At 38.3% G+C, this 72089-nt stretch overlaps 1 non-coding gene across 1 annotated transcript; it reads right to left on the reverse strand.

Annotated features, from left to right (window-relative positions):
- Positions 1 to 19378: 19378 nt before the first annotated feature.
- On the reverse strand, positions 19379 to 19485 carry LOC145060861 (small nucleolar RNA R71). Its single transcript, XR_013687043.1, has one exon. It is a non-coding gene; the product is annotated as a small nucleolar RNA R71 (small nucleolar RNA).
- Positions 19486 to 72089: the final 52604 nt, after the last annotated feature.

Below are 72089 nucleotides of genomic sequence, written 5' to 3' on the forward strand. Positions count from 1 at the left end.
TTTCGGACGATGCTAACTCCGAACCAGAGGTTGAGAACCTACCCCAAGCAGCTCCCTTTCCAATTCCTAACCCTCGTCCGGCTTTTCAAGGCCCGACCCCTGAGTGGGTGGAATGCCTGGAAACAAGGAGCCAAGGACAAGATCAGCCCATGCCATTTAATGGCGACCGAAGCTTTTACGACTTGAGCAATGGGGGCTCAGCAGATAGAGTCTTGCTAATCTTGGTCCGCAGAGTGGCCCGAAATGAGATTCAAGGCAGGACAACCCTACATCAGATTACCGAAGATGTCGCCGATACGAGAATGCATACCCTCCGCACCATTAGTCTAGAAGATGCTCGCGTGAGAGCAGAGAGAAACCATGAAACCCTGCTGCAAGCACTAGCTGAATCACGAGCCGAAGTCATAGAACTCCGAGTATGCCATAGGGTGTACGAAAGACACCTACTTGATGAGGAACGTCAACTGGCTGAACTGAGAGTTCACCAGAGGGATGACCGTCGCCAGGAGTAGATGCTTTACCTTACTTTCCTTGTTAGAAAGTAACCGTTTTCTGTCTTTGCCCGATGTGGCATTTTCTATGAAATTATCTTGTACTGTAAGTACTTTTGGTTAGGTCTTTATGCTATCAGGAACTATCTTCTGTGGATATGATGTAAGACCTTTACAAGGTCATTTTCCCGAATTTTTACGTCATGAATATCAAAGATTCTGACAGTCGGCTAACTTCTGTGTCATTCTTCATTCAAGTACTTTTATCATACTTTCATTGGAGTCTATCTGAATCATGCTTTAGTCAAGTCATTGGACTATAGTAATTTAGCTCCGGAGACATTTCCAAGTCTCTTTTAGTGGTTGGATCATGTTATTCGCCAACCATCGATACCTCAGCTTGAACGACAAACGTCATGAGACCATTCTACGAAATTACTTCTACTCATTACTAGGACTGCATCATAGGGATGTAGGTCAAACCTTCGCGAACATACTTCCATTCTGTACTAGGTTGATCTTGAGCTATTCACACACCTTTGGTAAGTAAATCTCTTCCCACAATTGATTTCCTTACACTCCTTCACTCAAATCATGAGTTCCTTACATAAATATCATCATATTTGTGTTAGATCTTCGAATCTTCAAACATCATCTAAAGTGTTCTTGAGTTAAACACTTCCCTTCTTTATCATCCATTCACTGAAACCACACAAGGTGAGTTCATACCCCTATCTTTTCATGTTTTTCTTAATTTTTAAGAGGGGGGGGGGGGGGGGGAATAGAAGTTAAAACAGCAACAACTTAACTAAACTTAAACATCATCTTTCAACAGAAAAAGTTAATGTTCATTCACGGACTGTTTTGAACATCTTAAACTTTTTAGTTTTCAAAACTGTATTAGATGCAAATAGTTCAGGGTTATACCTTTAAAATGACTACTTTCACATATTAACACGATTTTTTTTACAATTTTTGGCGATTTATACAAAACTGCCTATCACTGTAGCAACGAATTCGGACCAGTCTGTGAATATGAACGTTTTCACACCAGTTATGAACTTCTAAAAATCATGATAAAAATTATGAACGAACTAGACACAATTTCTAAACTTTTAGAATTTAAGGAATCAGTTTTCGACTCCGTATGATTTTTCTATAATTATTCTAAGAGCAGGAACAGAAAAGATAAAACGAGCAAATGGTTGATAACTTATTTACACCTTGTAACTTGCTGAGCAAGGTGTGTTTTAGCATATATAAATGCATGTTGGCTAAATTACATGTATTTTACCTCATGATAAAGGTTCACATCATATACTAAGAAGATTTTTACCATTACAAAACGTTTTGATAAGCTATAATAGGTATAGTTTATGTTCCCACTAACACAACGAACACATTTCGGAAGGTTTTATTCCCACAGAAAAATGTTTTACACTCACGCACACTACACGTTAACTTGTTAACGTAAATTTTGAGACATTCTTCTCAGTACTCCTAGAGTACGGGCTAAAATTTGTGGTAGTTATAACCAGAGTCTCTTGTAGGGAGAACGTGATAGTTGTGTATAGATCTATATTGGGTTTGAGAAACCTACACCTTAGCTGCATGCAAAAGCTAGATCGGCAGGTCTGGGGTGACAAATGTCATTTAACTTTTCGACGCCTTAGAAACGTCGTGGCAGGTTCATTAGTCATAGTATGGTTATAGCGACTCACATAGGGAGTTAACAACACATAAAGTTTACGGGGATTTTCTCAAACTAAAAAGGGTTTTATGTCAATTTAAAATCACTTTTTGTATCAATAAGTATGGATATTACTTATACACTTTTGATATTCGTATTTAAGACCACACATCACTTTTGTAAGGAAAAGATTGGATTTTTCTTGGTAACATCGCATAAAGTTTACGAGGATTTTCTCAAACTAAAAAGGGTTTTATGTCGATTTAAAATCACATTTTGTATCAATAAGTATGGATATTACTTATACACTTTCGGTCTTGAAATTAAGGACCACACATTACTTTTGTAAGGAAAATATTGGATTTTTCTTGGTAACATCACATAAAGTTTACGAGGATTTTCTCAAACTAAAAAGGGTTTTATGTCGATTTAAAATCATGTTTTGTATCAATAAGTATGGATATTACTTATACACTTTCGGTCTTGAAATTAAGGACCACACATCACTTTTGTGAGTTTATGTCGATTTAAACTTGCCTGAATTACGATTTTAAATGGAAAAAGTACTAGCACACTATTAGTCTTGACATTTTAGACTACAATACATTTTAGAAGGAAAATATTGGATTTTCCTGGAACCAACACTACTTTTATAATAAAGGATTTCAACATTTCATTCAAAAAGCTTATGAACTCACCAACTTAATTGTTGACACTTTTTCAAAACTACTTTTATTCTCAGGAAATCAATGAACCCAGGTAACCATAAGCTTTTGAGGATGGAATGCTACGACATTGAACAACTATTTTTACCTCATGTTGTAATCAATCATTTTGAAATATGTAACACTTGAAACCATGTAATTCTTTTCCAATTATATTTATGATTGGTTGTATTGCTTTGATCACTATTGTACTCGTTGTTATGATACTATTCATGAAGTCCGCCACCCCCGGACGTTTCCACCATCCTTGGTTTGGGGGTGTGACACTTTTAATAATCTTTTATTCCTTCAATGAAACCTAGCATCATTACCACTAGATTTTAGTCTAATATTTATTGCGACTAATTATTAGTCTAGATTTACAAGCGATATTGTTTTATAAGTGTTTAAGCAATACTTTTCAACAACTATGTACAGACAGGGGTCAGACATGAAACACCGAAGGGCGGGACCATTTTGGCATTTAAGTTGTTCTGAAATCCAACAACCCTATGTGGTCCTTCAAACCAAATTCCCCGTGCCACGAGTAGTTAAAAGGTATTATAATAACACTTTGTATACTTTAGCTGGGAGTCGGGCTTTGCGGGGGCAGAACTTTTGAGCCAAAAGCTCTTCTTCTCGGAGCCTTATGGCGCTCCGGGACTCGCCTCTAGCACTTGGGAAGTACTAGGGAATGGGAGGGGTTAAGATGGATGTTTAAGAGAAAAAGAATGGGAAAGGTGTGAAGAGAAATGAAGAAAAACACTTCTATTTATAGGTTGGGGGTTGCGCATACATGGGGCGTACCTTCGGACTACGTTGGGCGTACTTAGTGCACGGGGCGTACGAAGCCCTATGCTGCGCATACGAGAGGGCAGGTGTCACTATCCAAAGCAAATCCATGGAGAGAAAGCGAAGGTCAGGATTCGGCCACGTGTCACCCTCGCATCCTTCCATAATTTAATAAACTTCTAAATTCTGTAACTTTTACATACGAGCTCCGATTGTGACGTTCTTTATATCCATGCGTAGGTAGAGACGTGATCTAAAAGTTTCATCTAGACTTCATCGGCTACTTTTTACTTTATTTGTAAAGTTATATTTTAACATACTTAGACAGATAAAGTCAGTTAAAATTTCATAACTTTGTCATCCGACGTCCGTTTTCGTCTGTCTTTATATCGTTGAGTTCCTATTAACGAGATCTTTGATTCTGGTTTAGGTTTTGTCGGCTAAAAATTTACCGATCTAAAATTCGATTTTTGGGTTGTGCACTATTATGCCAAATTTTATAAAAATCATAACTTCCTCATCCGAAGTCAGATTTGGACGTTCTCTATGTGCACGATTTCGTTTTAACGTCTACTACAACTTTTGTTTAGATCACTAAGGCTAAAAAGTAGTTTATCAAAAATTCACATTTTACGTTACGCGGTGTCTTGCCGGTTTAGGAGTAAAACTTCAACGGGTCATCACTTCTTTGTTATAAGTCAGATTTTAGCGTTCTTTATATGTACGGAATCCTTGTGACATAAACTATCACTTAGTTAAGATTATTTATTCTAAATAATCTTCTATCAAAAAGTCATTTTTATCGCTTATTATCTTTCAATTGACTAGTCCGAATCTGTAGGCATTACAATTATATCCTCCTTAGAATGATTACATCCCAGAATCATGAACAAAACAATGCTTGTATAATGACTCCATACGTTATCTTTTCATCCTAGGTAATAATTGTAATTCTTGTGTGCTTTTGAATGGGTATCTGGCTCCTGGACTTCTCGACTACTAACAGTGCTCAATCTTGCACCCGTTCTTCATAATATCTTGGACTTTCAATCTTAACCTTCAAGTTACAAACCTGATCTCTATTGGAGACTCTTGCTCCTTCATAAATAGACTTAACTTAAGATAAGGTCTATTATCTTAATAGACTGATGGGTCATGTTCTAATGGCCACTCATCGTATGATGCAAAGCTTAGAGTCAGGTCTTTTAGAGTCAAATTCCAAAACATAATATACCTTCCTTCATGTTCTAATGTGATATAATCACATTCTAGCATGTAGCACTTCTAGCTACAAGCTTCTTACCTTAACAACGATTGCAATACTTCTATTGATCACTTCGATTATCATTCACTTCAATCTTCTTAAGTCAGATGCTACATCGATCTTAGTTCTGTGAACCACGTAACATACTCATCTTAGTCGGACTCAATTTGTATGGCCACCATGATCAGAATAACAATCATTTTCTTCGTCATTATCGAAATGATGGTACCGACAGAAGTGAACAAAACACAATCAATTACTCGCACCTTAGTAACCTTGTGACTTTCCATGATCCAAGTGTGAGTCCTATGCTTCCGGTAGTATAGGCCTCTACTACCTTTCACACCTACTCATACTTGTCCTAAGTATTGTCTCAAAGTTAACCAAGTCATTATACAAGAATTTCACATAGTCATTTAACACATCGGATAACATAACTAAGGTTTATATTATTTCTTGAAACGATTACATAGGTATTCAAGTTCACCCTACATTATGCCTCTTATATTAGTCTACATCACATGATATTATCTATATGGATACTTTATATATCCTTTCTCCTAATCCCTTGCATCATCACCTGCTTCATCAAGGGTCATCTAGAATGCTCTTGCCTTTGGCTTTGGCGCATTCAGTGTTGCTACTTCATTTTTCTTTGGGAAATCTTTTGACATATACCCCCTGTCTCCGCATCCGTAGCATACCTTATCATTAATCGTAAAATTGCTAGAATAGTGACCGATCCTCCCACACTTATAACAAGTCACTTCTCCATCACATCTCCCATAATGCTTCTTCTTGCACTTTTCACACCACTTGGCTCCATACTTGTGGTCATCCCTGTTAGACTTCGAGAATCTTCATTTGTTATCGGATCTTGAGGATCCTTCAAGATTCCTATTTTCTCTGTCTTTATCTTTTTCTAGACCCTTTTCTCTTGTCTGGGTCTCTACATTCTTAGCTGCCCAGATGGCGGCTTTCAAGGTGGTTGCTTGTTTGACCATTGGACCAAAGTCTGTTGGTAATCCATTGGCAAACTTCTTGACCTTGGAGAGTTCAGTTGGAACCAATTAAGGAATAAGATTCATTTTCTCCGTAAAACTTGCAGCATACTCCGTGACACTCATCCTTCCCTTCTTCAGATTCTGAAACTCATTGTTGATCTCCAGAAGATCTTGCTCAGAGCAGTACTGCACTTTCAGCTGCAGCAAAAAGTCTTCCCAAGACGTATTGCTAGCTTATCCCTTGGGCATGGTATCGCTAATAGCTTCCACCCGTTTAATACCCCAGTCTTCAATAGTGTAATCGCGAGAGCGATCTTCTGTTTGTTGCTATAGTCGCAACTTTCAAACATCATATCCATCTCGGAGATCCAATCCATGACTTCCATTGGTGTTGGGCTTCCAGAAAGACTTGGTGGTTTGGATGCCATAAAATCCCTGTACTTGCACCTACGTCCATCATTCCCACCATTGTGTTGGTTTCTTCTAACCACTTGTGGCTCAACTTGACAGACAGTCTGACTATCTGACTGTTTAATGCTCAATTCAGGTTGTACAATGGGTATAGTAGGTCCATCCCTATTAAGCAACATTTGCCTCATCTCCTCCCTTTTTTTCGGCCATCATAGAACGAATCATTGCTTGGACTCTTGTCATCGTGATTGTCTCGGGTATAGCTGTTGGTGCGTGCTCAATCACTTGTGGCTCAGGTTAATGGTTTCCATTAGCATTTCCTAATCCGCTGCGAGTTCTCACCATTTCGATCTATACACTCTAGCAGATGTTCAGTGTACAGTGACGAGAATTAAGGTAAGGAAATATTTATTTACGATAGACGTATAAATCTCCTTATCACTCCAAAAAGTTATATGTCAGTTCTAATACTGTAATTAAACGTTTAGAAATCTGAACACATAAAATTTCCAGATTCGGTCGGAAACAGACCATAGATCTGATCATACGATAACATCATAAAGCATATATCATTTAGCACATAATAGAAATTTTGGCATCTTCCCTAAATAAGCTAGTGCTCATGTCTATATATAGTAGACACTCATCTCACAATCATCGCTTAGCATTATAATTTTATGTCTACAAAATCCTACAAATTCTTAGTTTGCTTAAAACTAATGCTCTGATACCAACTGTGACATCCTCAAATTCACGGTCATTTTAAAATTTTTATTTACATATGCTTATTTAAAAATCAGGGTATCCATTTTAAAGAATAATATTGCAGAATTTGTTCCCAGAAAACATTATAAAGATATTAGCAAACCATTTCCAAAGAAATGTATTTTGTATATATTAAAACATTAGGATGTCATCGTCTATACAGAAACATAAGCTTAAACAGACTTACATTCATTTACACTAATGATACAAATAAACTGAGTGGATTAGGTTGGGAAACCTGGTGAGTACATATGGATTTCAACCACAAATAATATAATTATTATGTTTAATCTTCTCTATTCTTACGGGTCTACCCTAAGAATCATTTATCCTTCATGCATTCATTCCTAAGGAATAGGCACGCAGTCCATTGTTGCCAGTGTTTATCTAGCAGGAACTAAGTCCATAGTTGTCGATGTTATCTATTAGGCACTAATTCCATAGCTTCCAATATTCATCTATAGGGCACTAAATCTATAGCTACCATTGTTCATTTGTAATGCACTAAGTCCATAGCTGCCAGGGTTTTTAAACTACATCTAGTGAACACATAGTTCAAAAACACCTACAGGTTGCGAGCCTGCTAGCGCTCCACTGGACTGTCTAGAATAGTTTGTGGTTGTCATCTATACTTTGCTAGATCACTGGATCATCGTTAAGGTCAAGGCTTCTCATCATCTTTCACCTATCATCATCTATATCATCTTTTATCTCTCATCTTTCATCTACACATTTTTACCCATCATATTATAGGTATAAAATACATATATACAGTTTAAATCATATAAAACATCTATATATATCGGACAACGCTTCACTTCTAACAATCGTCTTTTCCTTCAACGAAACCTAGTATCATTACCACTAGATTTTAGTCTAATATTTATTGCGGCTAATTATTAGTCTAGATTTACGAGCGATATTGTTTTATAAGTGTTTAAAAAATACTTTTCAACTACTATGTACAAACACGAGCCAGACATGAAATACCAGAGGTCATGACCATTTTGGCATTTAAGCTGTTCTGAAATCAAACAACCCTATGTGACCCTTCAAACCATATTCCTTGTATCGCGAGTAGTTAAAATCTATTATAATAACACTTTGTATGTTTTATAATACTTACATATATTGTTTATAGGTTCATAATAACGATAATGAACTTAAACATAAGCTATAGTTAAATTAAGGTAAGCCAAACTCACTTATTATGGAGTTTAGCTAGGAGCCAGACTTTGCGGGAGCAGAACTTCTGAGCCCAAAGCTCTTCATCTCAGAGCCTTTTGGCACTCTGGGACTCACCTCTGAAATTTGGGAAGTACTAGGGAATGGGAGGGGTTAAGAAGGAAGTTTGAGAGAGAAAGAATGGGAAAGGTGTGAAGAGAAATGAAGAAAAACACTCCTATTTATAGGTTGGGGGATGCGCATACGTGGGGCGTACCTTCGGAGTATGTAGGGTGTACTTAGTACATGGGGCGTCCGAAGCCCTATGCTGCACATATGAGGGGGCAGGTGTCACCATCCGAAGCAAAGCCGTGGAGAGAAAGCGAAGGTCAGGATTCGGCCATGTATCATCCTTGCATCCTTCCATAATTTAATAAACTTCTTGTAACACCGTAAAATTTGAACAATTTTTCACTTTTGAAAAACCATAAAATATCATTCACAATCATTTTAAAAACATTGTATCAACATTGTATCAGTACAAAACCCCAAGATCAGAATATATAAACTGCAATGTGCGTGTGTACGAATCATGCCGGCGCCTTCCCGCGCTCATCACTGGTACTTGAAACACATAACACAACAACTGTAAGCATAAATGCTTAGTGAGTTCCCCAAAATACCGCATACAACACATACGCCACTCGAGGCTATAATATGACCCTCCGGTCGATGTGTCTCAGCGGGACCCTCCAGTCCCGTAGCTCGTTGGACCCTCTGGTCCAGTCATACCTAGTTGGGCCCTCCGGCCCAGTCTGTATTGTTGGACCCTTCAGTCCGGTCTATAACATCATACAACATACATATAACACATAGCACATAATCTCATACATAACACATAAGACCCTCTGGTCCACACATAATACCACTCTAGGTAACGTATAGTGAGAAGACTCACCTGAGGTGTCTCGGTAAGTCTCTGACTCAGTAGAAATGTGATCTAGCCTCCACCTAATCACACAAAGTAAATACTCTCATAAATACCACTATACTCAACCCTAAAAGTCAACAAAAGTCAATGGTCAAGCTTTGACCCGACTCTTCGAGTGCACTTGGGCGACTCGGCGAGTCTACACGTGTCTACTGACTCTCTTAGTCCCTCTCTTGGCACGTCGAGTACTTCCCCTGACTCGACGAGTCACACCTGGCATGAATCGCAGGGCCACCCCGACTCAACTCGCCGAGTCTCAAGAACAACTCGGCGAGTTCCGCCTTGAACTCCAGTCCTCCTAACTCTCCTTGACTCACCGAGTTATTCCCCAACTCGGCAAGTCTACTCACTGAGTGATTTACGGGAAACCCTCATCCTACTCGCCGAGTCTGTTCTTCGGACTCGGTGAGTTCATGCCATGCACAAACTCCATAGGCCTCCTGAGGTCAGATCTGTTCCATACATTCATAGATCTGGCCTTCCCAAGCATGATAATCACATAAAGTTTAGACCTTGACACTCATATAACATCTAAATGGTCTAACTTGGTGATTTAGCCCCAAAAATGACATCCCAAGCTCATGGCTCCCAAAATGACTCATAAAGCTCCAAGGGTTAAGGTATCTAGACCTCTTTGGGTCCAGATCCAAGACATAGACTCAAGAAGGGACCAAATGCTCCACTTATCCAACCTCTAAAAGGGTTAGAAAACCCTAACACTAAGAATCAACATCAAAACTGAAGAAGGTCCGAGCAAAATACCTCAATATAGTCTCTAAGAACTCAGAAATCACCAAAATCGCACCTCCTTCAGCCTCTTCTTGCCTTGGTCACCTCCCTTTTGCAAAAACACCAACAAAAGGATCAAGAATGGCCTCTCCTTCCTCACAAACGCTCTAGATCTCTTAGGGTTCTCTCTGGGGTTTGGGGGCCGCAAATGACGGCCCTAAGGGCCTTTAAATAGGTCTCAAACCCTGGAAATTAGGGTTTCATTAAACAGCGTGGACTCGCCGAGTCCAGCTGTGAACTCGGATACGAATCCACGGCCATACTCGACGAGTTTAAACACCAACTCGCCGAGTCTCCTCACAACTTCCAAAAATAAAGAATAAAATATAATACCTGAAAATCCGGATGTTACACTTCTAAATTCTCTAACTTTCGCATACGAGCTCCGATTTTGACGATTTTTATATACATGCATAGGTAGCGACGTGATCTACAACTTTCGTTTAGACTCTGTCGGCTAATTATGATGTTATTTTTAAAGTTATATTTTAACAGGCTTAGACAGATAAAGTTTGTTAAAAATTTATAACTTTGTCATCCGACGTCCGTTTTTGTCCGTCTTTATATCTTTGAGTTCCTATTAATGAGATCTTCGATTCTTGTTTATGTTTTTTCCGCTACAAATCGATCGATCAAAAATTCGATTTCTGGACTGTGCACTGCTTTGCCAAATCTTAGAAAAATCATAACTTCCTTATACGAAGTCAGATTTGGACGTTCTCTATATGCGCGATTTCGGATTCACGTCTACTACGACTTTTTTTTAGACCACTAAGTCTAAAAAGTAGTTTATCAAAAATTCACTTTTTACGTTATGCGGTGTCGTGTCGGTTTACTGTAAAACTTCAACGGGTCATAACTTCTTTGTTATGAGTTGGATTTTAGCTTTCTTTATTTTGCGGAATCCTTGTGAAATATACTATAACTTGGTTAAGATTATTTATTTTAAATAATCTTCTATCAAAAAGTTATTTTTAACGTTTGTTATCTCTAAATTGATTAGCCCAAATCTGGGGCGTTACATTTACATCAATCCATGTGTTTTTCTTCAATTAAACCGGTTCAATCGGTTAAATTTTAAGCGGTTCAACCGGGTTTTGTAAAAATCGGACGGTTCATTCTGGTTTAGAAATAGACATAAAACTGGTGTTTGTTGAACCGTTTCCTTCCCCAGTTCGCGGTCCAACCGATCCCACTGTCCCGTTCAAACCGGTTTTTTAAAACATTGTTTGGAAGTAGATGATTGTTACATCTTGGTTTTCTTCCAACTATGTGGGTATATCCGTGTCTCTCCTCGAGGGCACAAGTGAGTCAATGAGACTCATTTAAGTGTTCACCCTTAGCAAAAAGCAGTTGATCAATCAAGTCACTCCAAGTCCTATTGTTCCACTCAATCGATGCACCCTACTTTCTTTACCTTTTGCCGACTGATACATATAACCTAGGGTCAAAAACAGTTGATCAATCAAGTCATTGCATGTCCTGTTGTTCCACTCAGTCGGTGGTTTTCTTCTTACAATTTCCACGTCCACATATCTGCCGACTTCGTGAAAACGAAACTTTGCATCACGCTTGTGTTCTTAATATGCTCTTTGGCAGTCAGCTTGGACAGCCGCTCGAATGGCTTCCCATAAATTTGTACCCCGATAGCTATAAAGATCAAAATATGTTTGCAAAAAATAACATATTTGATTAGTAAAAGAAATATTTAGAAAGTATAAAATTTAATACATATAAAAAGTATTGTATACTTACTTCTAACTAAGGATATATAGATTCTTTGTACTCGAGAGGAACACGGTGTTAAGACCTATAATTGAGTGGTACCTTTGATGTCACCTTATTTGAGATCAACCTCCTTAACAACCTGCCCCGTTTCCCTAGGATCTGTAACATCCCGGCTTGAGGTATTTGCTAAATTCACTCGTAAGTATGAATGTTTTTTATTTTTAGCCATTGGGTATAAGGAAGCTTGAAAATGGCCCATAGTGGTATTTTGTTAATTTTTTGCCAAGAGGTTAGTACATTGGGTGTACGTTGTATACGCTAGGCATACTAGGCGGACCCTCCCTAGTATGATTAGCCTACACTGCGTACGCCTAACGTATGTGGTAAATTCTCAAACCCTAATTTTTAGGGTTTGGTCCATATATAAGCATCATTAACTCTTCAATCCTCATTACATCTCCATCCTCCAACCTTCATTTCGACCTTTGCAAAACTAATATCTTGTTTGTGATCCTTTGAGCTCAAAATTGTGTGTTTGTGATGCCTTTGAAGCAAAATGAAGAAAGAATAATCATTTTAGAAGATCAATACCTTATAGATCCAGGAACACCTCACGTTCAAGATCCATTTTGAGGTATAAAATTATGAACTTGATGATTCTATGCATAGATCTAAGTTAGCCATGGATTTTGTGTCCTTTTGGTCCCATTATTTGGTTATTTTGATTATAAGCTACTCCAATCCATTTAAGTTGTCCTTTCAGCCACTTTGAGGTGTCTAGAAGCATAAAAATGTAGTCTTGATCATATCTTTCCTTCCATGCAATTGTTTTGAGGTCTTAATGGGTTAAGTGGTTAAGGTTTTTGATGTTAATACCTTATTCGCCATGCAAAACCACAAAGTTGGAAACTTTATGGTCAAAAACATTATTTGAGACTTGGATCTGACTTTGGACGTGAAACATTGGTGTATTAAGCTCTTAATGGGGACAAGGGATGACCAGGTGCGTACGTTGGGCGTACTAAGAGGTACGTTTTGCGTACGCGGTTTAAGTCCCTTCGTCTGGTCAACCAACAAGTATGCCATGTGTACAAAGGAGTACACCCAACGTACTCTGCTCAGTTGACTCGACTGAGTTGGCTCGGCTGGGTTGACTCAATTGGGTGTTGACTTGACATTTGACCGTTAACTGAGTTGACCAAGGGTATTTTGGGAGGTGTTATTAATCTAGAATGGGAAATGTTCTAATTTCTAGGAATCGAGTAGTGCCGGTTGTCAGAGTATTAATTTATTCAGACTATGTACGGATTGAGAGGTGAGTTTTCCTCACTGTAATTATGGCTCGAAGGCCCCAAGGTTGGCCCATTTGATTGATATCTTGGTTTACTGCATGTTGATATGTTGTAGTGATCTGTTACATCTGTATTCTAGTATAGAGGATATTGTTACGTTGTAGTGATCTGTTAGATCTGTATGACTACTTGTATCTACTAGCTATTGATTGTTATGGTGTATGTTGATGTGTGATGGTTACTGGGTTGAGACGGACCAGATGAGACTGAAGGCCAAGATACACAGGGTAGTACAGATAGACTGAAGGCTTATGAGGCAGACCAGTCAGGCCAAAGTCCAAGAGAATGGTCTAGATAGGCTGAAGGCCTAGCGAGGCAGTCCAGTAATGTTGAAGGCTCTATATGTATGTTGTAGTTTGTTATGTTTATGTGGTGGTACTTTGGGGGGAACTCACTAAGAGTTGGCTTATAGTTTTATTTTTGTTTCAGGTACTTCTAAGGATCGTGGCAAGGTGAAGGTGTGACCATATACATCATGGCTTTTATGTTGTTGATCTTGGGAGACTCTGAATTTGAATAATGTTTTTGGAAACAATGGTTATGTAAACACTTATTTTTAGTAAATGGGTTGTTTTGAAAACTTTATATTTTTTGTGATTATTGAGATGTTACCAGTTGGTATCAGAGCCTTGGTTTGAGCGAATTGGATGAACATCCGTGTGAATATAGGCTCAAACTAAGGAACTACAAGACTTTTAAAAATGATTTTCAAAATTATTTTCAAAAGTAACCATGGAAGGATGTTATGTGTATGATCAGCCTGAGCCAATAAGTATTCCCCAAGTTACCCACACAGTTATTTGATAGAATAGTGTGCTAGTGATAGACTAGGGATATTCAGGAATTGCATGATAGAATTGCCTGATTATTGATGCATGATAGCCTAGGGTTTCTTTCTTGTATGGAATTGACATCATTATTGTAGTTACTTAGTGTATGCACCATAGATATACATAACTAAGATTCTATGGCCTTAGAATGTTTGGTTTAGCCTTATTTCCTGTTCTTTTATGATGAAGGGCTGAGGGTAGAATTAGGTATTTGACTGTCTATAGGATCTAGGGTGGTGGAAGTTTCATGGATGATTTATGTGGGAATTAGCCGGCCAGTTAAGGGATGTTTTTACTTTCTCTAGGAAGTGAGAACAGGATGTGTGCATATCCAAGTGTGTGTTGTTAGGGTTGTTTTGATGACCTTCTAAGACAAATACGGGTAGGTGTGGAAGGTAGTATGGTCCCGTACTACTAGAAGCACAGGACCCGTATGCGTAGCAGGGAAGTCACAACCCCCTAAGGTTTTGTTGTGGAATGGCTCATATGGTATGATATGTGCCTCATCTAATATTTTCTGGTTTATTTTCAGTATGGTGGTTACGAGGCGATTTGAGACAGGATCCGGATCAGGAGCAGGAGAGATTGGCCAGGATAGGCTAGGGTTGACTGAGGACCAAGATAGGGAGATGATTCATGCTGAGGTTGTTTCTATTGTATGGGGCAGATATCGGGGCTATTTAGGTCTATCAAGACCACCATGATGGAGTTCTTTGATGACTGATACACGGCACGTTTTTAGACTGATGTTGTTGCAGCTACCACAGTTGTCGCTGTTGCGGGGATTGGCGTGGGGAGAACCTTCCAGTACTAGGACTTAGACAATACGAAGCCCCTTGTGTTTGATGGGGTTCAGTGTAACATCCATAAAATTCAAGCCAATTTAAAACTTTTTAAATATCCAAAATACCATTAATTATTACAAAGTGTTTTCAAAATTGTCTAAGCAACAGACTTCCTAGAAAACATAATCATAAATCGAGGAAGTGTACGGTCACGCCTTCGCCTTCCCGCAGTCATCCTTTGTACCTGAAACAATAATCAATAAACATAAGCTCGAAGGCTTAGTGAGTTACCCCCAAAATACCCATATACGCAACGATACACATACAATAACAAATAGCATACTATGGGACCAATCATCCATCGGGATGGGATACCCCAGGCCCTCAACCATCGGGTTGGAATGCCCACACACAACACATATATAACAGATACTATGAGTCCAATCATCCATCAGGATGGAATACCCCAGGCCCTCAACCATCGGGTTGGAATGCCAACATACTATGGGTCCAATCAACGATCGTGTTGGAATACCCCAGACCCTTAACCATCAGGTTGGAATGCCAACATACTATGCTTCCAATCAACCATCGGGTTGGAATACCCCAGGCCCTCAACCTTCGGGTTGAAATGCCAACATACTATGAGTCCAATCATCCTCGGGATGGAATACTCTCGGCCCACAACTATCGGGTTGGAATGCCCCCCCCCCCCCAACCAATCAAACATGTGCACCTATATCAGATAATCATATAACAGTCTACCAATCAATCATGTGCACATATAACAGGTAATCTCCTACCAGCATACATATATTCAGACCAAACTATAGGTCACTAAACATAACCACATCCGATTTACCAGGATACCGATCTAACAGATCATGGCAACATATAACATCGTATCTACCAGGATATTGATCTCACGGATCATAACAATATATAACATCCTATCTACCAGGATGTTGATTTAACGAATCATAAGAACATATAACATCCTATCTACCAGGATACTGATCTAACGGATCATAACAACATATAAAATCCTATCTACCGGGATACTGATCTCATGGATCATAACAACATATAACATCCTATCTACCAGGATACTGATTTAACAGATCATAACAACATATAACATCCTACCTACCAGGATACTGATCTAACGGATCATAACAACATATAACATCCTATCTACCAGGATACTGATTTAACAGATCATAACAACATATAACATCCTATCTACATGGATATCGATCTAATAGATTATAACAATACTCGAGCATATAACATATCAGGATAGCAATCCAAAAGGGTCGGCCTTGGTGCCTTAGACCCTTGAGTATAGTGAGGAAAACTCACCTCGCAACACCAATCCAAACTAAAGAATCGAAGTCCTAAATCGTTTCCTCACCAAAGATCCTGAACTCTCCAAATAATAAATACCAAGTCATTACACAACCTAACAATCTTGACTAAAAGGGTCCACACAATCCATCATGTTCATTCTCTTTATTGGGCCAAAGACCAATGCCAATTCCATAACCCTGAAAGTCCTTATGGCAAGCCTATTATTGGTCCAATTTACCAAATTGGGCCCAACTCCCTAATTGGGCCTAATTCCAAGATTCCTTATCAAAACTTGGCCCAAAACATAATATTCATAAAGTCTAGCAAATGCCCAAATCCAACTAGCCCATAAACAGCCCAAAACCTAAAGCCCAATTGCCAAAGGCCCAAAAGAGGATGTACGTTGGGCGTACTCCTCTGGTATGCAGGGCGTACTCGTCCAGATGTTGACCACCATCGGGTTGGTTGACCCAGTATGCTGGGTGTATTGGATTTATGTTGGGCGTACGCGGGGTTTCGCCAAAACCCTAATAAGTGCTTAATGGCTTAAGCACTTAAGCCCAAACTCTAGATCCATTAACCAAATGTGTCATAGGACTATAAAGTCTCGAACTTTATCACTTTAGACGTCTAGAAAGTTTTAACACATTGACTTAATCCATTAAGACCTTCTTACTTCATGCATGAGACAAATCTAGCTATTGGGACACCATTTTTATCACTTAGGACCTCTTCTAAGGTTTGAAAGGACAAATCATTTCGTCCAAAACATAACATGCACCATTTTGGGACTTTTGGGACAAGAATGCTTCCATAAAGCTAAAATGACTAGATCTATGTCATACAAGTATAAAGTTCCAAGCTTTTTACCTTCTGGAGCTTCTAGGGCACAAACCAACTTCAGATCTACAAGATTGATTTTGATATGTGCATATTTAGTTCATATTAAGTATAGATTTTTATTCATTTATTAGCTAAATTATTGCATTTTATGGACAAAAGGTACTTAAAAGTGTTTGAATTATATTTTCAGTCCAAAAATGAAGCTCGGAAGCAGAAGGAAGCAGGAGAAGCGGTTGAGAGATCAAGAATGGAACAAAGAAGAAAACCACCAAAAATAACACCTACTCGGCAAGTAGGGTCGACTACTCGGCGAGTCCGATCGAAGAATCGAGAAGATAATGACTCGGGATCCCAGAGACTTATCACAATATGGGGACTGAGAGATGGACTCAACGAGTGGCCACCTGACTCGACGAGTCGATTCGTATATATAAAGATAACTCCTCAGAACGATAGAGGAGAATTCTGGAACGATTCAGAAGAGTTTAGCTGCGATTGAGAAGGCAGAAAAAACCCTAGAAGACGACGAGAGAAGCTAGAATTCAATCCCGAAGAATAATTGAGGCAAAATTTCATCATTCCACTTATTCTTTTGTTTTATCATTATGGTTAAACAATTTGACTTTGTTTGTTTGCTGTTATTTACTTCAATTATGAGTTAAAACCTTTAGACTTCTGTTTGGGGATACAAAGCTGACAATATGGTCTGATTGATTGGTAGGATTAATTATAAGTTGGTGAATTTTTGTTATTTTAGCTTGCTAAAGAACCTTGTGTGTGAATAATAATTAATTTTCTGTTAATAGGAAGATAATTGATTAGCATGAACATCTATTGATTATTAACCTCATATGCTATGTGATCACTATGCCATATGTCTAGGATTAATGAATATGAAACTAGAATTAATAAGAAAATTAAGTAAATTCATGTGCAAGCTTGTAAGATGACCATCAAACAAGAAGTTAATTAAAAGATTAAATTAGTTAACTATTGCAAGTCTAAATTAACCCGAATAATTAATCTAGTAAATCTAATTAAATTAGACAACTGGCCACTGTTTAAATTAGTTTATTTGCTAAGGATTAGTGTAGTGAATGCGAATCTAATCACTTGAATCGGTAACCAACGAAAGAATTAATCCATCGCACCATTACCTTGAAATCAACCATAGAATCAACTAAGTTGAACTAAACAGAAGTTCCCTTCCATTTATTGAATCTAGTTAGTATTTTGTTTTAAGTAAGTAATAGTTAGTAAGTTTCTAGTCTTGTAAAGCTAGATAAAACCCCTACTTATTAATTAACTTAGATAAAATTAGTTTTTAATTTTAATTTGCCGTTCCCTGTGATCGATACCCTGCTTATTTAACTATACCACAATTGATAGGTTCACTGTATTTTGTGTGTTATTTGATAATTAAAAGTAGGTTTAAAACTAAGTGAGTTTGCACACATCAAGTTTTTTGGCGCCGTTGCCGGGGAACGGTTCTAAAAATTAACATTAAATTCTAATTTAATCGATCCTTTGTGTGGGATTTATCTCACACAAAGTTATTTAAGAAGCAATTCAGTAAGTAGAATTAGTTTTAATAAAATTCCGTTTTTAGAGTAACTAGAATTTTTTTTTTGTTTTTGCCTTGAACTCGCCGAGTGCACTCGTGCCGACTCAGCGAGTACATCGTTGTTTCAGTTTTAATATTTTATTTTTGTTCCTTTTACGCGTTTTTTTCTGTTTTGTTTACAGTTGTTTCATGACCCGAGGATCTGATACACCTCTGGTTCCCCCTCTTGAAGACCCGGAATCCGCACTAAGGAAGAGCAAAGGCAAAGCCGTTGGAGAATCCGCTTCTTCAAAGAACTTGCCACTCAAAAACCTCAAGTCTATTTTCAGCAAGAAGAGGAGCAGCGAATCCGGAGCATCCAGTGCCTCTTTGACTATTGAAGACCCAATTCAAGAAGATATCGAATACGAGACCGAGGAAGAAGAAGAATCCACATTCGAGCACGACTCCGAGTTTGAAGACGATTTAGTCATCACTATGGCTAATATCGATGAAGTCCCCATGGGGGAATGGAAGAAGAGGATGCGCGATGACACCGGCCCGGGACTTGTGCAGCCCGTAATTCCCGCAACTGCCACTTTCGAACTAAAAGACCATATTCTCGCTCAACTCAAGGAGATTCCTTTTTATGGGAAGGATCACGAAGACGCCTACAAACACTTGGACGAAGTGAATGATGTGGCCGACTACTTCAATGTACCGAATGTCCCCCGCGAGACCCAGCTTCTTCGCATGCTCCCAGTCATGTTCAAAGGAGCTGCAAAGGATTGGCTAAAGTCACTTCCTCCCAGATCAGTCACCACATGGGCCAAGATGAAAGAGGAGTTCATAAATCACTTTTGTCCACCCTCCAAAATAGCCAAGCTAAAGAAAGCAATTGCCAACTTCGAGCAACAGCCCGGCGAATCTCTTTATGAAGCATGGGAAAGGTACAAGAGTTTGCTTAGAAATTGCCCACATCACGACCTTAATAGCCAACAAGAGGTCTCCATTTTCTACGATGGATTCAATGTCACCACAAGTCAAGGTCCGCTCACGAAGAAGGCGCCCCCGGTAATCAAGGAGCTAATTGAAGAATTCTCTAAGCACTCTAGAGAATACCACAATCCAAGAAACGAAGTAAGTCGGGGAGTAGTGAACGCGGCAAATGATAGCATAGCGGCGGTGATAGCTAAGCTTGATAGTCTTGATAGAAGAATGACAAAATTGGATCAAACAATCCATGCTATGAGGGTGGGATGTGAAAATTGTAGAGGGCCCCATCTCACCAAGGATTGTGATTTGGATGAGAATGGAAATATGAAAGCTCAAGTCTTCTATTCAAGCGGCGATCGATACGACGAAAATTGGCGAAAACCTAAGAAGGAATGGCTCCCGTACGAAGAGTATAAGAAGGCTAAGGAGGAAAAATACAAGCAGAAGGAGAGGGGACTATATCAAAGAGAAGAACCAGTAGAAAAGAAAGCTGATTTGGAAGAAATGTTCACTAGATTCATAGCCACGTCCGAAAAGAGACACAATGATCACGAGGCTGCAATACATGAGACCAGAAACATGCTAAGGAATCAGCAGGCATCCATCCTCAACATTGAGAAAAAGTTGGGACAGCTTGCACACCAAGTGAACGAAAGAAGACCGGGTCAACTTCCAAGTAATACTGAAACCAATCCAAGAATGGAGAATGTGAGTGCAGTGACCTCCAGCAAGGAAGAAATATTCACAGATACACTGAGAATCTCCAAAAGGAAGACAAAAAGGGCAGAAGAGTCAGCTCCAGCAAAACCCGACCTGACTCGTCGAGTCCATCTAATGGACTCGACGAGTCTGTGCGTGAATGATAAAACTGTCAGTCCTTTAAAGCCATATAATCCTCCTTTGCCATACCCAATTAAAGCCATGCCTGCAGAAAACGTTGAAGCATATAGAACCTTCATTAAGCATGTTAAAGACCTCCAAGTTAATGTGCCATTTGTAGAAACGATGCTCCAGACACCGAAATACTTCAACTTGCTAAAAGGTCTTTTTGCTTCTATGAAAGATTTGGCTGAAGTCGCGGAGATACTATTGGGTGAGCTACCCGAAAAGAAGGGCGATCCGGGGAATATTATAATTCCGTGCCAGTTTGGTAATGAAGTTGTCACCCAAGCATTTACCGACTCGGGTGCAAGCATCAATCTGATGCCTTTCACTTTCTTTAAGAGGTTGAATTTACCGGAGCCAAAACCGGTAAATATGAAGATCCATTTGGCAGACAAGACTATAATTCATCCACAAGGCGTTTGTGAGGATCTCCTTATTAAAGTAGACAAGTTTATATTTCCGGTGGACTTTGTGGTGGTTGTCATGGAAGAAGACCCCAAAATTCCAATCATTTTGGGAAGATCATTTTTAAACACCGCATGTGCCTTAATTGATGTATGTGAGTCTACATTAACATTGAGGGTGGGTGATGAGTCTGTAATATTTAAAGCTTTAGCAGAAGCCAAGCAAGAAGAGGAAAGAAAAGAAAACATCTCATTTATCCATTTGGATGATGAGATATTACAAAAAGAACTTGAACTTTTGCAAAAAGAAGATCTAACCAAGTTTCTGCTACATTCTGGAGAGGATGGAGATGCTAACAAGGACTTGGAGGAGTTAGAAAAGCTACTGGAAGGAGCCGACTCAGAAAAAACCCAAGAAATGATGGAATACGATCAGACTCGCCGAGTCACTTTACTGGACTCGACGAGTCCAGTCGAATTTGATAACAACTTGGGCGATTTAGATCTGTTTGTTGCTAGTCCTCTGTATAGTTTGGATTTGGATATTTTTCCTCATTCTTTAGGAGAACAAACAGAAAAAGAAGACATGGATACGGAAGTTCAACATGCCTATATAGCATCTCTTAATGCAATTACACTTGAAGATGGGGTGAAGAAGAAAAAGAGGAGAATGGAAGCCCAAGCAACTGAGGATGATGCTGTGAAAAAGAAGAGAGAGGAAGCAAAACGGGCTTACAAAAAGAAGATTCACGCTTACAAAACGAAGTACAAACCACAAAAGACTAGGCGTGCATTCCCGATGCTGGAAGATGACGAGACGTAGACGGGAAGGAGTCCAGCTAACGACTCCTTAAAAAGAAGCGGTTGGCGGGAGGCAACCCATTGTTTAGAGTTTGCTTTCTTTTACCTTTTTGAGTTTTGTTTGAAATTTTTCGTTTTTTTTAGAATTTTAATCTTCCAAATCATCGGACATGTCTGCTTGAGAGTGCGTATGGACTAAGTGTGGGGTGAAATAAATTTTCTGTTCTTAATAAATGACAAGAATTTAAAAAAAAAATTGAATTGTTTGCAAGAGACTCTCCGAGTCTGCCCATGACTCGACGAGTACATATAGATTTCAGAAAAAAATGGCATCGCGACCAGACTCGCCGAGTCTGACCCCGACTCGACGAGTCGGTATTATTCACAGAAAAAAATAATAAAAAGAATTACTTTTACAACTAGTAACTAGGGTTTTAACCCTAATGAATTAGTTTCTTTTTCACGCACACACTCGCCGTGCGCCTCTCCCTCAATTTTCTCTCAAGTATTCAAGTGTTCTTCTTCCATTATTCTTCAAATTTTTCAAGTTTCATCACAAAAGGTAACGAATTTCTTCTTCTTTTCTGTTAAAAGCATGCTTCTAAGACTATCTATGATGGAAATTGCATAGAAAAAAACCGATTTTGAAAAATATTAAATTTCTAGGGTTTCGATTTTTCATGAATTATGATGTTTTGCATGTTAATTCTTGCCTAAATACCTTATATACATGTGTCTAGACAAAACCCTTGAAGAAATTTTGAGATTTCCTGGTCCAATTTAGACCGACCCGCCGACTGACTCGTGCAGTTCTTGCTACTCGCCGAGTCGTACATGGACTCGACGAGTCGAGTCGGGAAACATGTGCATGACGTTTTTTTTAATTATACTCTATGTTTCTGGGTTTTGTATCTTTGTTTTGCAAAAAGAATGTTCAGCAGGGGGCAAAGTTCTGGGGGACACCAAGGTGGATTTCCTTCGTTGAATTTCCCACAAATTGAGTCCGCTTCAACAATGCGGAAGTGGAAGAAGAAGTTAGCCGACATAAGGAAGAAGGAAATATATGTGCCCAATAGGATAGATTGGTATTGGTTGCAGGGAGTACGCTATGAAGAGGAGTTAGCTCCGTATCTTTTAAAGGAGTTTACCCACGAAGGAGAAATAATGATTTGTGATGGGTGGAGCCGGGTCTTTCGAATTCAAGAGCCGGTGTATTTGGAGCTATGCCTAGAGTTCTTCTCCACAGTATCTTTCACGGGGGGAGTGGATTGTTATCACCCAACAAGTTTCAGTTTCTGTCTTGGGGGTGAATTTCATCAATGTTCCGTGCTCGACCTTGCAGAATGCCATTTTTTGGAGGCTGGAACAAATGCAGAATGCCATTTTTTTGGAGGCTGGAACAAATGCAGAATGCCATTTTTTTGAAGATTTATTGGAGGCTGGAACAAATGCAGAATGCCATTTTTTTCGTCCAGCGGTCTACTCGTCGAGTGCACTAAACTGACTCGACGAGTCGCCTTGTATTCTCACACATATGAAGATGTTCGCGCTTATACTCGACGAGTCACATATATGACTCGACGAGTCATTCATTTTTAAATGAAGGGGACTGCTGATTTGATGCTGATAAGAGTACCACTTGACCATTTATTCTTCCCATATTGATTCCTGAAGATCTTACACTGTTTTTCCGTGTATTTGGAGCGACCCACACGAGATTTTGACACCCAAGACATGGATGAGATGTTCCCATGTCTAAAGTCAATTGAAGCTGGAGCTAAAATGAAACTGACCAACCTATCGACTGCTATCCCAGGGGAGTTTGTTCCAATTCCCTCTTTATTCTCTTTTTATGTTTTTATCATGCATAATATGCAATGAGGGCATTGCATAAAATAAGTGTGGGGTAGGGGGTTGGTTACATATTAGAAAATTTAGAATCTTAATTTAGACTAATTTTAAAAAATTTGTTGCATACTAAAAAATATTACTTAGGTTTTAATTTAGGAAATTTTGGTAAAAGTAAAATTAGGATTCCATGTTAGAATTGTGTTGATAATTGCATGAAGACCCAAATGTTTAGTTGATCCTATATACGTTCTAGTGCATTTGTGGCTTCCTTATTCCAGTGAAATCATGGGACAAAAACACGACCTTGCTCAGCCCGAGGGATGCAATATGTTTAGCAGCCTAAACCTGAAATGTATCCAGGAAGATTGTTATCGTTAGCCAATAAAGGTTGAGATTGAGCGCCCCTGCTTAAGCATGTAGGGTTTTGAGTGAAAAAAGTGAGGTACATGTAAGAAAAAAAAAAGAGAATTACAAGAAAAGTTGTAAGAATTTTGGAGCATCAAAGTCAAAAGTGAAGATCAAAAGATCAAAATTCCAAGAAGTTCAAAAAGTTGAAGATAACAACAATCAAACAATAAAGATGGTGAATTCAAAGAGATCAAAGATCAAATTCTCAAAGGAAGTGAAGAATTCAAGAGAGCTCCATAGTGGTATCGAAAAGTTGTTATTCTAGATTATGTATGCTTGGGTTGCTCAATTAAAAATACCTTGAGGGTAAGAGGTTTTCTACGGATGGATTCGGAGGGTTGCATAAAATGAGCATAGTTCGGGGTGAGTGAGCGAATGTTTATGAGGATTGTGAGTATTTGGAGTATGGGAGGTCCTTAGGAAAAATTTTAGACACAAATGCATGCGTTGCGGTCTTGGCTTAATGGCTGGGTTAGATTGGAGTTGTCATATGTGATTCTAATGTTTTAAAATTTAGTTTTGCTTGGGGGCAAGCAAAAGTCAAGTGTGCGGTATTTTGATATGTGCATATTTAGTTCATATTAAGTATAGATTTTTATTCATTTATTAGCTAAATTATTGCATTTTATGGACAAAAGGTACTTAAAAGTGTTTGAATTATATTTTCAGTCCAAAAATGAAGCTCGGAAGCAGGAGAAGCGGTTGAGAGATCAAGAATGGAACAAAGAAGAAAACCACCAAAAATAACACCTACTCGGCGAGTAGGGTCGACTACTCGGCGAGTCCGATCGAAGAATCGAGAAGATAATGACTCGGGATCCCAGAGACTTATCACAATATGGGGACTGAGAGATGGACTCAACGAGTGGCCACCTGACTCGACGAGTCGATTCGTATATATAAAGATAACTCCTCAGAACGATAAAGGAGAATTCTGGAACGATTCAGAAGAGTTTAGCTGCGATTGAGAAGGCAGAAAAAACCCTAGAAGACGACGAGAGAAGCTAGAATTCAATCCCGAAGAATAATTGAGGCAAAATTTCATCATTCCACTTATTCTTTTGTTTTATCATTATGGTTAAACAATTTGACTTTGTTTGTTTGCTGTTATTTACTTCAATTATGAGTTAAAACCTTTAGACTTCTGTTTGGGGATACAAAGCTGACAATATGGTCTGATTGATTGGTAGGATTAATTATAAGTTGGTGAATTTTTGTTATTTTAGCTTGCTAAAGAACCTTGTGTGTGAATAATAATTAATTTTCTGTTAATAGGAAGATAATTGATTAGCATGAACATCTATTGATTATTAACCTTATATGCTATGTGATCACTATGCCATATGTCTAGGATTAATGAATATGAAACTAGAATTAATAAGAAAATTAAGTAAATTCATGTGCAAGCTTGTAAGATGACCATCAAACAAGAAGTTAATTAAAAGATTAAATTAGTTAACTATTGCAAGTCTAAATTAACCCGAATAATTAATCTAGTAAATCTAATTAAATTAGACAACTGGCCACTGTTTAAATTAGTTTATTTGCTAAGGATTAGTGTAGTGAATGCGAATCTAATCACTTGAATCGGTAACCAACGAAAGAATTAATCCATCGCACCATTACCTTGAAATCAACCATAGAATCAACTAAGTTGAACTAAACAGAAGTTCCCTTCCATTTATTGAATCTAGTTAGTATTTTGTTTTAAGTAAGTAATAGTTAGTAAGTTTCTAGTCTTGTAAAGCTAGATAAAACCCCTACTTATTAATTAACTTAGATAAAATTAGTTTTTAATTTTAATTTGCCGTTCCCTGTGATCGATACCCTGCTTATTTAACTATACCACAATTGATAGGTTCACTGCATTTTGTGTGTTATTTGATAATTAAAAGTAGGTTTAAAACTAAGTGAGTTTGCACACATCAATCTTCTTCTCTAGCTCCTTGATGCAACACTTTCTTCTTAAAATACTTAAGAAACACTCAAAAAGCTCAAACACTCAAGGAAATGGCTAGGGTTTGAGGAAAAGGACTCTACGCAGTGGAGGCTGGGGTAAGGGAGGGTTTTGTGCTCATAATGTTGCTTATATAGTCCCCAAACCCTAAATATTAGGGTTTCCTTCTTCCTTGAGTACGCCCAGCGTACTAGGGTGCGCCTAGTACGCTCCATGTACCCTTATGTATGTGCAATGTACTCCTCCTGATCCCAAAATTGCAATTTAGCCCTTAGACTTTTCATGGCTTCACCCTTCCATCCCTTAGGACTATAAATGACAAATCTTGGGATGTTACAACTCTCCCCTACTTAAACTAGCTTTCATCCCTAAAGCCTGCTGCAACGAACAATTAAGGACAATGCTCCCGCATCTTGGACTCGGGTTCCCAAGTCTACTTGAATCCTTTCCGATGCTGCCACTGCTCTCCCCACATAGTTCAAGTGCTCTCCGACCTGAATATCATCCAGCGATACAACCACCTACTCATCCAATATGCGTCTTTTCAGCTGACCGACATGAAAAGCAATGTAAAACCAACCGAACCTTTTTAAAAGGTCTATCCTACATGCCACTTTGCCAACCTGGCAAAATCATGATCATCCAAAGTATCCAAAGCCCAATTTTCCCTCTTCCTGAAGCGAACCCTTTGTGATGACAGGATAAATCGTCCTTCAGCTCCCAAAATATCATACATAATCAATCCACTAATAAACACGAACACTCATACCTGGCCTAATTAGCCTCGAGCTGAGCATGCCTACGATGGGTCCAGTCATCCCTAGGATGGAATACCCTCGTATCCCACACATGTTTGGCCTAATTAACCCTCGAGTTGGAATACCAAAGATATTAGGTCCAATCAATCATAGGGTCCGGTCATCCTCAGGATGGAATACCCTAGATTGGAATACCTCTATGAACATAACTCGGGTCTACTCATAACTTGAGGTCCAAGGATATATCCTTGCGTCTCATCCATAATCCTCTGATTCGTCACAACCGAGTACAACTCCCCCGAACCCCAACAATACATCCATTTCGAACGCGCTCCAACAAGATGCCTAGCCATCACAATCTCTATTCCCACAACCTATGACCGTAATACCCTTACATGGTCCTCAACATAGGCCTGGATTGCCTCTGAGCCCACAACATGAGTCTGGTTTGCCCTCTCTAGCCCTCAGCTCATGACTGGAATGCTCCTGATAACCTATCGACACTGCTGTCGTCACTTCAAATGTATAGCACCCCATCCTGGAGATACTCACATCCTCCATTGCCCAAGAAGGCCTAATCAATGTCCTCCACAACACCAACAAGTGTCACAGTGCTGAAACCTCACCCTACACTGTCCACTTGTAGAACAAGTTGCTACCGCATAACACATATATACTTAGAACCTGATCATATAACCAAAAAAACCCATACAAACTCTTCAGCATACTCCATCAGCATGTTCAATACTTGGGGACAGACCTAATGATTTCTATAGCATAGCAACATACTCAATACCCGTACATAGACCCACAAACACATACAGAGTCGTCAACACGACTGGACCGCCTCACCAGACCTTCAGTCTATCTGGACCACTCTCAGAACCTTCATCATGTCTGGACCGCCTCTCTAGGCCTTCAGCCTATCTGGACCGTTAGCCCAGCCTTCAACCTGATTGGTACTCCCCACCGACCTTCAGTCTATCCGCACCGCTCTAAACTGTTGAGCACCCCCTTGGACCACCCCTCCTGGTGATCTCTCCCATGCAGACTGTTCTTACCCACTTGGGGTTCCAAACTCCTGATCCATCCCATGGAGTCTAACCCTGGCCTAACCCTAGGCCTAATGTCGATCTTCCGCCCTCTCGAAAAACCATGGACTAATCCCTAGCCTGCATATCTACCACATATGCTAAATAACCCGCACACCCGTGCTGAATGTACTGTCGAGCCCTAGAAGCTAACAAAACCCTCAATCTATCAATCCAAAAACCCTTAGAGTCGAGCACACCCTCGACCGAACACTCGAACTGAACTCAATTCATGACTAGAACCCCAACCTGGTTCCCCAAATTCTGCTATCAATCACAAATAAGATGTGTTTCTTATGCTAGGGATTTTTACCGAACCCCCAACCAACATAACCCTCAAACCAAGTTGCCATTGGGGCCTCCATGCTCCCTATCGGGTTGTGAAACATATCCCTGTTTCAAAACCTCTCTCACTTTTGCATCCCCGGGTAACTCTCCCCCACTTAGATTCAACTAAGCCTTCACAATACATGATAATTGGAGGATTCCCAATCCCTCTCACTTCCTAATGATCGATCTGATGACAACCAACTTTTTCCAACTAGTGCTCCATTACTAGCCAATCCCAATTGATCACACACTTCTAAGAACCAGATGAGTACTTCCTGAATCCCAGTGAAACCGACAGTCACTAATGCTTGAATGACCCCTCACTCAAGTCTTGCAGACCAAAAGATAGATGATCCAACTAATACCTTAGTGACGAGCTACTTCCCTTGGTGCTTTCGTCTGTCAATCACGAACGGTTGCTAAAGCCACTAAATCCTGATAACGTTGAATGACCCTGTTGTGGAACCCTATTCACAGACCTCCCACATAACACCCCTTTTCCAAAGGTGTTCCAAACAAGTTTCTCGCTCTCGGGCTCTAGAAATCATTCCATTCAGGGTTCGCACCCTGACTTACTCACCTGCTCAAACATCCATAGATGACCTGTAGTAGCTGAAGCAACCTCTGCCCTATACCATGTTACAAACTACTCCCAATACATATTCTATAATCCCAAAAGTGCAATAGGCCACATAATCAATCCTTACCGCCTGATACAAGGGATCCAAGGCAAACCGGACCTCATAAAATATTTATTCCACATCGACCCACCTACACTCACCGGCGCCGAAATAATGTTGCCTATCCCTGTAACCAACTGAGCCCGAGCTGGAATACAACCTGATCCTGGGGTCATAAGCCTGCTCACTCCTTTGAGCACAAAAAACTGAAAGGGCACAATCCTTGCCCTATAAAACGACAATCCAATATATCAATTTACCATTCCACTTCTAACTGCAAAACCCCAACTAAGCATAATCATCACTTCTTTTCGGAGTCCTCGCGACTCACATTTCGGCCTCGAGCAAAACCCCCGAGCCTCAAATCTAGAAACTCATGTGCTAGCCTCTCCCGCCCAACCCGCAAAATGCAACGAGTACAGAATATCTCCCTGATCTCAATTAACTGAATTCATCCGCCTATCAGGATATATCCCAGCAACAAGCCCCATAATAGAAAGCTCGACCAACTCCTCCTCCTTCCGTCATTACAACTATTGTGGCTGTTGCGGCAGCCGTCTCAGCAAGGGATGCATAGTGCTCGTAGAAATACTCAACCCTGGAAGTCTTAATAGACACGAACATCTCCGGCAACTGTCCCCGAACAATATTGATCACCTCATCCCGGATGATCTCACTGACACGATCCTATGACAATACTGGTCTATCCTGGCTGCCAGCTTCTGATCCTAACCCGAATCTGGTCTCAAGATGTCTCGAATAATCCATACAATAACAGGGAACCAACTTCCAACTAAACCCCAGGGGTTGTGACTTCCTTGATACGCGTGTGGGTCCTGTGCTTTCAGTAGTACGGGCCCATACTACCTTCCACACCTACCCATATTTGTCTCAAGTATCACCACAACACTCTAACAATACACATAGACATAGTGAGCGATCAATCCTCACTCCTAGAGGAATGCTAAATATCTCATAACTGACCTACCGGCCTCACACTACTCACTCATCCATGAAACTTCCACCAACCCTGTAGCACTAGTGTATGCTAGCCATACATAATGCTGGACCCTATAGACTTTTGAATATCTGATCCTGCCCTAAGCTCCCAATTAAACAAGAACAGAACATAAGGTCAAACCAAACATTCTCAGGATATAAGATCTTAATTATGCACAGTCGCGATGCATATTATAACACCCGTAGATCAGGGCTAGTTAATTTAGAGACAAGGAGCATCAAAAATGACTTTTTGGTAGAAGATTATTTAGAATGAATAATCTTAACTAATTTGTAGTGGTTGTGACAAGGATTCTGGATATATAAATAATGCCGAAATTCGAGTTATAACGAAGAAATTATGATGTGTCTAAGTTTCTCGACAGAACCGGCACGACACAGCGCGACGTAAAATATGAATTTAATATACAGAGATATCTAGCCTTAGTGATCTAAATGAAAGTCGTATAATATGCTAAACCGAGAGCGTGCATAAAAAGAACGCTCAAATCTGATTTCGTATGAGGAAGTTATGGTTTTCCGAAGTTTCGACTTAGCGCTATGCAGCCCAAATACTCGATTTGAGATCGAGCGGTTTTTAGCCGAAAGAATCTAAATGAGAGTCGAAGATCTCATCGATAGAAGTCCAGCTGTAAAAAGACAGACGTAAACGGACGTCGGATGAAGAAGTTATGAATTTCTAATAGAGTTTTCCTGTACCGGCATAGTAAAAATAATATAAAAGTAATATAGTTATAATATATTAAAAATAAGTTCAAAATTAGTCGACGAAGTCTAAATGAAAGTTGTAGATATTGTTTTTACCTATGCGTCATTATAAAGAACGTCGAAAACAAAGTTCGTATGCGAAAATTATGAATTTCTGAAGTTAGGGGCGCGAACCCCAAAGCTGTGTCAGTGGCCACGACGTGGAAATAGTGCCCACGATGTGGCATGACTTCTAACGCCTTCTGGAGCCTGATAGAGCAAGTGGACGATGACACATGCAATGACGTTCAAGCCCACGACGTGAAAACACTATTCACGACGTGGAAAATGACTGCCCTATAAATAGATTTGAAGGGGCAGCCGGCCAAGATTGCTAATTCACCCTTCTCTCACCCATATTACCTCGATTTGTATGCAAAGAAGTACCCCCCGAATCCCCGGTATTAACCCTGAGACCCGAAGCAAGTACATAAGCCTCGAAGATCTCGAGAAGAAAAGAATTTCCGAGCCGAAGCTCTGCCCGCGAGAAGTCCAGTGTGTAAAGTGATCCCGGTTTCACCGAAGAATACTATTTGAAGAGCCATAGTGTTGTCTGATCATCTTCTAATCAAGTGAGTGTGTAGTCCCTTTCATAAACACGATATTAATACAAGTATTGTTTGAATGTATTAAGTATATGTTCTGGGTGAGTGTGTAGTTACTCTCTTCTAACACATAAATACGAAGTATTTGCTATGAAATACTTGCTATGTGTTTATATAATGTTGTTTATTTGAGATGAGTGTGGAATGGATGTTTTATATAGTTTTAAATGAGTCAAACTGTATATGTATTTTATATCTACAAATATGTTGGGTAGGACATGGGTAGATGAGAACCGTGAGTATGGATCAGATCAAGAGGTTAGTTTTAGATCCGTGAGTATCGATTAGACCCATAGGTTAGTTTTAGATCCGGGAGTATGGATAAGGTAAAGAGATAAATTTGCTATTAGTCCGGGAGTATGGATTAAGACTAAGTTAATTGTCCTTAGTTTGAGAGTATGGATTGGGCACGGTTATAGATCCAGGAGTATGGATCAGATATGGATTAAGACTAAGTTAATTGTCCCTAGTCCGGGAGTATGGATTGGGTACAGTTATTGATCCGGGAGTATGGATCGGATCGGGATTAAGGTATAGTTAATTTTCCCTATTCCGGGAGTATGGATTGGGTACAATTATTGATCCGGGAGTATGGATCAGATCAGGAGGTTAATTTTAGATCTGTGAGTATGGATCGGGTAGTTCTAGATCCGTGAGTATGGATCAGGGGAAAAGGTTGGTTTTAGATCCGTGAGTATGGATCAGGTGAAAAGGTTAGTTTTAGATCCATGAGTATGGATCAGGTGAAGAGGATAATTTTAGATCTTTGAGTAGGGATCAGGTATAGAGGAAAATTTTAGATATGAGAGTTTAGATCGTGTCGTTGTGAGGATCAATGGGGGTGGGATAAGAGTTGCCTTTATTTGGTGAAATTGTACAAGTTTGAAAGTTCTATTTATATAAATATATGATATAACATTATGGGATGAAAACCTTATATGCTCACGAGGCTCCCAAGCCTGACCCTCTCAGTTTTCTTTGTATTACAGGTTATGGTACGAGAGCATAAGTTGGCTGACATAACATGAGATAATGGATTATAGGCCATTAGTTATAAATAACTGTTGTAAGGTCTAATCTGTTCTGTTTATGCTTTTGGTCTGTATACATGACATCCCGAGATTTTGTTATATAATGAAAATACATTTGTTTAAGAAATGCTTTGATAAATTCTTATCATATTTTGTTTTGGGAACAAATTCTGCAACTGTTTTCTTTAAAAGATTACTCTGATTTTAAAAACAAATCATAAACAAATCAGTCTTTTCTGGCCGTGAAATTGGGGATGCCACAGTTGGTATCATAGCATTAGTTTAAGCAAACTAGGAATTTGTAGGATTTCTAGACTTAAACTTAGAATGCTAAGTAATGATCGTGATGAGTGTGTCTAGAATATGTTAGGTAGTACACCTAAATTGACACAAGCACTAGTTTATTTTAGGAAAATAAAATGCTTTTATTTTCGGATCCATGGTCTGTTGCCGACCGGATTTGGAAACCTTATGTGTGTAGGATTCTAAGCGTATGACTATGATATTAGAACTAGCATGTAAAAGTTTCGGAGTGATAAGGAGATTTATACGTTTATCGTATATGAAGCTTTCCTATCTTAAATTCTCTCCTAGTACACTAAATGTCTGCTTGGGTGTACAAAAGGTCATGGTGAAGACTCGTAGAGAATTGAGTAAATGGAGGAAATGAAGAAGGCTTATGATAGTGGATGACACCAATCAGAAGATATCGTAAGAGTGGCATCTTGCCTTTAGAATATGTCTTATAAAATAATAGTACGTTTAGTGGAGTACGGTACGTCTGAAGTACACCTTCGATTGACAGGATGATGGAATGATTAGTGTAATTCTTGAAGTTGTCCCATCATCTGGTATTTCCATCACCAATCGAGTTGAAGTAGAATTGATGATTGAAGATTGAGAAATGAAGAAGTCCTAGTCGAGTCTAGGAAAATTGTTTATGATTATTTGGAAACATTCGTATGTGTTAAATTGTTTTGTGATTTTAGGACTTGGGGACTGCGAGACAATACTTGGGACGAGTATGAGTAGGTGTGAAAGGTAGTAGATGCATATACTACCGGAAGCACAGGACTCGTACTTTGATCAGGGAAAGTCACAAGGTTACCAAGAAGCTAGTGATTGATTTCATTTTATTCAAGTATGTCATTACCCTTGTTTCGGTAATGACTAGTAAGATGATTGTTATTCCGACCCTAGTGGTCATATAAATTTGAGTCCGACTACGGTGAGTATGTTACGTGGTTCAGAGGACCAAGTTCGATGTAACATCTGACGTAAGTCAGAAGGTTGAAATTAATGCGACCAATTGTATTGCGCTCGTTGTTAAAAGAAGTTTGTAGCTAGAAGTGCTACATAAAAAAAGGTGATTGTATCACATTAGAATATGAAGGAAGGTATATTCCATTCTGGAATTTGACTCTAAAAGACCTGATTCTAAACGTTGCATCATACGATGAGAGGTCATTAGAACATGACCCATCGGTCTGTTACAATAGATAAGGGAAAGTACTTATCCTAAGAAGAAGAAGGAGTCCTCAATAAGGATTTATTTTGTAACTCGAAGGTTACGATTGAAAGTCGAACATAGTACGAAGAGCAGGTGCAAGATTGAGCATCACGGTGATCACTTAGGATGGAAGGATGACGTATGGAATCATTATACAAGCCCTATTTCGTTGATGATTCCGGGAAGTAATCATCCTAAGGGGGAGATAATTGTAACGCCCGTAGATCAGGGCTAGTCAATTTAGAGACAAGGAGCATCAAAAATGACTTTTTTGTAGAAGATTATTTAGAATGAATAATCTTAACTAAGTTTTAGTAGTCGTGACAAGGATTCCGGGTATATAAAGAATGCCGAAATCCGAGTTATAACGAAGAAGTTATGACATGTCAAAGTTTCTCGACAGAACCGGCACGACAGAGCGCGACGTAAAATATGAATTTAAGATAGAGAGATATCTATCCTTAGCGATCTAAATGAAAGTCGTAGAATATGTTAAACCAAGAGCGTACATAAAAAGAACGCCCAAATCTGATTTCGTACGAGGAAGTTATGGTTTTCTGAAGTTTCGACTTAGCATTATGCAACCCAAATACTCGATTTGAGATCGAGCGGTTTTTAGCCGAAACAATCTAAACGAGACTCGAAGATCTCGTTGATAGAAGTCCAACGGTAAAAAGACAGACATAAACGGACGTTGGTTGAAGAAGTTATGAATTTCTAATGGAGTTTTCCTGTCCCGGCCTACTAAAAATAATATAAAAGTAATATATTTATAATATATTAAAAATAAGTTCAAAATTAGCCGATGAAGTCTAAATGAATCTTGTAGATCTTCTTTTTACCTATGCGTCGATATAAAGAACGTCGAAAACGGAGTTCGTATGCGAAAGTTATGAATTTCTGAAGTTCGGGGCGCGAAACCCAAAGTTGTGTCAGTGGCCACGACGTGGAAACAGTGTCCACGACGTGGCACGACTTCTGACGCCTTCTGGAGCCTGACAGAGCAAGTGGACGATGACGCATGCAATGACGTTCAAGTCCACGACGTGAAAACACTGTTCACGACGTGGAAAATGAGAAATTTTCCCTATAAATAGATTTGAAGGGGCAGCCGGCCAAGATTGCTAATGCACCCTTCTCTCACCCATATTACCTCGAGTTGCGTGCAAAGAAGTACCCCCGAAGCCCCAGTATCAACCCCGAGACCCGAAGCAAGTCCCGAAACCTCGAAGATCCCGATAAGAAAAGAGTTTCCGAGCTGAAGCTCTACCCGCTAGAAGCCTGGTGTATGAAGTGATCCCGGTTTCACTGAAGAATACTATTTGAAGAGCCGTAGTGCTGTCCGATCATCTTTTGATCAAGTGAGTGTATAGTCCCTTTCATAAACACGATATTAATACAAGTATTGTTTGAATGTATTAAGTATATGTTTTGGGTGAGTGTGTATTCACTCTCTTCTAACACATAAATATGAAGTATTTGCTATGAAATACGTGCTATGTGTTTATATATTGTTGTTTATTTGAGATGAGTGTGGAATGGATGTTTTATATAGTTTTAAATGAATCAAACTGTATATGTATTTTATATCTACAAATATGTTGGGTAGGACATGGATAGATGAGATCCGTAAGTATGGATCAGATCAAGAGGTTAGTTTTAGATCCATGAGTATGGATCAGATCAAGAGGTTAGTTTTAGATCCGTGAATATGGATTAGACCAAGAGGTTAGTTTTAGATCCGTGAGTATGGATCAGGTAAAGAGATAAACTTTTTATTAGTCCGAGAGTATGGATTAAGACTAAGTTAATTGTCCCTAGTCCGGGAGTATGGATTGGGCACAATTATAGATCCGGGAGTACGGATCAGATATGGATTAAGACTAAGTTAATTTTCCCTAGTCCGGGAGTATGGATTGGGCACAGTTATTGATCTGGGAGTATGGATCAGATCAGGATTAAGGTATAGTTAATTTTCCCTATTCCAGGAGTATGGATTAGGTACGATTATTGATTCGGGAGTATGGATCAGATCAGGAGGTTAATTTTAGATCCGTGAGTATGGATCGAGTAGTTTTAGATCCATGAGTATGGATCAGGGGAAAAGGTTAGTTTTAGATCCGTGAGTATGGATCAAGTGAAAATGTTAGTTTTAGATCCGTGAGTATGGATCGGGTGAAGAGGATAGTTTTACATTCGTGAGTAGGGATCAGGTAAAGAGGAAAATTTTAGATACGAGAGTTTAGATCGTGTCGTTGTGAGGATCGATGGGGGTGGGATAAGGGTTGCCTTTGTATGGTGAAATTGTACAAGTTTGAATGTTCTATTTGTATAAATATATGATATAACATTATGGGATGAAAACCATATATGCTCACGAGGCTCCCAAGCCTGACCCTCTCAGTTTTCTTTGTATTACAGGTTATGGCACGAGAGCATAAGTTGGCTAACATAATGAGAGATAATGGATTATAGGCCAGTAGTTATAAATAACTGTTGTAAGGTCTAATCTGTTCTGTTTATGATTTTGGTCTGTATCGGAACATGACATGCCAAGATTTTGTTATATAATGAAAATACATTTCTTTAAGAAATGCTTTGATAAATTCTTATCATATTTTGTTTTGGGAACAAATTCCGCAACTATTTTCTTTAAAATATTACTCTGATTTTAAAAACAAAGCATAAACAAATCGGTCTTTTTTTGCCATGAAATTGGGGATGTCACACATACACAAGCAACTATAGTAATGATGTCAATCTCATATAAGGAAAACCCTAGGCTAGCAGGCATCATGTAATTAGGCAGTTCTATCATGCAATTCCTGAAGATCCCTTGCCTAGTACTAGCATGTTGTTCTAACATATCATAATATCAAATAATCGTATGGTATTTGGGGTCTACTTACCGTCTCCGGTTGATTGTACACTTCGCAACCTCTTTTACTTATTTTGAAAACCATTTAAAATCATTTTGAAAATCTTTCCTTGATTTGAGACTGGATTCACATGAGTGTTCCTCCAATTCACTCAAACCAAGGCTCTGATACCAACTTGTAACATCCATAAAAATCAAGCCAATTTAAAACTTTTTAGATATCCAAAATACCATTAATCGAGGAAGTGTACGGTCACGCCTTCGCCTTCTCGTGGTCACCCGCTCTACTTGAAACAATAATCAATAAACGTAAGCTCGAAGGTTTAGTGAGTTACCCCCAAAATACCCATACACCCAACGATACACATACAATAAAAAAATAGCATACTATGTGTCCAATCATCCATCAGGATTGGATACCCTATGCGCTCAACCATAGGGTTGGAATGCCCACACACAACACATATATAACAGATATTATGGGTCCAATCATCCATCATGATGGAATACCCATTGCAGTCAACCATCGGGCTGGAATACCAACATACTATGGGTTCAATCAACCATCGTGTTGGAATACCCCAGACCCTCAACCATCGGGATGGAGTGCCAACATACTATGAGTCCAATCATCCTCGGGATGGAATATTCTCGGCCCACAACCATCGCGTTGGAATGCCCCCCCCCCCATTACCAATCAAACATGTGCACCTATATCATATAATCATATAACAGTCTATAAAGACAACATACTAGGGTCCTATCATCCTTGGGATGGAATACCCTCAACTACTACTCAATCATGTGCACATATAATAGGTAATCTCCTACCAACATACTGACAGTCAGACCAAACTATAGGTCACTAAGCATAACCACATCCGATCTACCTGGATACCGATCTAACAGATCATGGCAACATACAACATCCTATCTACCAGGATACTGATCTCACGGATCATAACAACATATAACATCCTATTTACCAGGATACTGATTTAACGGATCATAACAACATATAACATACTATCTACCAAGATATCGATCTAACGGATCATAACAACATATAACATCCTATCTACCAGGATATTGATCTCACGGATTATAACAACATATAACATCCTATCTACCAGGATACTGATTTAACGGATCATAACAACATATAACATCCTATCTACTAGGATACCGATCTAACGGATCATAACAACATATAACATCTTATCTACCAGAATACTGATTTAACGGATCATAACAACATATAACATCCTATCTACCAGGATACTGATCTAACGAATCATAACAATACTCGAGCATATAACATATCAGGATAGCAATCCAAAAGTGCAACGCACGTAAATCCGGGCTAGTCAATTTAGAGACGAAAAACGTCAAAAATGACTTTTTGATACAAGAGTGTTTAGAATAAATAATCTTAACCAAGTTTTAGTATATGTCACAAGGTTTCCGTACATATAAAGAATGCCGAAATCTGAGTTACAACAAAGAAGTTATGACATGTCGAAGTTTCGCGACAAAACCAGCACGACATAGCGTAGTGTAAATTTTGAATTTACGATAGAACGATATTTAGCCTTAGCGATCTAAACGAAAGTCATAGAATAGGATAAACCGAGAGCATGCATAAAAAAAACGTCCAAATCTGACTTCGTATGAGGAAGTTATGATTTTTCTAAGTTTCAGCTTCATAAAAAGTATGCAACCCGAAGTTTGAATATGAGATCGAGGGATTTCTATCCGAAACAATCTAAACGAGAATCGAAGATCTCGTCAATAGTAGTTCAGCGGTAAAAAGATAGACGAAAACGAAATTCGGATGAAGAAGTTATGAGTTTATAACGGAGTTTTCCTGGCCCGGCCTACTAAAATAATATAATAAAAATTAAATTCAAAATTAGCCGATGGAGTCTAAACGAGAGTTATAAAGCATAATTTCACCCACGCGTGGATATAAGGAAAGTCGAAAATGGAGCTCGTATGCGAAAGTTATGAATTTTTGAAGTTCGAGGCGCGAACCCCAACACTGTGTCAGAGTTCACGACGTGAACTCAGTGCTGACGTCTTCTAGAGCCTGACAGACTGAACATCGCGACTATGCACCTGATGACGTCCAAGGCCACGACGTGAACTGATGTTTCACGACGTGAAATATGAAATTTCAGCCCTATAAATAGAAACCGAAGGTAGCCGGGTTTGGTTGCTAATTTCTCAACCTCTCTCCTACTCTACTCATCTTTAAGCCTTCTTTTAACCCCCCCGAAGCCCCGGTGCCATCCCCAATACCCAAAGAGAGTTCCGACGCTCTGAAGATCCAGAGAAGAAAAGAGTTTCAAGTCGAAGCTCTGCCCGCGAGAAGCCCGGTGTGTGAAGATATCCTAGTTTCACCGAAGAATTACTACTCGAAAAGTCGTAGTGCTGTCTAGGGATGTCAAAAAAACCCGAACCTGACGGGAAAACCCGAAACCCGATTATTTCGGGTCGGGTAACGGGTCGCTATCGGGTTTTTTATCGACTTCAGGGCAGGGAGTGGGTTATCCTCGCCCCGACCCGACCCGCCCCGATTATATATATATATATATATATATATATATATATATATATATATATATATATATATATATATATATATATATTAATTGCACGCATTCAAAGACAAAATACTTACTGTGGACAATCTTTTTAGTTATTAACAATTCGGTGTGAATGGTCTTTTTTTATGTTTTGACGTATTACACTAAACTTAAATCAAATAATTTTTAGTATAACGTCGAGTTAATTTTATTAAAGTGATTCATTATATTTTTAATTTAAAAGGGAGGGTAGAATATGTATTTTTTTTAAAACATCGGGGTACCCTTAAACGGAATAAGGATTTCGTTATGAATTATTGTAAACTTGATAAGATACCCGAAACCTGACGAGAAAACTCGAACCCAACAGGGCGCCCCGATAAGATAACCAAAAGATATTGCAGTGGGTTTGGGAAACCATGACCCGCCCCATTGCCATTCCTAGTGCTGTCCGAGCATCATCTAATCAAGTGAGTGTGTAGTTACTTTCTTCTATCGCATAGATATGAAGTATTTGCTATGAAATATGTGCTACGTGTTTATACGTTGTTTGTTTACTTGAGATGTGTTGTGTCAAAAATATGGTTTATACTTTGCTTTTCTGAGAAATCGTAATTTTATGTATTGTTTAGCTGTTTACGGTCGGTGAGTGAGTTTACGGCCGTAAACCCTGCTTACGGCCCATGTATTCTCATGTATATGTATATATATATATATATATATATATATATATATATATATATATATATATATATATATAGGGGTGAGGGGTGTGAGGAATAGAGTGATGAACACTAGAGGAGCTTAAGTGTGTGCATTTGAAGGTGTTCTAGAGAGAGAGAAAAGAGAGTGTGTGTGTGTGTGTGTGAATCTTGTATCTGGATCTTCATTCATATCAATACATACAAGATTCATCATCATCTTCTTCTCCTTCTCTTCTATTTTTGATCTGACATCATCCGTTTGATTGGGATTCCGCACCATTAAACGGATCTGATTGATACAGAAGCAGATTGGAGACTTACAATTGGTATCAGAGCAAGGTTGTATCAATCATTTTTTTCCAGATCTAGAGCTTATTTGATCTTATTTTGAAGAGATTTTTGCGTTTTTGGATAGATCTCGCAAAAATAAGGGGGGTTTGTTCTTCGTGTTTTTCATAAAAATGAGTTTTTGATCGAATTTTGGAGCAAAAATGGTGAAAAACGTCGTTTTTTTCGCGATCTGAAGTTGTGTTTACGGTTCTTGAAGAGTTTACGGTCTTTGAAGCATTTATGGTCTGGATTTTACGGCCGGAAATGAGTTTACGGTCGGAAACGTGTTCACGGTCGCCGGAGTTTACGGCCAGAAACGTGTTCACGGTCGCCGGAGTTTGCGGCCTCATCTCGGTCAACAGCAGTTTCCGGTTCGGACGCCTTCTCGGTCAGCAGCATCCTTGCACCAGGTCCTCGCCTTCGGACTTCGGACTAGCATCTCGCATCGGCTCGCGCCTCAGATCCTCGGCCTCGCTTCATCCTCGCACAGGAGCTCAGCTTCGCATTAAAAAATAGAAACGCGAATTGAGGTTGCCAGGGATCGAACCCGGGACCTCAAAGTATTCAACAAAGCGCCTTACCATCTCGTCTAGCCAAGCACTTGTGATTTCTTATCGAAATTTTAAACTTAAACACTCCCTGCCGCTTCCAAGTTTCGCAAATTTTACACTTTTTGCCCAAAAATCATTTTTTTTAAGCTTCATTTTCAACCAAAAATTTTAGTTTTTATTTTTTGACTTTTATTTTTGACTTTTTACTTAAATTTTTTACTTTGACTTTTAAAATTTGACCTTTGACCTTAAGCTTTGACTTTCTCATTTAACTTTTAAAATTTCAAATTTAGCTTTTCGGTTTCACTTTTCAAGTTTGACTTTTTGAGTTTGACTTTTTAAATTTGACTTTTAAGGTTGACTTTTGAGGTTTATAGTCAAAGGACATTTTTGAATTTAAAGTTTTACTTTTAAGTTTGATTTTGCCTTTTAGTTGTGCTTTTAATAGTTTTTGAAGTTTACGAGGGAATTGAAGACATGAAAGAGAGTCGTCAGGAGATGCTAAGACAAAACTTCAACCTGTTTGATTATATCCCTGGAGAAACCCTGGAAGCTCAGTTGCGGCGATTTACTACACTTACTACTGAGATTAATATAACTGGGATCTTCTTGACCAAATCTGAGATAAACAAAAAGCTGCTGAATGCACTTCCGAAATCGTGGGATATGGACGTGGCTGACATCAAGAAGACAAAAGATCTCAATCGTCTTAGTCTTGCTGATATAATTAAAGAACTTGACGCTTTAAATTGTCGAAAAACAATGAGTTCCGCAAACCTTTCGGTCAATGAAGTGTCATGTTCTCATTCATGTGAAGTTTCATGTTCTCAATCTTGTGAAACTACGATTAAATTTATTCGGGACCAAATTGATTTATTAAAAAGAGAAGTTGAGGACCTAAGATATGAAGGATATCAACTCATGAAAGGACAGAAACCCCTGAAGGCCCAGTTAGAAACAAAAATAAAGGATTTTAAGAGAATTCAGACAGAATACAGTGAAAAATGTGAACTTTATGACTATATTGAGAGACAACTTGATGTTGTAACCGAAGAACTTGACGCTTTGAAAATTAAGTGTGGAAAAACAGATGTTAGTTTCAAAAATTATACTGCGTCAAGTAAGATAGTCGAGTCCTTATTTGAAACCCAATTAAAACTCAAAGATAATCAAAACAAGGGTCTAGGGTATGATAGTGTTCCTCCACCTTTCAATCATAACTACACATCCATCCCTATAACACATGATGAAATTGACAGGGAGGCACATCTTCGATATGGCAAACCAGCTGGATTTGTGTCAGGAGGTATTCAAGTTGAAAATACTAATGCTTCTACTTTATGTGCAGGTAACGTAGCAAAGGATGAGAACAAGGAGAACACAATTGAACAAACCAACATCTCCTTGAACTCTAAATCTGTTGCTTCGAACTCAACTGCTTCTGATCAGCCTACCATTGAGAAATACAGGCCACCAATTCCAACCCAACAGAGTTCTTCCTGCAATTATGCTTGTGGGAACAATAAGAAACAAGGCAAAGATACGCCACCAGGGGCAGGAAGAAACAATTTCCCAGTAAAAAAAGACTTGTTTTCACTGTGGAACAACTGGTCACATTGCCAGAAATTGTGCAAATCGCGCATATGTTCCTTACTATGCACAAGGCTAGCAGAACGCGCCAAAAGGGAGATACTTCAAAAGAAACCCCTCAAGGTCACGTTCAGACCATGATGACTGGAACATGTAGAAGGCCAAGAATCAAAGCCAAAAGGAAAAGAATCTGAATCCCAAGGGCAAGAAGGGAATGTCAGCCAAGAAGTCTAATCCAAGAGATGCTCCCGTGAAGCCAAAATCAAAGTCATCTCAACGGCCGACATCAAGTTCTAAAGCAAGTACTGAGACACCCATCAGATCGAAAAAGAAATGGGTTAAACCCAACTACAAATGGGTTCCAAAGGCTCACTCTCCCAAATTAGCTAATGACTCTAATATTTCTTCATCTTCTGTTTGTGATAAACAGGATATGTCATGGGAGAAAGTACCGTGCAAAGATGACAAAGGTCGACCCAGTTTCAAAATGGACTGGGTTCCAAAGACCAACTGATCCCGCTCTGTGTCGGAGCAGCTATGGAGGCATATCATCAGACTTCGGTTTGTTGGTAGTAGCTATTCCAGGCACATGATAGGAGGCATCTCTCAACTGTACAAAACTTAGAACATTATTTGAGAGTATGTGTCCTTTGCGGGAAAGGAAGAAAAGAAGTGATCACTCACGGGGTTTGTGCCTAATGACATGAAGAATTTTCGGATCTGTTCTAAGATTACACATGTTGTTCTCAGACCTTCTGGATGTAAATTCAATCGGTGACTTACGGTTCGAGTTTTCTTCTCTATAGTCCTAAGTTTTTCATAAGATGATTCGCTTTAAAGACAAATTTTTGTTTTAGGATAGTTTAAATTTGTGCATTTACTTTCGTTTCTCTCATATGCACAAATTTAGGGGGAGAAATAAAAACAAAACAAAAATTTTAAAATTTTAAAAAAATCCAAACACATTAGAAAATCAAAAAATAATATATATATATATATATATATATATATATATATATATGTTGGTTATGAAATGTGTTTGAGGAAGATGTTTTGGGAAGTGATATTCTCAAGTGATAACAGGCAATCTAAGTCTGCGTAACATACCCAAAGTTGAAGGGTCTATGCTCTGGTTTGATGCGTCGGTAGACACAGAAGATTCTAAAAGGGCATGACTAGGCAGAGTTAAACTTAGGAAATTTATAGACTTGATAAATATTGACCTAGTTAGATCCGTTTAGTCTGACAATACGACGCTTGGATAGATTGAGCAGGGAGACACATATGGGAATCTACTCGTCACATTAAATGAACCCGTATCTGGAACCATGGTTTAACTTTTCCTCGATGTGCGGATTCTTTCCTTAATTACGGTATTGATGGGGCGACTGGTAAATTCCGATGAATTAGGTCTGTAGAAAATTGTTTTCTTTTTCTATCTGTCTGTTAGTCATATGTTACCTCCTTTGCGTGACTAACAATCCGACCTGGACTGTAACATATGCAACTCTATTTCTCTGCATATTATATATATATATATATATATATATATATATATATATATATATATATATAGGATATAGATCCGGTAAGAAATTTTTTTTGGTAGGAAGGTAAGAAGTTTTTTTTCTACATATTTTTTTGACGAACAAAAGAAATGAATCACTAGATGATTCATTTGTAAGATGATTCACAAGAAAAAATTCCCATAAAAACATCTTTATGATTCATTTTTAAGTAAATTAAGAAAAATTCACTTTTGTGATAATTTTAGCGAATAACAACAAAATCTATGTATAAATGAATCATCGAGATGTTTTTTTGAGAATTTTTTCTTGTGAATCATCTTACAAATGAATCATCTAATGATTCATTTTGTTTGTTTGCGAAAAAAATATGTAGAAAAAAAACTTCTTACCTTCCTACCAAAAATTTCCTTCTTATTTGATCTCGACTCTCTCTCTCTCTCTCTCTCTCTCTTTCTATATATATATATATATATATATATATATATATATATATATATATATATATATACCTTCCTACCAAAAATTTCCTTCTTATTTGATCTCGACTCTCTCTCTCTCTCTCTCTATATATATATATATATATATATATATATATATATATATATATATATATATATATATATATATATATGAAATTCTTCTTATCTGTTAGCCATATGCTGTCTCTTTTGCGTGATTAACAATTTGACCTGGTACACAGCATATGCAACCTTCTACATCTCAACCCCTCTAAAACTATAAGTGATAATAATCTAAATCTATCTTCTCTCTTAATGATTGTCTGCTCACCCGATGTAAGGAGTATTCTGGAAGTCTTTGATTACTGGGGCATATCAGGAAGCGAGAAACATGTTCCAGTACAATTAAAATTGAACACTCAAAGATTGTCTATAGATCTCGCTGCTCAATTTAGGTGGACAACAATATCCCTGGTCGTCGTCAGCTGAATGGTCCTTAAGATATAGTATCTAGGAACTTAGGATCAGATATAATATCTAGGAACTTAGGATCACTTTGTCTTATAACTAATAGTATGTCCTAATTTTGTCATAATTTTTTGTGTTTAAGTGGACAACAATACCGGCGATCGACCAGACAAAGACGTGAAGATAGAAGGTACCGACAAGCGGATAAAGGCTGTCTAAAAACTTTGATCCCAAATCATTCTTAAAGTTAGATATCATTTTATTTTTGTTAAATTTGTTCATAGTTTCTTCTAATTTAAATATTATGAGCGAATTAAAATTTTTAAAAAACAAACAAAAATTAAAAAATTAAAAAAATCCAAAAAAAAAAATTAGTGTTATTTATGTTTTATTTCTTCTTCAAGAAAATCAAAAAAATCCAAAAATATTTTTGTTTCTGTGCTAAGTTTTTCTTTTAGTTTTGTTTTGTCTTGAATAGTGAATTCAGATGAAGATGAAACTCATGGAGTTTGTGTCGAAGATTTCTGAGCCAAGGCTTCATCCGTGAGCATCGAAGAATTCACATTCGAAGGAGCAAGAAATGAAGATTATTCTTTCGACATTCAATGTTTCAACCTCAGAAACAAGGTGAAGCTGAAATTGAAGAATATGTGACGGATTGCATTGAAGCCTCCTCAATCAATCTGCTGCTATCTTAAACCTGCTGAAGTGATCCAGAAGATTTGTTCTCTCTGATGTTCTCTCTAAAGATTCTCAAGCTGAAAGCGCTATCTTTCAAGAATCAGTACGTCAAGGCTCCTCACTCAATGTGCGTTTAATGCCAAAATTTTGAAGAAAAGCCCAACCGCTCAATATGAAGTCATTCTTTGAAGATTCATCAAGTTCATCTTGAAGCTGTGAAGAATTTGAAGATGAATGCTGAAGCCAAGTTCCCAATGAAGATTAACAAGAAAAGTCAGCTACTTTTTAGGGGGACCTTGTTGGGTCATTTAAGAAAAGAAAAGAAAGCTATAAACCAAGGGGAGATTGTTGGGTCAAAAATATGGTTTATACTTTGCTTTTCTAAGAAATCGTATTTTTATGTATTGTTTAGCTGTTTACGGTCGGTGAGTGAGTTTACGGTCGTAAACCCTGCTTACGGCCCATGTATTCTCATGTATATATATAGGGGTGAGGGGTGTGAGGAATAGAGTGATGAACACTAGAGGAGCTTAAATGTGTGCATTTGAAGGTGTTCTAGAGAGAGAGAAAAGAGAGTGTGTGTTAGTGTGTGTGAATCTTGTATCTGGATCTTCATTCATATCAATACATGCAAGATTTATCATCATTTTCTTCTCCTTCTCTTCTATTTTTGATCTGACATCATCCGTTTGATTGGGATTCTGCACCATCAAACAGATCTGATTGATACACAAGCAGATTGGGGACTTACAAGATGGTTGTTGAATTAATGTTTTATATAGGTTTTTAATGATTTAAACTATATATGTAATTTATATCTACAAACATGTTGGGTAGAATATGGGTAGATGAAATAGTTGGTGTGTGATGAAAGATGAGTTTGAGGATGAGACGAAAGATGATATAGATCATGAGGTGAGGGTGACAGGTAACAGGTGAAAAATGAGTGAAACATTTACCCAAACGATGGCCCCCGTCATTCAGCAGAGTATGGATGATAACCACAGACTATTTTAGACAGTCTTGTGGAACACTAGTAGGCTCACAACTTGTAGGTGTTGTGGACTTGATGTTCACCGGTGTACTCTAAAAACCCATTGATATGTATTGCTAGAGGAGTCTCGGAACCAATACTGTCAATAAACGAGATAAACCCCGACGACTATGGAGTTAGCGCTTGGTAACTACGGATATAGTGTCTATTGAGAAAACCCTGGCAACAATGGATTTCATGCTAATTCCTTAGGATAATCCTTAGGAATAAATGAACGAGGAATAGTTGATTCTTAGGGTAATATTTAAGAAATAAAAAGGAGATAATGGGGTGTGTAATTGGGTTGGTTGTGTGATGATTAAATAGAATATAATATTTTATTGTGGGTTGAAAACCCTATGTGCTCACCGGGCTCCCAAGTCTGACCCACTCAGTTTTCTTTGTATGACAGGTATCGACACGAAGACATATTTCTCTGAGAGATTAAAGGAGATGTAAATCATTAGTGTAAAATAATGTAAGTTCTGTTTATGCTTATGTGTCTGTATTGACCAGGACATCCCAAATGTTTTAAAATGAATAAATTGCATTTCTTCGGAAATGCTTTGATAAAGAATTTATCATGTTTTTTGGGAACAAATTCAGCAACACTTTAAATTAAAAGGATTACTCTGATTTTATAAAACAAAGCATAAACAAATCGGTCTTTTCCGGCCGTTAATTTAGGGATGTCACAAAAGGGCCTGCCTTAGTGCCTTAGACACTTGAGTATAGTGAGGAAAACTCACCTCGCAAATTCAATCCGAACTGAAGAATCGAACTCCCGAATTACTCTAATTTTAGTGTAATTATTATAGTTGTTGACACAGTTCGGGTTTCGTTAGCTATCTAAGATTGGAGGGGCACAATGCTCACCCAGAGTGTTAAATGTGAACTCGGGTATATGGGGTTCCTAGGGTATCATGCCTGGGTGCGGGGTTCTAAGGAGAAACGCACATGGTAGGGTCCATAGGGCAGAGCCCCTGGTTGTGATTCTAAGGGGCAACGCCCCTGGTTGTGGTTCCAAGGGGTAGCGCCCCGAAACCTACATAGATTTCTATATAAGGAAATAGTCCACCCATGCATTTTTGTCACACCCCAAAACCGATAACGGTGGATACGTTTCGGGGTGGAGGACGTCATGTACAGTATCATCACAATTGCATAATAGTAAAAAAAGGAAACATACAACCATTTCATTTCATAGTGAGTTTAATTACAAGTGTGTTATGTAAGGTTTCATTAGACACCAAAAGTAATACAAAAATAAGAGATGGATCTTGTATGCTCCATCTTCTCCAAAATGATGCACCTCTACCTGTCTAGCTTTGACCTGAGGATACAAGTTATTTTGAAAACGAGTATCAGCATAAAGCTGGTGAGTTTATAAGAATTTAGTGTGAATTTTGTATAAAATGTATTAGAACATATAGTGTGAAAAACTGCAATTTACATTTATAAGTAGTAGAAAACTCTAGAAAATCCTATATTTTCCAGAAAATACATCGTAAGTGAAAGACTCTAAGTTGCATGTAAGTTTTATCATTGAAAACTGTTTGTTGTAAAAGTGGGGTACTAAATCTCCAGTATGTAGTGTAGGTAAAAGAAAAGTTATGCATGTTGACAGTGATAGTGGTGCGAACTTCCATTAGTAATAGATACTTATTTTACTTCGGTATATTAACTGAGACTTTAGTCTTAGTATTTTAGTATGGATATAGTGTATTCCTTTTTATGTGACCAATAGTGTGAGTAATAGAGGATCCCAAGACCTTCACGGTCATGCACAGTGTAGTGAAGTAGTGCCATCCCTGGGTCTGCTCGGCTTGGACTGAAGTTAACAGTCGGGATCTAATAGTGTCTGCTTCGTATAGATCTATACATGTAGCGTCGCCTTCATTCCGGAAAGCTCTGGTCACATTATGTAGCGTGTAGAGTATCTTGTAGGGAGTTAGTGTGTTATCTTCTAGGTTAGTGTTTTCTCTTGTATTATAGTGTAGTAGTCTTTTATGTAGTTCATAGTGTGTTCTCTTATTCGTGTATCGTTTTGTAATAGTATGAATTATAGTATGTATAGTAGTAGCGGTAACAAGTTGTAGTGACCTTAACTATACCTATTATAGTTAACTTAGTGTGTATGGTTCTTGGCAATTAAGTAATATAGGCAACGAATGAGATGAAAATGCTCGTATCTAACACCGATATACATGATATATAACTAAGAAATCAACGACAGTCGGACGGATAACAAATACCCTAAGCCCACATCAAACAAGAACAGGAAATAAGGCGAGCTATTGGTCCTAAGCCCTTCAAGTCTTACTTATATAAATATATTAGTGTAGATACATTTTATAAGAAAAGTAATTTAATAAAAATCTGGACCAAAGAAAGAATTTAGAAAATAGTTTATTTTTCCAAAGTATTTTTGAAAGCGTAAAGTTCTTTTATAAAGCATAGTGATCAATCACATGTGATTTGAACTACGGATAGTAAATCACATGTGATTGATTTCCATAAAAATGTATATTTGACTTGTATCCCCCCCCCCCCCCCTAAAACATATGAAAACATTAGAAAGGTTCATTAAGGGGTATGAACTCACCGTTTACTGTAGGGTTCAAGTTTGCGATTCGTATAGCTGCTGAGTGTCAACAGATGTTTTGAACGCAAGCAGCCCCTATTAATCATACGGTGACACATATATAAGTTAGAGTTAAGGTGTTTTCATGACTAAACATGAGGGGAAATCCTTCCTAAGGGCATGGAATTACTAAGACTAAGTGTCCCATGTTCTATACCCAATGATCTATGCAAGTTTAAGGCCAAATATGAGTATTAGGGTGTGTGTATGGCCATAAAGGTGAGTGTGCGGCTGGGGTATGCGGCCAGACTTGTGAGTGAGGCTGCACACTATAGTGTGCGGCCGTACAGGGTGTGTGTGCGGCTATACACAGGGGTGTGCGGTCGTACACTCCTTGTTTGAGTCCCATGTGTCGATTTTGCGGCCTTACTCTCACTTTGGAGGGTATTATGAGTGTGTGCGGCCACCTGATGAAGGTGTGCGGCCACACTCCTTCATAGGATGAAGAACATGAAGAACATTATGAGTTTGAGGCTTGGATTCAAGTTTTTCACCTCTATGACAAGTAAAATGATGGTGTTCTTCACGTTTTGGGAGTCTTCTAGGTGTTCTTGGGTGGTTTTCTAGAGAGAGAAGGTATAGAGAGAGAAAGGATGCAGCCAAAAGTGAATGGAAGGGGGTCCTCTACTTTATATAGGGTTGAGTATGAGGCTGGAGGGGTTTGATGTTGGGTGTGCGGCCGGCTTGGCCGTACACACTAGTGTGCAGCCGCACACACCTCTCTTGATGTGTTTGGTTGGATTTTGTGATTCAACACCCTTCCTAACCCTTCCTAAGGTCCATATCTATGTTATATTAAGCCTAAAACACTAGCGCGGACTCAATATACTATTAAAAGATGCTAAATTCAAGTGAATTATAGATATATGGATCGATTGCTCGGTATAAAAGTATCAGGTTGTCACATCCTCCCCCCGTTAGGGGAATTTCGTCCCGAAATTATAGTTCAAGCAACTAAGCTATTACATATTAACTAAGCAAAAAGATGAGGATATTTATTTTTCATTTGATCCTCGCGCTCCCAAGTGAATTCCGGTCCCCGCTTGGCGTTCCACCGAACCTTCATAATTGGGATGCGGCTTTGTTTCGTTCGGTTTACTTCTCGATCCATAATCTATGCAGGCTCTTCCACGAAGTTGAGGCTCTCGTTGACCTCGATCTCGTCAAGTGGAATCACCAGGGTCTCGTTGGACAGGCATTTCTTCAGGTTTGAGACGTGGAAGGTAGGATGTATGTTACTTAGCTTGTGGGGTAGGTTGAGTTTGTAAGCTACCGGGCCGATTCTAGCGAGAATCTCAAAAGGCCCTATATACCTTGGGTTCAGCTTTCCACGATATCCGAAGCATATCGTGCCCTTCCAGGGTGAGACCTTCAAAAGGACTCGGTCTCCCACCTAGAATTCCAAGGATTTTCTTCGTTTGTCTGCGTAGCTTTTCTGTCGATCCCTAGCGGCTTTTAATCGTTCGCGAATCTGAACAATCTTCTCGGTCGTTTCTCGAATGATCTCTGGACCAGTGAGAGCGCTATCAGGAACTCGTCCTTTAGCTAACTGAGTGTCACCCACCTCAGCCCAGCACAAAGGGGATCTGCCGTAGAGGGCTTCGAATGGAGCTGCCTTGATGCTCGTATGATAACTATTGTTGTAGGAAAACTCCACAATAGGTAAGTGTGTATCCCACAATTTACCGAAGTCGATCACACAAGCTCGCAGCATATCTTCTAAGGTTTGGATCGTCCTCTCACTTTGCCCGTCAGTCTGCGGATGGTAGGCTGTACTCATATCCAACCTCGTCCCTAGTGCCTTTTGTAGTGATTGCAAAAATCTAGAGGTAAACCTACTATCTCTATCTGAGATAATAGATATAGGGACGCCATGCAGTCGTACTATTTCCTTAACGTATGTTCTTGTGAGTTTCTCCATCTTGTCCGTTTCTTTGATGGGGAGGAAGTGTGCAGACTTGGTCAATCTGTCGACGATGACCCAAATGGTATCCAACCCACCCGTTGTCTTGGGCCGCTTGGTTATGAAATCCATCGTGATCCGCTCCCACTTCCATTCCAGTATCTCCGGTTGTTGAAGGAGACCTGATGGCTTCTGGTATTCGACCTTAACCTTCGCGCAAGTAAGGCACTTACTCACGAAGGTAGCTATCTCTGCTTTCATGTTAGGCCACCAGTATAGCTTTTTGAGATCCAGATACATCTTATCCGAACCTGGGTGGACGGAGTATCGAGTGTTGTGTGCTTCCTTCATGACCAAATCTCTGAAACCTCCGTGGCGTGGAGTCCAGATTCGGTCCATGAGATAGTAGGCTCCATCACCATTGACCTCCAAACTCTTATCCATTCAGTGCAGGGATTCTCCCGTCACATTCTCAGGCTTTAAGGCTTCCAGCTGAGCCTCCTTGATCTGTGCGGATAGATGCGAATGGATAGTCATTGTTAACGACTTGGTTCTTCGACCAGGATACTCTTTCCTACTTAGGGCGTCTGCTACCACGTTGGCTTTCCCCGGGTGATATCGAATTTTGCAGTCGTAATCGTTGAGTAGCTCGACCCATCGGCGTTGTCTCATGTTGAGCTCTTTCTGGTTCAGTATGTGTTGGAGGCTTTTATGATCGGTGTACACTATGCTCTTCGTGCCGTACAGGTACTGTCTCCAGATTTTTAGCGCAAAGATGACTGCTCCTAACTCGAGGTCGTGAGTAGTGTAGTTTACCTCATGTGTCTTTAGCTGTCTTAAGGCATAGGCGATGACCTTGCCTCGCTGCATCAAGACACAACCTAGCCCCTGGTTTGATGCATCGCAGTATACAACAAAATCTTTTGTTCCTTCGGGAAGGGATAATACTGGTGCGGTGCATAGGGCTCGCTTCAGGGTCTGGAATTCCTTCTCCTGTTTCTCTTCCCAATCGAATGTTACGCCCTTCTGTGTTAACATGGTGAGAGGTTTCGCAATCCAAGAGAAGTTTTGGATGAATCTGCGGTAGTAGCCAGCGAGGCCTAGAAATTCACGAATTTTGTAGGCGTCTTCGGTGCTGACCAGTTCTCAATAGCTTTAATTTTGGAGGGATCCACGTGGATTCCGTCTTCACTAACCACGTGTCCTAAGAATTCAACTCTTCGGATCCAAAATTCACACTTAGAGAACTTCGCATATAACTTCTCTGATCGTAGGGTTTCCAGGACTCGTCGTAAATGATCTCTGTGTTCTTCCTCGCTCCGATAGTAGACGAGTATATCATCAATAAAGACGATGACGAACTAATCTAGATATGGACGAAATACCCTATTCATCAAGTCCATGAATACCGCGGGTGCGTTAGTCAGTCCAAAGGGCATCACCACGAACTCGTAGTGCCCGTAACGGGTTCGGAAGGTCGTCTTCGGAACATCCTCCTCAAGCACTCGTAACTGGTGATACCCGGACCTACGATCAATCTTGGAAAAGTAGCTCGCCCCTTGCAGTTGGTCGAACAGGTCGTCTATACGAGGAAGAGGGTAGCGGTTTTTGACCGTAAGTTTGTTGAGTTCCCTATAATCGATGCACATACGGAATGATCCTTCCTTCTTTTTCACGAACAAGATCGGAGCTCCCCAAGGTGAGAGGCTCGGTCTTATAAAGCCTTTGCTGAGCAGCTCGTTAAGTTGACCGGATAGTTCTTGCATCTCGGCAGGCGCTAAACGATAGGGCGACTTAGCTACGGGGGTAGCCCCTGGGACTAGGTCGATTCTGAACTCAACCTGACGTTTGGGAGGTAGACCTGGAAGATCCTCCGGGAAGACATCAGGGAAATCGCATACAACGGGGATGTCTTTTGGATCTTTCACTTTCTGACTTGTGTCGACGATGTGAGCAAGAAAGGCGCGATATTCCTTACGCAAGTATTTCTGGGCCTGAATACTGGAGATGATACGAAGGCTCGTACCGGGTTTGTCTCCATAGATCAATAGAGTTTCGTGATTAGGAAGATTCAGGCGAATGACTTTGTCAAAGCATAGGATATCGGCACGATGAAGACTCAACCAGTCCATACCAATAATGAGATCGAAATTCTTGATTGAGACTGGTATAAGGTCGATTAGAAATTAGTGATCGTCTAACGTGAGGGTACTACCTATGTAGATTTCATTAGAGCTTTCGGTCTTCCCGTTAGCCATTTCTACGATGAATGTTTCTTTTAGTGGTTGCGGGGATTGTTTGAGTAAGTGTTTAAAGTTTTGGTTTATGAAGCTCCTTTTTGCACCACTATCGAATAAGACACAGGCATAAGAGTTGTTGAGAAGAAACGTACCCGTGACTACTGTGGGATCCGCCACTGCTTCATTGTGACCAATAGCGAGTAGTCTTCCAGCTCCCCCAGCATTCCCAGCCTTCGGACAGTTTTTTTTAAATGACCAGCTTCACCGCAGCCATAACAAGTCTGGGTCACTCCCGAACCGGAAACTTGCGAGATAGGTTTGGGAGGGGCCCTACAAAATCGGACAGTATGACCCTTCCTGTCGCAGTTGAAACACTGCAATTCACGGCAGGGGCCGTTGTGGTGGTATGGGCACTTGGGACATTTGGGCAGATTCCCAACAAAAGCTTTTGTCGGTGCAGGAGTGGTTGGAGTGGTGGCACCATGGACCGCCACAATTTGCTGATCCTTGGAGGAGGTTTTAGTTTTCTTGCCTTTCTTCTTATCCCAACGCTTTCTCTTTTTGTCAGCTGAATCGGGTGGTGCAGTGGTAGTTGCAATTGTTGTTGCTGGAGTGGAAGAGACTTCATGATTGATTAGACTCTGGGCCAATTGCTTGGCGCTGTCGAAGGTGGTAGGGCGTGAGGCTAGAACGTTTCCTTGATACGGAGGCATTAGACCCTATATGTATCGTTCGATCTTCTTGCTTTCAGAAGGGATCATGTTGGGACACATAGCCACCAAGTCGCAGAACCTGACCGTGTAAGCTGTTATGTCAGTCCCTTTCATCTTGAGGTTCCAGAGTTCCTCCTCAAGTTTCTGAATTTCGCCCCTAGGGCAGTACTCTCCCCTCATGAGGTTTTTCAGAGTGTCCCAGCCCATGGCATTGGCTGTTACCAAGGAGAGTGCACTGACATGGCCGTTCCACCATGTCAAGGCCCTGTTAGTGAGGGTGGCAGTAGCGAACTTGATTTTGCTCTCTTCGGGGTAAGAGCACATTTCAAAGACAACTTCGGTTCTTTCAAACCACTGAGACAATGCTAGAATTCCTCCGGTACCATCGAAGAAAGTGGGTTTGCAGTTCATGAAGTCCTTATAAGTACATCCCTGCACTCTTTGATGGACTTCACCAAATCTAGAGTTGCCACCGCTCGCATCACCAGAGTTCATTTGAGCCATGGCTGCTGTCACAGCTGCGGTCACAGCCGTTTGGAACACCACTGGATCGAACTGCGGAGGAGGAGGTGGTGGAGGAGGGGTTTGAGTTGCTGGTCTTCCTCTGTTTGGACGCTTTCGAGGAGGCATCTTTCACTGGAAGACCATAGAAATGATAGCAATAGTAAGAGTCTATTGTGAAAATGCGTAGAGCGTTGCATGGATTAATTCATCATAATCCAAAGATCACAACGAGGTTCATAACAATAGAGTAGTTAACTGCCAATTTACTGGTATTAATGATGTAATACAAGCTCATGAAGAATGACCTAACAGTAGGTTTTACATCAAACCATAAGGAAAATGTTGGCAGTTTAGAGGTCTAGTTAGAGTACTTTTAAGCTAGGAATGTTTATAGACAAATGATCTACGAAACATAGCGAGGGAAAGCTAGTCCTTTAAACAAAAGAGTGAGGTAACTAAACGTCTTCTACGGGTGACGGTTACTTGTTGGGCAAACCCTCAGATCCGCTAGTTGATGCATAACTTCCTGAAGGTGTCGTTCATGAGTCCTTTGGCATGCTCGGAGTTCCCTAACTTCGGCTCGGGATGCAGCTAGCTGATGCTGCAGAGCCTCGTTGGTCCTCCTTGTCCTGCCCATGGCTTCTTCAAGTTGGCGGATGCGAACCGTGTTGAGATTTGAGTTGGCATCCACTTCTACAACTCGACCAATAGCTGCTTGACCCTGCTCGACATTCCTGGCAATCCTTCGGACCATGATGGGCAGAACCCGATCCGCTGATCCTCCTTCGCTTAGGTTGTAGAAGCTTCGGTCTCCATTGAAAGGTAAAGGTTGGCCCTTCTCCTCGCTCCATCGGTTCAAGGATATTGCCCATAGGGGAGTGGGACCCTGAAATGTCGGACGGGGGTTGGGGTTCGGAGCTTCAGGAGGTAGGTTGTTAACTTCTGGCTCGGAGTCGGAGCTATCCGAAAAGCCTTCTGCTCGATGATCATCCAGAGGGATCTGGTTATCATCATCCGACTCTTCGTCGAGCCATCCACCATTGCCCTGATTTGGGTAGTACGGATCGCCGGGAAGGTGGAAACCGGTCATGATATCTACGCGAGAAAAGGGGAAAGGAAGATTAATAGACGTACTAACCTAAAATACTTATAAGATGATCGTCACGAGTTAGACCAATACTTGTATAATGCATACTAATTACATGTGACCAGGGCAGGATAGTCCGTCGAATAAGTGACCCTAACTGTAAATCCACAACCAAACAAGGAACAGGAAGTAAAGCAAAGATCACAGATTCTAAGTCTATAACGCCCTAATCACAGGTAATCGGAAAGTATCCATTTAGCAACTATTGCTCCACCAGTAACGACCCTTTTTAGTTTCTTACATATGTATGTTTTAGCGGCACAGAATACTCCTATAGTATTCTTATTCTAACGTTATTGTGGTAGTGTTGGTAAGTTTTAGACTTGTTGCAACACTACAACCAAACTTAGGCACATGCTAGTCACTCCTAGGAAAATGTAGTTGATCAGGCTACATCCCCCCAGATGTGACTAGCTATATCTCTCTAAGCCCAATTGTGCGGTCCAACAATCTTAATACTTTTGTTCTGTTCTAGTGCGATACTGACTTCTGTGTTTTATAGAGATGTGTATATATACTTAGTTAAATATTTTAGTACTTAACGGTATATATTCTTGGTCAGAGTGTTTTAGTCCCGAAGTGTTTATAGTTCGTATATCTTTTACAGGTTGATATACTTGATTCACTATAAACAATGCTCTGATACCAATCTGTCACACCCCAAAACCGATAACGGCGGAATACGTTTCGGGGTGGAGGATGTCATGTACAGTATCATCACAATTGCATAATAGTAAAAACAAGAAACATACAACCATTTCATTTCATAGTGAGTTTAATTACAAGTGTGTTCTGTAAGGTTTCATTAGACACCAAAAGTAATACAAAAATAAAAGATGGATCTTGTATGCTCCATCTTCTCCAAAATGCTGCACCTATACCTGTCTATCTTTGACCTGAGGATACAAGTTATTTTGAAAACGAGTATCAGCATAAAGCTGGTGAGTTTATAAGAATTTAGTGTGAATTTTGTATAAAATGTATTAGAACATATAGTGTGAAAAACTGCAATTTACATTTATAAGTAGTAGAAAACTCTAGAAAATCCTATATTTTCCAGAAAAGACATCGTAAGTGAAAGACTCTAAGTTGCATGTAAGTTTTATCATTGAAAACTGTTTGTTGTAAAAGTGGGGTACTAAATCTCTAGTATGTAGTGTAGGTAAAAGAAAAGTTATGCCTGTTGGCAGTGATAGTGGTGCGAACTTCCATTAGTAATAGATACTTATTTTACTTCGGGATATTAACTGAGACTTTAGTCTTAGTATTTTAGTGTGGATATAGTGTATTCCTTTTTATGTGACCAATAGTGTGAGTAATAGAGGATCCCATGACCTTCCCGGTCATGCACAGTGTAGTGAAGTAGTGCCATCCCTGGGCCTGCTCGGCTCGGACTGAAGTTAACAGTCGGGATCTAATAGTGTCTGCTCCGTATAGATCTATACATGTAGCGTCGCCTTCCTTCCAGAAAGCTCTGGTCACATTATGTAGCACGTAGAGTATCTTGTAAGGAGTTAGTGTGTTATCTTCTGGGTTAGTGTTTTCTCTTGTATTATAGTGTAGTAGTCTTTTATGTAGTTCATAGTGTGTTCTCTTATTCGTGTATCGTTTTGTAATAGTATAAATTATAGTATGTATAGTAGTAGCGGTAACAAGTAGTAGTGACCTTAACTATACCTATTATAGTTAACTTAGTGTGTATGGTTCTTGGCAATTAAGTAATATAGGCAAAGAATGAGATGAAAATGCTCGTATCTAACACCGATATACATGATATATAACTAAGAAATCAACGACAGTCGAACGGATAACAAATACCCTAAGCCCACATCAAACAAGAACAGGAAATAAGGCGAGCTATCGATCCTAAGCCCTTTAAGTCTTAATTATATAAATATATTAGTGTAGATACATTTTAAACGAAAAGTAATTTAATAAAAATCTTGACCAAAGAAAGCATTTAGAAAATAGTTTATTTTTCCAAAGTAGTTTTGAAAGCGTAAAGTTCTTTTATAAAGCATAGTGATAAATCACATGTGATTTGAACTACGGATAGTAAATCACATGTGATTGATTTCCATAAAAATGTATATTTGACTTGTATCCCCCCCTAAAACATATGAAAACATTAGAAAGGTTCATTAAGGGGTATGAACTCACCGTTTACTATAAGGTTCAAGTTTGCGATTCGTATAGCTGCTGAGTGTCAACAGATGTTTTGAACGCAAGCAGCCCCTATTAATCATACGGTGACACATATATAAGTTAGAGTTAAGGTGTTTTCATGACTAAACATGAGGGGAAATCCTTCCTAAGGGCATGGAATTACTAAGACTAAGTGTCCCATGTGATGGGTTTTGGTCATAAGACATCCTATGTGCTCATACAAACCCTAAAGCTCGGATCTAGGTTTCTCTATTGTACATACTTTGAATCCAAGACTTTGAACCCTAATACTAGCATATGGAAATCAGAATTCACATGTAATTAGGTTTAAGAACATACCTTGATTGTTATATAGCAATAACAATCCAATTCCTCATTGAATTGACCTTGGAAAGCAGAGAGTCACAAGTGTCACTCCTCTAATGGCTCACAAACACCATAAGCAAGTGGAGAAGGTATATAGAGAGAGGAGGGAGGTTAGAATTCGTCTCTAAGACTTCTTGGGAAGGGATACACGAATTCATGACCTTGGGGTTGTTTATATAGGTGTAGAGATAGGGTTTCAGTCATTATCCTTATCTAGTTGATTATCCATTAAGCAACCAATAAGATAATCCTTGAATCCTTATCATACTCGAATTCTAAGGCTTTCCAACCTTAAATTCGTCCACCATACTTATAAGATAATTCTTACCTTATTTTGTAACTATCACATAATTACAAATCAGCCCCTCTAGTTTAATTAATTACATTTGATCACAAAACTAATTCTTAATTAATTATCGACCAATATTAATTAAACAAATATGATTTCTCCTTTAATATATTATTCTTATAACATATTAATAAATCATATTATCCTCTCTCTCTATATATTTCTCCAATCAAGTTGCTTTGGTGAAGGCAACCCAAAAGGACCATGCACCATCGGGTCAAGTACATACCAAAATAGTTATGGACTTAGACACTAATCCAACAGTCTCCCACTTGGATAAGTCTAACAACTATTCTGCGTATGACTTCGGATCCCGATCTGCAATCGTAGCTTTCCAAAGCTGCTGTCAACTCTGATCATATCAAATACGCGTGTCCTTAGATAAGGGATCATATATTCCTCCATTCTAGATATCATATGAGATATGATTTCAAATCATTCTCTTTGTACTACTTCTCGATTTCTGATTTATGATGACTGACTAATTGAACAAATCAAATTAGCCCTAGCCCGGCCGAGCATTTACGTTTGTCATCACTAAACCATCGAGGGGCCCAAAGATATCGCTTTTATCCTACTTTGAATAAAAGGAACGGATAAACTTTGATACAATGCTTGCTTGTACTCACGCACCGAATCACACACAACAATATGTTTTATAACACCAAGTTACTAGTGCGTTTACATATTATCAATGTGCAACCGATTTGCAAGATACAACTCACACATCTCGGTTTCAAGAATATAAGATGTTATCGTCTCACTAATCACTCGCGATACAATCCATGGAGTGATCCAAGTGAGCGTGGGTCTAATCCAATGCTCAAATCACATTCATAAGCACTCATGAACGTTGCAGCAAACATTTGCTTATGTCTAATACTCTTTTAGACAATCCACACACCAATTCACGGCAGTCTTCATTCATATCTACTTCCAACATATGAACGACTGTGGCCCGTTTGAATAATTCGATTATTCTTAATAAACTCAATTATTCTGGAAGTCAAAACATGCAAATGTGAAACACAAGAATAATACTAATCCCATATGGCCTCAAACCTTTGAGTATAAATAAAACTCCTTTTATTTATCACCATATCGATTACTCATTATTTGTCGTTTCGGGTAATCAACTTCTTACTTGAATTCCAACACTTGTCCCATGCTCCTAGCATGCACACAATGTTTACCTATGGTTCTTACTTTGTGAAATAGATCACATTGAACACATTTCCAATCCTTCTCATTTCACAACTCCAAATCCGTTTTTCATAAGTTAAAGAATATCAAATTCTTGTTACTTATAGAATATGCTAGATTCTAACATTCTATGCAACTTATCCTTTTGTAATGTCACTGCACCAAAGTCATAAAGACTATTGCCAATGATAGACGTGATGTCTCTCACTCAAAGTACATTCTTTGAACATCCTTTTGCATAGAAGTTTCTAATCTAATCATAGATTTCTCAATATTCAATTCCCAATATGGACACACTTCCATATGTTCCATATAACAACTCATTCTTAATAGAATCTTATCTATTCGTAACAATGTCGATATAGTCCATCCAATATGGAAACATTTCCATATTTTCCAATACTATACTTCCAACTACTCACAAGCGACCAATCCTCGTCGAACTTTGGATTGTCCTTTGATAGTTGTTTAATTGTTTTAGTCAAAACCAATTCTTGTCCTTTTTCCCTCTAAATGCGCTAGACATTTGGAAAATTTTAGAATGGTCAAACATTAAAGCATTTGCAATCGATCCTATACCCGAAGCGTATGGGACACGACGCATAATGTTTTATTTGCTATGTTCTCAAAATTCGAATAGTGAAGAGGGATGCCGTAATCATAATCGAAATTTTAAGAACACACTTTGTACCTTTGACTAAATTTTATTAACATTTCTCAACCTAAACCTTTAGATTTGAAATGAAGCATAATATTCTCTCCCTTAATTATAGCAAAACAACTCTTCAACTATTGCGACTTTGCAAAGTATGACTCTTGTTTTCTATAATTAATATTGCTAACCTTGCAATACTTTCCTTAATAATCATACAATCATAACTTTTATGCTCCCACTATCTTGATGATTATTATAAAACATAACACTTATGCTCCCACTAGCTTCGACATGTATTCATAAACATCTCAACTTCCAGAAGGACAATACTTATTGAATTTCTTAAGTTCATGTTTCTAATACTTAGTGCTTTGATAATCCTTTATCAATGCTTCTTGAACTTATACACCTTTGCCTTCGATAGTTCATATGTGTGTCTAAACAATTAAGACTAATTGCCAAACCTCACAATTCAAATTATGGAAAGGGATGCCGTAACCATGATTTAATTTGAGAATGCAATTTTACAATCACTATCTTCTTAAAATCTCTCTTAGTGAAAGCATTTCTTCACAATCATTTTCATGAAGGAGGAAATCTTATGACACTTAGATTTTAAACGGTGTAAATGTTCCTATCCATGTGAATTTGTCAAAACCAACGTTTACGACAAATTCAAACTCATATGGATCGAGCTTTCTTAATCTTGATTTCTTGCCTCATGGTAGCACAGCTGCCCACCACGTCTTCCAAGTAGTTAAGCATCTCACCCTTTTTTATCAATGTACCTTTCATTGATTAAGGTGCCTTGCCTTTTATGCATTCAAGATGAGAACTCATAGAACTCATATGCATAATTAACTCAATTGGAACAGCACATAATCAAAATAATGTCAATATGATAGGTTGTCAACCTCAACTCGTGTGCTAGTGATGATAGGTAAGGTTTATTTGATTTGTTCTTGAAACTATTCAAGACCATTAAGACTCCCACTGACTCCTTGACATATACGATTCTTTTGTCAATACATTTCTTGACAAACAAATATTCAAGAGTTAGTGTAGCTTTTATCAAAACTCTTCATAAATTGGTCCTAGTTGGTCTTTGTCTTATCTAAGACATCACAACTTACCACATTTAATGAATGTTTTAAACCTTCTTAATACTTTTCACTCATTGTCACAATCTTAACTTTAAGACTTGTTTTGGAACGAAGTATGATTGACTTATTGATTTAACCATTTCTTCAATTCTTGATTCCTCTTCTTAGACATACAATTGTACCAAGACTCACTTAGAGGATCAATTGAGATATGGTTCTTAATCATTAAGACATATCATAAAGCATAAAAGCTACTCTCCCTTCTTCTTAGAATGGAGAAACTTTTATCTTTCTGCCTACTTGATTCTTCTTATTCGTTCTGCTATTGATCTAAACCCTTTAATCAATTCAGAATTACACTTAATCTTGTAAGTATAATCATATTTACTAAACCTTTAGTAAATCATGACGAATATCATTGTTACTCTTATGGTGGTCTTGATCAACACGCTACTTTGTGTACTTGATCTCCTAGTCCTTCACTTGACACTTTGTCAACGAATTGGTCTAATTTCCAAATATGAATTTCTCATTCATCATGCAACCAAGTTGCATGATTCCAAATTTCTGTCTGATTGAAACTTTGGGCGATGAGAAACTCTCCCTATTTGGTAAATTCTCGACTTTTCCATAAACACCATAAATAAGAATCATATCCATTTGTTGTAGAAATATTCAAACACCAATTTTCATAACGATTTCATTGCAAGGAAATAAATAAATAAATAAGTCAAATGAAAATTTATTTTATTTATAAAAGCAGCGGAAAAATTTGTCCTTACAATGCAAAATCCATTGAAAACTATGTACAAAAGAAACTTTCTAACAAATCTATCATAACTTTTTAAGCTCAAAATCTAATCTTCAAGTCCATGCGATCGAGATCCATCTCTTGTGATTAGATTCATCTTGCTCTCTTATCAAGCTTCCTTTCTTTTCACCGACCCTACAAAACACTCAAATGTAATCTTATTACATCATGTATTAAGAATCAATGAATAGGAACTTAATGGAGTTAGATAGTGGATTTTTACCTAAAGCGTAGTCATACCTTTGACTCTCCCATCTCTTAGATCTCTTAGGTAATTAGGGCAACTTCGTCTCCAATACCCCTTCTCTTGGCAATAAAAGCAAATTGACTCTTTTGGAACAACACATGGAACTACTTCAGACATCGCCTTTCTCTTATGGTCAAACTTTTCGATCATTGCATGTCTTTTATTGCCATTATCTATATCCATAGAGGTCTTGAAGGCAGATTCACCAATCAACCTTGCTTTTTCTATTGCGCCAAACCATTGCTGATTCGGCAGCAATAAGCATATAGGTGAGATCTATAAGGGTCACGTTGTGGTTCGTCATATAGTACTCTCTTACGAACTCACTATATGAGTTGGGAAGTGACTGAAGAACCCAATCAACAGCCATCTCTTCACTAACAACGGATCCCATCATTCTTAGTCTATCAATGCGCAACTTCATCCCTAGGACGTGTGCACACACCGACTTTCCTTCTTTATGTTTACTTGCCAATAGGGCTTGAGTGATATTGAACCTTTCAATTTTACAATCTTGTGGGTTAGGGAGAATAATTGTAAGAGGAGGAGGAAGTGAAGCATGATTTCTTGATCCTCGATCGAATTGTGGAATATCATCTTCATGTGGAATGCTTGTTCCACGGGATTTGGGAAGACCATAGTTGTCGAACTTTGACATCTATAATACGGGAGAAAACGAATTCAAGTTAGTTGATTGAATGAGTCCTTAGTAAATTACCCAAATGAGATACTAAGGCTAGGACCCAACACAATATTCTACAACTCGGGAGAGGGATGCCGTAACCCTAATTGCAGAATATTTGAAGGTAAGTGAATGACGATTCACTAATTTCCACCATGAAAAACGAAAAAGAAATTTAAGTTTTAAATCTATGAAAACTCCTAGATTCTTTGAGATACATTGAACTTTCAATGGCATGTTTATATCTCGATATGCCCCTCTTGTTTATGACTGGGATGCCGAGGATCACAAAGCGGGTGTGAATAACCATGCAAACTTACATGGTGCACTCACATGTTACAGTCTCCTATTCGATGTGCCGGTAAACCACACACGCTCCACCGAATTATGACAAACATTGAGTCACCCTTTGCTACCTTTGCTTAGACCCATTTAGTGTGCCGGTTAACCACACACGCTCCACTAACGTCTTCGCAAGGGCACAAAGTGTAATTTCATGGAATTGCATCAATTCACTTTTGCCTAAGTAACTAAGATTGGGAATTTTGAAAACATTTAGTTACTTTTATACTTCATTATACTTATAAAGGAAGGTTTCGTCCTATCCTACCCGTTCGGCTAACGACCCTCCACTGGTCAAGAGTGTGGTGGGTAAGAGTGGATACCCATTCAATCGCCATTTTATAGGCAATTTCCTTAAACACCCCTTATAGACCAGCTTCGTGAATGAGGCCTACTAACGGTAAGACTGACTTTTAGTTATACATATATATAATGTTAGACTTTTAATGTTATATATAGTATAGGGTGTATTTTATAACTTTTAAAATACTATGTGGTTAACTTTAACAATTACACTTTTAATCTATTAAATGGTTAACCTAAACTTTTATGGATTTATTAAACCTCTTTTAATTATACACCTTAATTAATTAATAAAACCATAAGGGTGTGATTTGAACCTTTTCAAAACTATACTAGGGTTTTAGAATTTAAGATTCCTAATTAAACTTTTAATCAACTTTTAAATTCCAAAACTTGAGGGCAAGTTTTGAAACATTTCAACACATTAGGGTTTAGAATTTAAATATGCATCAAAATTAAACTATTTAATCAAAATTTAAATTCCAAAACTTGAGGGCAAGTTTTGAAACCTTTTTCAAAACATTAGGGTTTCAACTATTTAAATTTCAAAACAACAAAACTTTTGGGGTTCAAATTTAAACTATAAAACCTAAAGGGCCAAATATGAAACTTTTCACAACAACAAGGATCAAATAACAAATAATTCAAATTAACATTTAATCACATAATTATCCATATTTGATGATTTCTTGCAAAATAATTTATCAATTTATTTAAAATAATTAATCAATTATCTTATAAGGAAACAATTATCCTATTAATTGATAAATATCTTTAATTAGATTAAAATTATAGTCAAATATATCATATAATCGGATTAATATTAATCTAACATGATAAGGTAATTATCCCAATGCAAAAACAGCAAGAAATCCCGAGATAAGCACTATCTGACGCACCGACTCGCCGAGTCACCCTCTGGAACTCGCCGAGTAGGGGCAACTCGCCGAGTCCACAGTGGGACTCGCCGAGTCCATCAAGCAGAACACCAAAAATCAAATTTTTTTAAACATATCAATCATCAATACAATAGAAACCAATCATAGCTCTGATAGCACTGATGGGTTTTGGTCATAAGACATCCTATGTGCTCATACAAACCCTAAAGCTCGGATCTAGGTTTCTCTATTGTACATACTTTGAATCCAAGACTTTGAACCCTAATACTAGCATATGGAAATCAGAATTCACATGTAATTAGGTTTAAGAACATACCTTGATTGTTATATAGCAATAACAATCCAATTCCTCATTGAATTGACCTTGGAAAGCAGAGAGTCACAAGTGTCACTCCTCTAATGGCTCACAAACACCATAAGCAAGTGGAGAAGGTATATAGAGAGAGGAGGGAGGTTAGAATTCGTCTCTAAGACTTCTTGGGAAGGGATACACGAATTCATGACCTTGGGGTTGTTTATATAGGTGTAGAGATAGGGTTTCAGTCATTATCCTTATCTAGTTGATTATCCATTAAGCAACCAATAAGATAATCCTTGAATCCTTATCATACTCGAATTCTAAGGCTTTCCAACCTTAAATTCGTCCACCATACTTATAAGATAATTCTTACCTTATTTTGTAACTATCACATAATTACAAATCAGCCCCTCTAGTTTAATTAATTACATTTGATCACAAAACTAATTCTTAATTAATTATCGACCAATATTAATTAAACAAATATGATTTCTCCTTTAATATATTATTCTTATAACATATTAATAAATCATATTATCCTCTCTCTCTATATATTTCTCCAATCAAGTTGCTTTGGTGAAGGCAACCCAAAAGGACCATGCACCATCGGGTCAAGTACATACCAAAATAGTTATGGACTTAGACACTAATCCAACACCATGTTCTATACCCAATGATCTATGCAAGTTTAAGGCCAAATATGAGTATTAGGGTGTGTGTATGGCCATAAAGGTGAGTGTGCGGCTGGGGTATGCGGCCAGACTTGTGAGTGAGGCTACACACTAGAGTGTGCGGTCATACAGGGTGTGTGTGCGGCCGTACACAGGGGTGTGCGTCCGTACACTCGTTGTTCGAGTCCCATGTGTCGATTTTGCGGCCTTACTCTCACTTTGGAGGGTATTATGAGTGTGTGCGGTCGCACTCCTTCATAGGATGAAGAACATGAAGAACATTATGAGTTTGAGGCTTGGATTCAAGTGTTTCACCTCTATGACAAGTAAAATGATGGTGTTCTTCACATTTTGGGAGTCTTCTAGGTGTTCTTGGGTGGTTTTTTAGAGAGAGAAAGGATGCAGCCAAAAGTGAATGGAAGGGGGTCCTCTACTTTATATAGGGTTGAGTGTGAGGCTGGAGGGGTTTGCTGCTGGGTGTGTAGCCGCACACACCTCTCTTGATGGGTTTGGTTGGATTTTGTGATGCAACACCCTTCCTAAGGTCCATATCTATGTTATATTAAGCCTAAAACAATAGCATGGACTCAATATACTATTAAAAGATGCTAAATTCAAGTGAATTATAGATATATGGATCGATTGCTTAGTGTAAAAGTATCAGGTTGTCACAATTTTCCCGCCACAAAGTCTACTGATGACATCTTGATGATGTAGGCTTTATATATGTGCAGTAACTAATCATTTTGGCGCAATTTTAAAGGTACCCAATTTTAACCACTTTTCTTTCGTGTATAAATAAGAGCGAATTATCCATCAAAAGGGTAAAACTTTGGTACATATGAAATTGATCGTTATCTGTTTTCTGTCTCTCAAGTACACAAAACATCACAAGGTATTTTGTGTTTAAGATTTGGATTAGGCTTGTAATCCAAATAAGATTTATTGGATTATCCCACTTCTAAATTCGTGTACCCTAGGCTATAAGGGATGAATTATAGATTTTGGAAAGTCAAGTTATCACGATCCAAGCAATATCCAAGTATTATTGTTACTCCAAAATCCTTAGTTTTTAACATTTGAAATCTGTAATTTTGTAAAGAATAACCATGGTTGCATCTGTCAGGGACACGAGTTCCAAGTTTGGGAAACTTGATAAGTTTGAAGGAAACAGATTTCATCATTCTTAGATGAAGATGCACTTTCTTCTTACAACTTTGAAGGTTGTGCATGTTTTGAGTATCCCTATACCAGAAGCCCAAGAGAATGAAATGTTAGAACACACCAAAAAACGTTGTAAGTGGGAAAATGATGATTATATATGTCATGGTCACATCTTGAATGGTATGTCTAACTCCCTTTTTGATATCTATCAAAATCATGAATCTGCAAAAGATCTGTGGGATGCCCTTGAATCCAAATACATGGAAGATTATGCATTAAGTAATAAATTTCTTGTTAGTAATTTTAACAATTACAAAATAGTGGATTCGAGGCCTGTCATGCAACAATACAATGAATTCATGAGGATTCTGAGACAATTTGAACAACACAAGATGAAAATGGATGAATGCATTTCTATATTTAGTGTCATTGACAAATTGCCCCCATCATGGAAAGATTTCAAGCACGCATTGAAACATTAAAAAGACGAGTTGTCTCTAGTGCAACTTGGCAAGTATTTATGAATTGGGGAGGCCCCAAGTGTCCAAGAAAGTGGAAAATGAGAGGAAAAAGAAGTTCTTGGATCTTATATGAATATGGTAGAAGATGAAAAAATCAGAAAAACATCAAGTCTGGAAAAATGAAGAAAAAAGATGACAACCAGAAAGGGTCTAACAAGAAGGAAAAACTTGTGTGTTAGAATTTCAACAAACCGGGTCACATGAAACATGATTGTTGTTTGAGGAAGAACAAGAATGGTACAAGTACATCTAGAAACTGAACTACTAGACAAGGATCTAAGGATCAAGGTCCAAAACCATAACAAGCTCAAAATTTTATTTATGGAAATACTAGTTCTATTATATATATATATATATATATATATATATATATATATATATATATATATATATATCATGTAACACTAATTCCTGAAACATTTTATGTATAGGATGATGATTATTCTTTGTGGATTGACTTGGGGGCGGAATTCCTGTTGGAATAAAATCAAATCGGAATTGCGTGCTTCAAAATCGAGTTCTGAATTTAAGCAATCGAAATTTGTATGTTGATCGGAATTGAATATGGTCTCGAAATTATGACTAGTAAATGTTCTTGATCGGAATTTCTTTGAGTTCCAGTTCGTTGCTCGTCTGATTCACTGCGTATCCCATACGCTTGTTTACACAATTTTGACTTTTAGAAGTCAAAGAAGCGTCTTCATCTGATTGAACGAAGAAAATGATACAACTTTCGATTCTGGTCCCCACTGTTTGCATAGATCGACTGTTTCTACCCCTCATTTGACAGTTTCAACGTTAAATTGAAGATAATGGCATATATTTTCATCTTTAACCCCCTGAGGTTCAGAGCTTCATAGATTTTACCCAAGATTATTAATTCTTTCAATTTCTTGGGATTTTACCACCTTTTACCCCTTCTTTCCAAAATATTTTAGTTTCTAATCTTTTCTTTGGTCTTATTCTTCTTTAAACCCTTCTAAATAATTGCTTCTTTTCTATTCTTTTGTCTAAATTTAAAAATCGAAAAATACAAAATTATTTTTTGTTATTTTTCCGGTTTTAATTTTTGAACTTTCCGGATTCTCTCCATGGTATTTGTTGAAGATTCAAGGGGGAGAGATGACTATTCAAGGGGGAGTTCGTATTTAGAAGATTATTTTTATTTCTCTCACTTTGAAGACCCCATGTACTGATGAGTATCACAATTTAGGGGGAGAAATGCCAAAGAAGATCGGAAATCGTGATCTTCATCATTTTCAACATCTAGGGGGAGATTGTTGAGTATTTGAGATATTGAAACTGATATGGCATATTTGGTTATTTAGGGAAGCCTTTTTAGGGTTAATCATTTTATGATTCCCTACGGTGTCTTTACAGTGGAAGTTCTTAATCGAGCTCTGCTAAGGCATTGGTTTTATATTAGGCATTTATTTTATATTTATGGTAGATATTTATTATTCCCTATAAATAATCATTAGGTTTACTTTTGGTGTAAGCTTTTGACCAGATTAGGGTTTTTCTCTATACGTTCATGAGATAATCAATATACAAAAACCCTTTTATCAGATTACTTGCATATTATGGTGATTGATTCTTGATTGTTCATGATATTCTGCATTCGTCATCTCGGATTTATTCCTAATAGTTTAAGGAGTATGACGTAGTAAATGATGGTTATGTGCTATATATGGGAGACCATCACAAATAACATGTTGTTGGTCGTGGTTCTATGTCTTTGTTATTTAGGCCTGGAAAAAGTCTTCATCTTAGTAATGTAATACATGTTCCTAAGAATGTGAAAAACTTGGTGTCTGTTGGTGTATTAAATAAATGTGGTTATAAACAAGTTAATGAGTTTTATAAGTGTATCTTATCAAAGTATGGTACATTTGTAGGATTTGGGTATGTCACTTGTGGTATGTTTAAGTTAAATGTAAATAATAATGTTGCAAACTATATATATATATATATATATATATATATATATATATATATATATATATATATATATGGCTTGTTCTAGTATTGATGAATCCTTCCTTTGGCATGCTCGTTTAGGACATGTACATTATAAAAGAATGCTTCATATGTCTAAAAATGGATTAATACCATCTTTTGATGTTAACATAGAAAAATGTAAAACTTGCATGTTAACTAAAATAACTAGACAACCTTTTCCTAATGGTAAAAGGAATTATGTTATGCTCGAATTAATTCACAGTGATCTATGTGATTTGCATTCATCTCAATCTTTAGGAAATAAGAAATACATATTATTCTCATTTTTGCTATGTATACTTGTTACATTCCAAGGATGAAGCCCTTGATAAATTCAAAATTTATAAAATGAATTTGAATTGCAATAAAATGATTTAATCAAAATACTTCACATTGATTGAGGTGGATGGTATTATGATCCTAGTTATTTCCAATCTATTGGAATTATACATGAATTAACTGTGTCATATACTCCTCAACAAAATAGGATTTTTGAAAGGAAAAATAGTGTTCTAAAGGAAATGGTGAACTCTATGTTGTCTTACTTAGGTTTGAGTGATGGATCCTGGGGAGAACCTATCCTAACTGCATATTATTTTTTAAATAGAGTCCCAAACAAAAGGAACAAGATAACTCCCTATGAACTTTGGTATAAAAAGAAACCAAACTTAGGATCTTAAAGTTTAGGGTTATTGGGGTGTTGTGAGGCTGACTGAACTAAAGATGAAGACTTTTGGTGAAAGAGGTATTGATTGTATCTTTATTGGATATGTTGAGCATTCCAAGACTTATAGGTTTTATGTTATAGAACCTACTTCTTTAGTTTAGTTAACAATGTTATAGAATAAAGAGATGCAATATTTGATAAAAATCGATTTTCATCCATACCTAGATCAAAGGACTCGATTCCTAGTTCTAGTGGAAGTACCAAGGAAGTTGTACCTGATTCAAATGAATCACCTGAGCTTAGAAGAAGCAATAGACAAAGGAAAGCTAAATCATTTGGTAATGATTTTCTGCTTTAACTAGTTTAGGGTTCTAGAGATGAAATTGCAAATCATTATTCATATTATTTTAGCGTTCAAGAAGATCCTAAAACATTTGATGAAGCAATTAAATCTCAAGATGTTGCTTTCTGGAAAGAATCAATAAATGATGAGATGGATTCTATCATGGGTAATAATACTTGGGTTTGTCTGATCTTCCGTATGGATGCAAAACTTTGGGTTGCAAGTGGATATTTAGAAGGAATATGGAAGTTAATGGATCAATTGACAAGTTTAAAGCTAGATTGGTTATTCAAGGCTTTAGATAAAAACCCGACATTGATTACTTTGACACTTATGCTCTAGTAGCTCATATATCCATCATTAGATTGTTGATTGCCTTAGCATCAATTCATAATTTCTTCATTCACCAAATGGATGTTAAAACAACATTCTTAAATGATAATTTAGAGGAAGAGGTATATATGAAACAACCTGAGAATTTTATTATGCCTAGAAATGAGCATAAGGTTTGTAAGTTTGTTAAATCATTGTATGGGCTGAAGCGAGCACCGAAACAGTGGCATCAAAAGTTTGATGATGTTGTCTTGTCACATGGTTTCAAGTTGAGTCAATCAGAGAAGTGTGTATATGGTAAATTTGATGTTTCTGGTAGTGGAGTGATCATATGCATGTATGTAGATGATATGTTGATCTTTGGTACTGATCAAATGCTAGTTGATATTACCAAAGAGTTTTTTATCATCTTAGTTCTCCATAAAGAATATGAGGGAGGCAGAAGTGATTCTTGCAATAAGAATCAAGCATGAACATCAAGGAATATCAATTGCACGGTCTCATTACATTGAGAAATTGCTTAAGAAATTCAATTGTTTAGATTGTTCTCCTGTGAGTACTCATTTTGATCCAAGTATGAAACTTATGCCAAATAATGGTGAAGCAACTTCACAACTTGAGTATTCAAAGGTTATTGGATGTTTGATGTATGTTATGACTATCACAAGGCATGATATTGCATTTGTTGTGGGGAAACTAAGTAGGTTTACTAGCAATCCTAGTACTCATCACTGGCAAGTAGTAAGGAGAGTGTTGAAGTATCTTAAGAAAACATAGACTTTGGTTTGACTTATATAGGGTTTCCTTTTATTATTGAAGGATATGCAGATGTTAGTTGGATCACTAATGTTGAGGACCACTCTTCTACAACTGGGTGGGTGTTTCTTCTTAGTGGAGGTCCCATTTCATGGGCTTCTAAGAATAAAAACATGTATCAAAAATTCAACCATGGAATCTGAATTTGTATCCCTTGCAATTGCTGGAAAAGAAGCATAATGGTTAAGGAATTTGATATATGAAACTCCTTTGTGGCCAAAGCTAATTTCACCCATTTATATACATTGTGATAGTTCTGCCACTTTGAGAAAGGCATATAGTCAAGTGTATAATGGAAAGTCATGACATTTGGGTGTAAGATACAACATGGTACGTGAGCTTATAACTCATGGGATCATATTTGTTGATTGGGTTTGATCTCAATAGAATTTAGCTGATCACTTGACAAAAGGGTTGACTTGATAGGAAAGTCTGTGATAAGGATGGATTTAAGGCTCACTTCATATCTATATGGGTGAGATACCCAATCCTCTTCTAATACAATGTTAGAAGTTGAATTCAATGTGGAAAGCTTGCATATGGAGATTGGAGCACTTTTATGTTGCTACATCCCAAGGTATGTGCTTATAACATGTAAAGTTAATGTAGGTTGAGTTA

This window comes from Lactuca serriola, chromosome 6 (genome assembly GCF_051521515.1).
Source record: "Lactuca serriola cultivar US96UC23 chromosome 6, Lser_US96UC23_V15, whole genome shotgun sequence".
NCBI lineage: Eukaryota > Viridiplantae > Streptophyta > Magnoliopsida > Asterales > Asteraceae > Lactuca > Lactuca serriola.